At 39.7% G+C, this 72,089-nt stretch overlaps 1 protein-coding gene and 1 long non-coding RNA gene across 2 annotated transcripts; one reads left to right on the top strand and one right to left on the bottom strand.

The window, feature by feature from the left end:
- Positions 1–9,738: 9,738 nt before the first annotated feature.
- LOC130567287 (uncharacterized) lies at positions 9,739–13,895 on the top strand. The gene is made up of 2 exons (XM_057355283.1): positions 9,739–10,395; positions 13,684–13,895. Exons 1-2 carry the CDS (start codon positions 9,765–9,767, stop codon positions 13,779–13,781), a joined length of 729 nt encoding a protein of 242 aa, XP_057211266.1. The 5' UTR covers positions 9,739–9,764; the 3' UTR covers positions 13,782–13,895.
- A 4,282-nt stretch (positions 13,896–18,177) lies between these two features.
- Positions 18,178–66,379, bottom strand: LOC130567289 (uncharacterized). The gene is made up of 4 exons (XR_008964567.1): positions 66,290–66,379; positions 65,816–65,924; positions 19,664–19,726; positions 18,178–18,243 (listed from the first exon to the last, which is right to left on the bottom strand). It is a non-coding gene; the product is annotated as an uncharacterized LOC130567289 (long non-coding RNA).
- Positions 66,380–72,089: the final 5,710 nt, after the last annotated feature.

The following is a 72,089-nucleotide window of genomic DNA, read 5'->3' as shown; positions in this document are numbered from 1 at the left end:
AGGTTTTTACCATATTGATAGGGCAGATGTCAATATTTGGGGGTTTAAATGCCCATGTGAGGTCTTCTTTTAAAGTTTTAAAGGATGTTTTTGTATTTTTAAAGCAGTTTTTCATAGTCACGTAAGTGCTGCTTTCAGAATAGTCGCATCCATAACAGTCAATACGTCTCATAAATGGGCAGATGAAAATTAAAATAAAATCATTATTTTATACTCTATAAAGAGTCATCCCTTCTCCATTTGTTGGGTATTATTGCTTCAGGTTTGTACATTTTAATTCACAGAAATCCTACAAAGTATGTCATCTCTCAGAAACGTGCGTCCTTTTTTGTCACATCCATAACACGTTCATTTTTTTCTTTTTAAAATAGAAAACTCCTGCTTAGACTGATATTTTGCTGATGTCTGGACTCTATCTTCAGGTGTTCCGTAAAATGTAAACAGATGATGCAGTACATTGGTATTAAATACATTCTCTAATCATTTATATTTCATTTTGACAAAAAAAATAATATCCACGATGCTGGAATTGCCCTACTGCAAAGATTAAAGTGTGTGATCTTATGTTTCCAAAGCAACATTGCAATAAAAGTTTTGTCAAGCAACCAAATACACTTTGTGTTTAAATACATTTTTTATAGCCAATAATTGTATTTAACATGTCAATTTTATTTGACTGCATACCTTACAATAATAAAAGATTTTCAGAACCCATGAAAGAATGTCTCAAATCATTTGAAATTATTCTGAACAAAACGCTTTTCTCAATGGTTTTCACAACATCCGTGATTAGAATTATAGTTATCATTTACTGTAGAGTTTAAAATGTAAAATACAACCAGACTCCTTGTTAACCATCCATAACAACCGGCTGCCTGTACATTATCCCTTACGAAATGAAAAAATCAAGTCAAATTTAGTTCTAAAAATAAGGTTCAGATGCTCAAACACTCAGTCCCAGTATGTGAAAGTCACTGTAAGTTCCAGGAAAGAAAATCAATACTTCAGATGGTATATAACAAAAAAGAACATTAGGAATTCTCCCTGTGTTTTGCTACAGTTGGTCCAAAATGATTGTTGTTAGCCTATGAGCTCCTGAAAATGTATTTGAAAAGCTTGTAAAATAGTTTCATTTCACAAATGGCTCGCAGATCGTTCAAAGCATAATGCTGCGACTCAAAGTGTCAACGTTCTGAAACAGATATTCTCTGAAAGGTGAGTGTCAAGAGACTTGACCATTAACCACAAAACAGCGAACCCAGTTCTGCAATGCCCTTGCGTGCACCTGCGCCATTGAAATTCAGTGTGCAGATCGGGCATTGTTGCGGGTCATGTCTTCATTTGTAATGCGGTGGTACTTTTGCTGACCGTTGTAAAGAAACCATGGAGTTTTCCAGAAGTAGCGTACCAGCCGTAATGAGGATGGGCCCCTGAGACGCGCGAGTTGCTATTTTACCCCGGCCCGCAGGGCGCTATCATTTGTCTAATGGGCACCACGCTCTCCGCCAACCGAATGCAGCTTAATAGAGCGACTCCACACCATGGCAACAGCGGCAACGGTGGCCGTGGCAACAACAGGGAGGAGCTGTCATCCTCGCTGCCAAAAAGAAAGCATGCTCAACAAAGGTAATTATCCCTTTTAAAAGAGCCGGTTGCTATCCTTCGGCATAATGTGCTAATTGCCGCGAGATATAAGAAAAACCGACATACAAAAAACCTCAGAAAAAAAACATGATTTGGGAAGGCAGATGTTGAGGAGGAAATTATTTGTGGCTGCTCGCACACACAAGCAGGATACAGGACGACCTCCCACACTTCCATCGCAAGATGACAAGAACCTGTCTGCTCTAAAAACGCAGCCCCCCCCTCACTCACCACCCCACCTCAACTGTGCATACTGAAAAGGTTACCGCTGTCACTCAAACTCAACTCTTTCTCTGTGTCTCTCGCTCTCTCTCTCTTACCCGCGTGCATTTCAGAGAAAAGGACAATAGTGGAAAACATGCCTTTGCAGCAACAAATGTCAACTGGAAACATCCAGGACTAGTTAAAGCAGTTAGCGGGACTTAATGTCACGGTTAAACTTGTTATTTCGAAACATCTTCCAGGTTTCTGGTCCTGAGGAGAACAAAACAAAAGAGCACATGCAGACAGTGTCCGCGCCACACACAGACACACAGGAGGAGTCTTAAACCTGGCAACAGAATGCTTTTTTAGACCACATTTTTCATTTTCTTGACACGCCGAAGTTGTTTTCCCCTTTGCCGGCTTTTGTAGAATTTGATTGGCTGAAACGTTGCTAGCCAAAATTTCTCCTCACTCCAGCAATAGCCAAGCACCAGCCGCCCCGCTTCCTGTGAAGAGGGGGGGGGGCTTCGGCGTCTGATTGGCTCCTTTATGGTGCCCACCTTCCTGGCTCGCTCAACCAGTCAGTGTGCTAATTTATTCAGAGTGTCACACTTCAGAATGTGCTGTGCATCTTACTCTGCCGCTCCACTTCGGCATGTGGCTCGCTAACATTAGAGGAAAGTGGGAAAGGTGTGTGTGTGTGTGTGTACTCCGAGTGCGGTAATGGAGTGAAGTGTTTTAAAGTCTGTTTAGGAGGGGCACGTGGAGCGTGAGTGTGTTTGTCTGGAAAGCAGAAATGTTTGTTTGTGGGAGGGGCGTATAGTGCCTGTGAATAAGCCTGGGATTGGGTGTGTTTGTTTGTAAGTTTACAAGTTCACAGAGGACGGAATATGAATGAACATTGTATAGACTTACTCATAAAAAACATTATAAATAACATTTTCAAAATGGTATTTTTTGCAATTTACTGTTTTCTATATAACATCACCCCACATGATGTAAAGAACATTCTGTGAAAATATAACCCTGATGTCTAAAATTGTGATGAAGCAATGACATGTCAAAAATTGAAATAATAGTCAAAAGTTCTTCGTTAAAAAAAAACACTTTCACACAATGTACTTTCACAGATTATATCTTTTTAACTGAAAATACTGTCAACATCTGTTCACATTCACATTTTTCCTTTACACACACATATACATATATATATATAAACATTAGGGCTTCAAAATAGTTATAAATTATTACAATTCGTAAATCGTAAAGAAATGTACTAGTATTTTTCTGTAAATTAGACTTCATCGTTGACAGTACATTGTGCACTACTTTTTACATGTTTACAGAGTACTGCAATATGCATATAGCAATGGTTTGTATTAAGTGCATGATTTTAATACTATAAAAAGTTATGTATATCATATATGATGAGACATTGGGTCATTCTCACGAAACCACTGAAACATAATGGCAGTAAAGAGTTTAATTATAAAACATTTAATTCGGTAACACAAAAAAAATTTGCTCAATAAACATAATTGTGTTCTCTACCTTGCACAAAATTAATTTCTTAAATTCTCATTGCCGCAATGCTTCCTGATTTGTTTGCATTATGTGTTTTTTTTGTCAAATTAAAACATTCTGAAAAAAACTATTGGATGTGCAACTAGATGTTCTCAAATGACAAAAATATTGAAAGAATAATTCATGTATAATAAAAATGAAGAAATAGTGAAAAAATCAGTGGCCCACCCAGATTGACAGCTGGCCCACACAGTCAGAGCCAAGAAAATTATTATTATTATTTTTTTAAATATTATTCAATAAAAAATTTGCTTTAATTCTAATTTGAATTGTATATATTAAATAAAAACATTTGAATTGTTTGTTTATTAATAATAATATCCAAATATCATTAAGAATGTGCGCACGTGACCTCAGTTACCTTACGGCCGTTACGCTGCGCACCAATATAGCTGTCTGTACTGTAGATTCTCGTTCAATGATCATGTAAACAAGGCTAAACAGCTATCCGCATCTAGACAATGACACACACTGGGGCACCTGGAAATGAAGGTGAAAAACACACAGCAACATCCAATGAGTCGAGTGCTAATCATTCGCTTCACGTCACTTGTTTCTAGCAAAACATGCCATGGGATTGACACTTTTAAACGGTTATGGTAATGAGAATTTTGAATTCCTTTAAACATGTCATTACTTGTTTTTAATGAATTAAAAGAAAAATTGGTGATGCGACTGTTCTTAAGAAAATCATTTTTGACATTCAAACCAAGATTTGGTGAGAATCGCCCTATTAACTAAGATCATCATCCAGACTGAACCCAAATCACACTAGACTGACACACCTTACACATATGTTTTTATACAACTACCAGGATGTTAAAAGGTGTGCTTTCTCTTTGATGACTTATCTCGCCCAGGGCACCAAGCCTGAGCCAGGACTGCCACTGCTACCCCTCTAAAAAAGAAAAAGAAAACAGGTGCATGGTGCCTCTTCATGAAAGAAACCTCACAAACCTACTGGCAAACCCTGGCACGATGCCGGCTAACAGCATGAGTGACAGAGGAGCTCATCATAACAGTGTTCAATCATGACCTGACTGAATAGACAAACAACTCATTTACTGTTATTCTTCTGCATTACGGCGGATGGGACGACATCTGAGAGGTTAATTCTGAATAAGCTCTGACCTTGCGCTTCCTATTAGGAGGCGGCGTTGCAGGTGTCTCGCTTCAGAACATCAATGGCGAGCACCTGTTGGGTCATTTGAATAATCTGCTTAGCGAGACGCGAGGACGTCGTAGGAGCTCGCTGAACTTGCGTGATTTTCCTGCTGTCTTTTGCGCTGAAGATGCGTGTCAACAGCTGAGCCGAGAGACGGTTTTGAAATAAAAGTTCAGAAAAAGGTGTACAACAAAAATATTGCACACGAATTGTACAACTGTTGCTTCAGTGGAATTGCAAGAACGGAAAAAGAGGCCATGGCAGGGTCAGTAGACTTTGAAGGAGTAGTTTAGCCAGAAGGATTTTTTTCTTTTGTCATCGTTTATTCACCATCATGTCTTTAATAAATGTTTATGAATAGGAGACATTTTGAGAAATGTCTCTGTGGTTTCACATCCATACAATGGAAGTCAACGGGGGTCAAGGTTCTTTAAAATACCTTTTGTGTTTGGCAGAAGAAAGAAAGTCATACAGGTTTGAAATGACATGAGGGTGAATAAATGATGAAAGAATTTGTTTTTTGTAAACTCTCTTTGGCCCGGTTTCATAGATAAGGCTTAGCCTAAGCCAGGACTATGCCTTAGTTAATTAAGGCTATTTAACTCACTTTTATTAAAATGCCGTAGAAAAAAACATTACGGATGTCCATCTTGAAACAAAACAATGGCACTGACATATTTTAAGATCCGTCAGGGCCAGTTATTTTCAGTTAAGACAGCTCAAAATTAATTTTAGTCTTGGACTAATCTTAAGCCTTGTCTGTGAAACCGGGACTTTAAGTTCACAGATAAACTTCATCACAGAAATTTCTTCAAAAAAATCTGTAAGCAAAAATAATCTAAACAAATAAATCAACAGCTGTACTGTAAGATTTTATCTATATACCTGTATATATATACTGTATATATGATATATTGTAATATATTATGAAAAAATATTATATATATAATATGGCCTAAATTCAATTGAAAAATGTTCAAGTTTTATTCAAATCTTTAGCACTAATAATATCAAGGTCATGGATTTATATTCCAGGTAACACACAGTGAAACAATGTGTCTTCATTGCAATAACGTTATAACAAGTGTCTGCCGAATGCATACATTTAAAAGCTAGCATAGATTTTGTTATCAAAACTAAGCAAAGCTTTGACAAAGTTATGATCTTCTTTCAGTATGGCAATCCCATGAAAATGTCAACCTTGTGATGACAAAAAAAATCTAGTTTTTACCAAACGTTTTCACAGTACTTTAAGGTCAGATGTCAAAATTTAGTGGTTTAAATACCAATGTGAAGTCTCCAAAGTTTTCGAGCATTTCTTTGCGTTTTTAAAGTATGGTTTCCATAGTCAGGTATATGAATTGTCACCTCCATGATGGTCTATATTCTTTTTTAATGAGCATGTGAAAACTAAAATAAAGTAACTATTTTATGTTCTATAAAGAGCCAACTCTTCTCCATTTGTCGGGTATTATTGCTCCTGGTTTGCAGATTTTAATTCACAGAAATCCTACAAAGTATGTTGTCTCTCAAAAACATGTGTCTTTTTTTTGTCACATCCATAACGTATTCATTTCTGATGTCTTGACTCTATCATCAGGGGTTTAGTAAAATATAAACCTATGATTCAATATATTGGTAATAAAAACATTCTCTGAGAATGTATATTTCAAGTTTTGGCTGAAAATATCACATCCATAACTCACCGCCCAGACTTGTTCGACTCAATAAGACTCAATAAACGCATACATGCGATGAGAAACAGGGAGAGAAGGCACAGATTACGGTTTTCCCTAAAGTCACTTCTGATTATCTAAATACAAGCTCTGCCCATGATAAACCCCTCTCTTCTATTCATCAAGCATCACAGAACATCATCTCAAGTGTGGTCATACCAACAATGTACATTGATAGCAATTCTTCAGTCTCTGAATGCATGTGTGCGTGTGTGTATAGATTTCAATTGACTGTTTTCAATTTAAATGGATTGTAGGCAGATTTTCCTGCAGGACAAATGCATATCAATGACCTGTTCCCCATCCCTGTTTTGGCAGGCTGTCTTCAGGCTGTTAATTGCACTTGGCGTGTACACGAGAGGATGTCACAGCGTGTAGAAACTGCCTCTGTGTTGCGTTTCAGATTGTCTGTGTGTTGTCTTGGCTCTCCAAAAAGCAGCGCTCCCTAAAATAAAACACGAAAAGCGCACCCACACACTTTGTACGAGTTTGTCACAAGCTTTTCATGAGCTTCAATTAGCCGACTTCTTCAGATCAGCATCTTTAAGGAGGTAAATGCACTTTATTGGAAATAAACTTTCATCTTTGCTTTTTTTTACGAAGGGAAACAATTTCTCCAAATGGGAAGAGAGGATGAGGTAATTGCGGCGGTCTGGAGGTGCGTTTGCGTCATTGATTTAGCACATAAATCAGTTCACGGTTACCCTGCAACAATTACAGTGACAGAGATTAAGCGAGCCAATCAGGAAGCAGGAATGTCTTTGTTCCCCTCGCGTTATCTCCGGGCCGTCATCGCCCATGGAAACACAAAACCCGTCTGTGATGGATGAATGTGCTACTTTTCCTCTCAAGAAAGCGCGGCAACAACACGCATGCAAGATTTGAGTTGTTATTTCATCACCCAATCGTAAAGGCAATGTGGTGACCTAAACAAAAGCCTGGCGACGCTCCAGTTTTAGCATAAGAAGCGCCGTGGCTGTTCTTCCCCTCTGCAGTTCTGCCTCTGCGCTAATTAAAATAAAGCAAACACAATAAACGATGCTTAATGGCTCTAATTCAAAATATCAAATTAATTATTATTTGCTGATGGTTAATCATGGAGGGGGACAAAAGCATCAACCCGGCATTGTCGTAAGATAACAAACAGGTTATTCACCAGCCTGTTGATAAAACAATGGGTGCGTGTTAATTGTGTATTCTGACTGAAAGTGACCATGATAACTCCCCATAGGGTTTTAAATAAGTGTCGCTTTAAAAAAAAAATCTGCATTTTCAAAACATTTGTTCACAGTTTTGGTGAAGTAAAATGTTAACGTCCCACAGATACCTTTGACCGTACACATTTAAATTACATTATATGTTAATCATGTCTATTTATGGCCTTGTTCCCATTCCAAATATATTTTCATTGAACCGTCACGGCATCATTTAGCAACGTTAATATTTAACCTCCAATACCTCAAATTAATTTTCTCGCTGCGATTTAACCTAGGAGATGAGCTAACCCTGACTTCAATAATTAATGTCAATGGATTAAATACCTTTAGTGTAATTAATGAGAGAGGTAATTATTTATATTACGCTTCATTAGTCAACTTCCCATAATGCTATTGGTTTGCTTACAATTATTACATCTGAAATGTTCAATGCGGCTGTTGAACTGGCCATTATTTTCTTTTAGCTATGAAATGAATCGAGTGTAATTCGGTTCTGTTGATTTCGGGACTGAAGATTGTGTCATGTTTTGTCCCATTACGATCCCAAACGTTCTCTACACTATGGCAGAGAGCAGATCACATTTGACAGAGTTATTGAGAATATGGAAATGACTCCTTGCTAATGAGCAGATGTGAGCTTGGCAGCAGCAACGCTTTCTTTTTCTCTCTCTTTCTCTTCTTTATCATCCTCTTTCCCCCTCTCCTCATTTCAGCCCTTATTTCTCCCTTCATCGAGTCATTGAATTTCAGAAGACACGGGATGACTTCAAATGATTTCCTGTGACTTATCGATCTGTTTTCTGTCCAGGCGCAGTGTGAGGTGTGAGCGTGTGCTTCTTTCCTGTGCTGGTCTGCAGTCTGACACTGTGCAGTGGATATATGTACTGTATTAGGAGAACATTACACAAGTTTACCTTGAGTCGCGCTGGATGAAAGCACCTGGCAAATGAATAAAGGTGAAAGCCAAATGTTTATACACCTACTCGTTCCATTTTAAAACAATAAAACCAGCTTATTAAAACTATGAAATTTAGCACATACGTATTAAAGTATGAGATTTATGCGGTAACCAAATAGTCACAAATTAAAACTCTCTTCCATTTTGGGTAAATCCACTTTCTCTAGACATGCCTATTTTCATAAGGTATCCAAATGTTTTCAAAAAATGTTGTGATGTAGTTCCTAGACAGTAAGAATATCGATACATAACATTTGTGACTCAAAAAATACAATATATGTATAGAGTAAAGCAATTGCCAACATATTCCAACAAGGGACCAACATACGTACAATTTTAATTTTGTGCTTTTACTGCTTTAAGCAGCTCTCTCTTATAGAGTGTTGCTTCCTTTTTATTCATATTTTGTATTTTTTATTTTCATGTTGTATTTTTATTTATATACAGTACGGTTCAATTAAACTTGAAAAATGTTGTTGTGGCAAGGGGGGCGTGGTTCAGCGCAGTCTGCACCGAGAGGGAGAGGCGGGAGAAGAACGGTGAGTAAGCAGATCAAGCGCATATTAAAAACACCTGCTTCTCATTGTAGTAATTGGCGAGGAGACGGTTAAAAGCTGGACAACAAAAGACAGGAGGCAGAGAGAGACCGGCTGGGAACCAAGGAAGTGTCCGAGAGGAAGCCGCTGAGACGTTGCATCCAGGACTGGAATATTGCGAGTGCTTACTGAAGAAGTTTACAGTGTTTTTGTTACGGTGCAGCAGCACCATTAAGATTTGTTGTTAATAAAGTCTGACCTCGGTTTCCCAGCCACGCCGACCCCGACTCCTTTCTTCCGGTATTATTGAACCTCGTTACACTGGTGCCGAAACCCGGGAGGAAGGAGCCAGCCGCCGCTGACATGCAGTCCACGCCAGCTACGCCATTTGCGGACGTGATCAACTCCCTCGCTGGTCTTCACCAAGAGCATCATCAGGCACTGTTGGGCCTCAGAGAGGACCAAGAGAGACGTTTGCAGGCTCTCGTCCAGACCCAACAGGAAGACCACGAGGTGTTCCGGAGCTGGTTGAGCCAGGGGAGAGACACGGGATTACCATAGGCCGCACCCCCAGCTTTCCAGATCCCGCTGCACAAGATGGGAGTCCAGGATGATCTGGAAGCATTCCTGGAATTGTTCGAGAGGTCCGCGGAGCTATCCGGGTGGCAGCCGGACGTCCGGTCAGCGAGACTGATTCCCCTGCTGACGGGGGAAGTCCAGATGGCGGCACAACAGCTACCATTCCAGAACCTGCTCCAGTACGCGGACCTCAAGAAGGCAATCCTGGAACTGGTTGGCCTGAGTCCGGAGCAGCACCGGCAGCGATTCCGCTCCCTGGAGCTCGGGGAGTGCGGCCACCCCTTCTCTTTTTCTCATCAGCTCCGGGATGCTTGCCGCAGATGGCTGATGGCCGATGGTAGCTACTTCAACACCATCTTGGATAAGGTAACACTGGAACAGTTCGTCGGGCAGTTACCTAGGGAGACCGCCCAATGGGTCCAGTGTCACCGACCGACGTCGCTGTACCCCTACCATCTTTTTCTCTCTCTCTACCCTCTATGTCCACCCCCTCTCCCCCCAAACCTATCCCTTTTCCTAGGACCTGGGGGGAGTTTTTTGCCGCGGCCAGCCCCGAGGACCCGGACGTCGCCGGGGATGGGGTCGTTAGGAGCCGTGAGGACCCCGGGGAGATCCGCCAGCCAGTATTGCACTGGGCCCAATGCCTCTCCTGTACCTCCGCCCTCTCCTCGCCAATTCGTTGGTCTGCTTCCTGCCGCTAGGGCGGCGGGGACTCCGGGTTCCCGACAACCCACAGGCTGCCCTCGGTCAAGACGGGCTGTATCAGATACCTGTGAGTATGGGGGGGGGGGTACGTATCAGGCTTTGGTGGATTCAGGATGTAACCAAACCTCAATTCATCAAAGCCTGATTCAAATTGTGGCATTGGATACGGGCCGCATGGTTAAGGTAAGGTGTGTGCATGGGGATGTGGTGAACTACCCTTTAATGCCGCTGACCATAAAATTTCGGGGCCAAAACTATAGTGTAGAGGTGGCTGTTAACAAGCACCTCCGACATCCTCTAATCTTAGGGACGAATTGGCCAATGTTTTCGGTATTATTGGGGCACTTGTGTGCAGATGTCTCTTGGCGGAACCAAGGGCAGCGGAGGGGCGCGGTTGTGCAGGTAGGAGAGGGTGAGCCGGGACCTCTGATGTCGGATTCAGAGGAACAGAGCGCTGTGGAGAAAAGAAATTTCTCCCAGTGCGATGATTTTCCTCTGGAGCAGTCTCTGGATGACTCGCTCAAACACGCGTTTGATCAGGTCCGTACAATCGACGGCCAAACCCTCCACCCTGCACAACCGCTATCCTATCCTTACTTTGCCATTATTAAGGACTGGTTGTATCGAGTGACCCAAGACACTCAGTCCAAAGAGGATACGACACAGTTAGTCATTCCAAAGAGCCGTCGGGAAATGCTTTTCCAGGCGGCTCATTGTAATCCGATGGCCGGACACTTGGGGCAAGCTGCAACCTTAAATCGCCTAACGACCCGTTTTTTTTTGTCCGGGCATTCATGAGAACGTGCGCAGGTGGTGCGCGTCTTGTCCTGAATGTCAGTTGGTAAACCCACCGGCCACACCAAAAGCACCATTGTGCCCACTTCCCCTTATGCAGGTCCCCTTCGAGCGAATTGGTATGGACCTGATCGGGCCGTTAGAGCTATCTGCACGAGGGCATCGATTTGCGTTAGTCATCGTGGACTACGCAACCCGATACCCGGAAGCAGTGGCGCTACGCAATATCTCTGCTAAAAGTGTTGCGGACGCCCTGTTTCGATTAATTTCTCGCGTGGGAATCCCAAAGGAGGTTCTCACGGACCAAGGCATGGCGTTCATGTCACGGACCCTTCGCGAACTGTATGGGTTACTGGGGATTAAGACGATCCATACCAGCGTCTACCACCCACAAACAGATGGGCTGGTTGAACGTTTTAATCGTACATTTAAAACAATGATCCGGAAGTTCGTTCACGAAGACGCCAAAAATTGGGATAGGTGGCTGGAACCTCTGTTATTCGTGGTCCGCGAGGTCCCCCAAGCCTCCACGGGGTTTTCCCCCTTTGAGCTCCTCTATGGCCGTCAGCCCGCACGGGGTTTTAGACGTCTTAAGAGAAGCTTGGGAGGATGGACCTTCCTCGAGCAAAAATCAAATTCAGTATGTCCTGGACCTGAGAACAAAACTCCATACACTGGGGCGGCTCTCAATGGAGAATTTGTTACAGGCACAAGACAGACAAAGCCGACAGTATAACAGGTGCACCGGGAGAGAAGGTGCTTGTATTACTCCCAACGTCCAGTTCTAAATTACTCGCCAAGTGGCAAGGGCCCTTCAAGGTCACATGGTGAATTGGGGATCTCAATTATGAGGTAGTTCGGTCGGACAGGAGTGGGGCACATCAGGTTTACCATCTCAACCTCCTCAAAAAAATGGAGTGAGGCAAACACAGTGATGCTGGCGACGACAGTGAGCAGAGTGGATGATCTCGGACCAGAAGCGAACACCAAAATGCAATCACTCGCTCTGGCCCAGGGGGTTCATCTCTTGTCCTCCCAGATCACTGATGTTGCTAAGTTGCAAGCAGAATTTGCTGATGTGTTCTCGCCCCTGCCCGGCCGCACCAATCTCACAGAGCACCACATTGAGACCAAGCCGGGTGCGGTTGTGCGCAGTCAACCGTATAGGTTACCTGAACATAAGAAAATGGTGGTTCAGAAGGAATTAGAAGCTATGCTGGACATGGGAGTAACAGAAGAGTCCAGCAGTGATTGGACAAGCCCGATAGTCTTGGTTCCTAAAACCTACGGCTCAGTGCGATTCTGCGTGGACTACAGAAAGGTGAATGCTGTGTCGAAATTCGACGCATATCCAATGCCACCAATTGACGAGTTACTTGATCGACTAGGTGCAGCTCGTTTTTATTCGACATTGGATTTAACGAAAGGATACTGGCAGATCCCCTTATCTCCCTTATCCAAAGAAAAAACAGCCTTTACCACGCCGTTCGGTTTACACCAATTTGTCACTTCCGTTCGGCTTATTCGGAGCCCTGGCTACCTTTCAGCGTCTCATGGACCGCCTACTCCGGCCTCACGCTGCATATGCCGCAGTGTACTTAGATGATATCATCATATATAGTAACGACTGGCAGCGGCATATGCAGCATTTGAGGGTGGTTCTGAGTTCGCTGAGAGGGGCCGGGCTGACGGCTAACCCGAAGAAATGTGCGGTTGGGTGTGTAGAGGTAAGGTATCTGGGCTTCCACTTGGGTCATGGGGAGGTGCGTCCCCAAATTGATAAGACGGCCGTGATTGCGACCTCACCGAGGCCCAAGACCAAAAAGGAGGTGAGGCAGTTCCTGGGGCTGGCGGGATACTACAGAAGGTTTGTACCTAATTATTCGGACCACACCAGCCGCTGACTGACCTCACTAAAAAGGGGGTGCCAGATACCGTCCAATGGACGGAGCAGTGCCAGCAGGTGTTCACCCAGGTGAAGGCTGCTCTGTGTGGCGGGCCGTTATTGCACTCTCCCGACTTTTCTCTTCCCTTTCTGTTGCAGACCGATGCGTCGGACAGGGGCGTGGGGGTGGTCCTGTCCCAGAAGATAGAGGGTGAGTAGCGGCCGGTGCTGTACATCAGTCGGAAGCTCTCCAGGAGAGAGACGAGGTACAGCACCATTGAGAAGGATTGTTTGGTGATCCGGTGGGCCGTCATCACCCTCCACTATTATCTCCTGGGACGCGAATTCACGCTCTGTTTGGACCACGCGCCCCTGCAGTGGCTCCACCGCATGAAGGATACCAACGCGCGGATCACCCGTTGGTATCTCGCGTTACAACCCTTCAAGTTCCAGGTGATCCACAGGCCGGGGACGCAGATGGCGGCGGCCGACTTTCTCTCCAGGAGGGGGGGGAGGAGGCTGCAGGCCGGATGGTTCCCCGGCCTGAGTCGGGTGGTGGGGGCATGTGGCAAGGGGGCGTGGTTCAGCGCAGTCTGCACCGAGAGGGAGAGGCGGGAGAAGAACGGTGAGTAAGCAGATCAAGCTCATATTAAAAACACCTGTTTCTCATTGTAGTAATTGGCGAGGAGACGGTTAAAAGCCGGACAACAAAAGACTGGAGGCAGAGAGAGACCGGCTGGGAACCGAGGAAGTGTCCGAGAGGAAGCCGCTGAGACGTTGCTTCCAGGACTGGAATATTGCGAGTGCTTACTGAAGAAGTGTACAGCGTTTTTGTTACAGTGCAGCAGCACCATTAAGATTTGTTGTTAATAAAGTCTGACCTCGGTTTCCCAGCCACACCGACCCCGACTCCTTTCTTCCGGTATTATTGAACCTATTTACAGTTGTAAATTCTTTGACCAAAAAATAAATGTTATTGAAAATTGTTCATGTTCTTTGAATTTTAGTTTCATTGTTTACATTTTGTTCAGAATATTGTGATACAATCGTAATTGTGAACCCAGTATTTTATATTGTTTAGTGTAGTAGTTCCAAAGTATTCACTTTTTGCACTTATCATATCATATATCATGTCATATCATATCATGTCATATATCATATCATATCATATATGATGTCATGTTTCATGTCTTCTGTTATGTGTTGTGTTGTGTTATGTTGTGTTACGTTACGTTGTTTTATGTTATATGTTATGTGTTATGTTTTGTTTTTGTTCAATTCAATCAAGTGTCCACAGGTTTTGGTATACATTGCTTTATTCTCGTTTAAACCCTGGGTTACTGAAGTATAGTTTTACACGTTATTTCATTTTATTCATAAAGCAGTCTGGGGCAAATGCTAAACAAAAAACAAGTTAATCTTTAAAGAACATGTTAGTGTCCCATGCCCAGTTCAAATACAGCTATATAGTATCACCATAGTGGTGTGTTGGCGAGGATGCCAGCGGGGGGAAATCTCTGCTTGCCCCCTCTGTGTGATGGATGGGGTTTGCCCTGCTCCATCTGGGCATGGATGGGCCACATCCATCATGTCCCCAACGGAGAGGGAGAATATGAGTCTGAGCTCCGGAACACACGACTCAACAATATGGCATCTTTACCCTCTCACCCTACCAATATACAATATTTCCCATGTTTCCCAATTAACTCAATAACAACCAACTGCTGTTTACAAAGGGTCAATCCTGTGACATTGTAGCTATAAAGTCATTAGGTATTTACCCTAGTGTCTCTATTTAACCGAGTGACCCGCAATGTGCTACACAGTCAACTCCGACCCTGCGACATTGTAACACGTGGAGTTGTGTAGCTCTTAAAGAGACGGTTCCCCCAAAAATAAGAATGGTCTTCATTTTAATTACCTTCATGTTGTTTAAAACCTGTATATGACTCTTTCTTCTGTGGAACACATGAGAAGATATTTTGAGAAATGTCTCAGTAGTTCTGTGTCCATGCAATGGAAGTCAATGCAGAAGAAAGAAAGTCATACAGGTTTGGAATGAAATGATAAGTACAGGATGGGTAAATGATGAAATAATTATTACATTTGGGTGAACTACTAAAATACAAAAGTATAGCAGTTATTTTTATTTTTGCAGCCATTAAGCATTTCTTTAAAATATTTTTGTTTCTCTTTTCTTCCACATATAAAAAGAAATCCATAAGGGTCTGAAATGTGAATAAACAGTCAAAGAATGTACATTTCTGCGTGCGCTGTCCCTTTAAGAAACAAAGCACAGCGTTTCCAGGAACATCCCACATCCTGAGCATGTAATGTGTTTGTGTGCGTGCAGAAATAAGCACGGCATAATTGTGAAGACACTGAAAGCTCTAATAGCTCGGGCTTCATAAGGACTAATAACCAAACACACATTGACTATATTAGCGACATTCATTTAGGAACCGGACTAACAAGCACTCGCAACACTGTGCTAATGAATCTCTCCTCCGGTCTGAAGGCTCTTTATGTTTAAATGCACGGAGGAAAAAATTTTTTTTGCTGTCAAGTCCTTCTGCCTAATTTTCCATTGTAGAGATCGCTTTTAAAAGCTTACAGACACAAACAGGAGGCCTGAAGAAAATAATTTTCCAATTAACAATGCCAGTTGAATACTAGGAATAAATCTCCCATTCTGGGAATTAAAATCTGCGGTGAGCAGAACAGGAGTGACAGAGAGAGAAATAGAGAGAGAGAGCTGATGTGTGAACATATGTTCGGCTGTCATTAGCTTTTCCATTATCGCTTATGAGAGCTGCATCTAATCCTGTTGTTTACCGGCAAATGTCTCTTTAAATGATGATTTCAAAGAGAGACATGTGAACAAACTCTGAAAATAGAAAAGTCGTTGTGTTACAGATGTCAATATGCTGATGAAAGCAGTTTTTTTACGAAAAGGTCTGCCGTTTGCTTCTTATTTCAAGACGTGCTACAGTGACTTATTTCATGTGACAGCCAATCAAATTAAGAGCAGGCAAACTCAAGTCCGTTACATATTTGTTTGTCAGCAACAATGTTTGGTCGCTTTTTAGTCAATTGATTTTTTTTCCCAAATAGTAAATAACATAAAAACAGGAATAAATAGCACTAAAATAATGGTAAAACTGCACAGTGTGGGATGTTGGCTGCTGGCTATAAAGGAGGTTTGGGGCTTTTCTTCAGACACTTCTCTAAGTGTCAGTACCAGAAACCTTCAGCACCAGCATGGCAGATATGATGCATGTACATTACATGTGCATCAGGACAACAGACCATCACTGGTAAAGGCAATTTGACGTAAAGCCCTGTAAATGGAGTGGAAAAAACCGACCTAACCTGACATCACAGTCACTATCTCAGGGGCAAGCATTGAACAAACATATATCTACACTGAAGGCTTGTCAATGTGTGATATGCGTTGTGGATGCAAAGTGAAACAGAACTATACAGTTAGAGATCGGATTGTCTCTAAAAATCAGAAAAATATTTTTTATGATTTTTTGAATTACTTATTCTTTTTAATTTATGTAAAAAAAATTGACAATTAATTACAGACACAAACTGTAAATATTTTTTCTTAAAAAAAGATTAAGTTATCGAGCAAGTACTTAAATAAATCAGTGCTCCAAACTTTTCCCCTATTCATAGCAGTAAGCTTATAATAATGATTGATACGTTAAGCTGTTAGGTGCGATTTCACTAAAATGTCACATCACTTCAACTCACATAAATAAAACTATGTTAAGTAACCTTCAAGTTAATATTTTCAATTGAGACTGTGAAAAAGAGGCAAACATTATAGATTACAGCTTTTAAAGTTTAACACTCAGGTATTCTGTAGTCATGTCTGCCAAAATAAATATTATTTTTATTTATTTTTTACTTTTTCGGAATGGTTAGAATTTGGTGATGTTTGTGGCTCAGGCTATGTTAACATAAAAAAAATCATTGATGTGAACTGAAAATGTTAAATGGTCCTAAACAGACTTACGGTCCTCCAAACACAACTGTCATAGAAAATGAATAGAAAACAGGAAGGCACTTTTTATGTGAACACCAAAAAAACAATCAAATGGATGTGATTGGAAAAGCCTAAATAGACCTAAAAAGTCATTATAACTGACCGTCACAGGAAATGAATAGGAATACTGTAATAGCATATTGAATGAAAAAAACAAGATCATTCTTATTGCATAAGTTTTGCATAAAACCATAAAATTACTTTAAAAATATGAAACATTGATGTCATTTTGTTCCATAATGTTTTTTCTTCAATTTCCCTAAAAAAAGTTTGATTTTAGGTGTTCAACCACTTCTTATTTTTTTCTAAATAAAATGAAAAAATGTGAATTCTGTGATTTGTAATTGTGTAAAGTTCTTGTGGTTGGTGTGAGATTGTAAGACTGGTGATTGCTGGCTGTGGCGGTTCTGCCTCTCACAGTCCATCTGTAAAGCTCCCAACAATGTGAGCCGCTAGAAAGGCGCATGGCAGAGTTCGGGACGGGGAGCAGCTGGATACAGGGCAGCTGTGCCAAACCCACGCTCACCCATCCAAAAATTGCTTGCTCTTCCTCTCGCTCTTCTTAAAAGCCTCCTTCATTCACTCGGAAAAAAGCACTAGTCTCCTTTCAAACGACTGTGTTCTATGTTCTAGTTTCGCATTCAACTTTTGAAGCCTTTTGCTCTTTCAAACACACTGTTTTGGCTCAGCTTTTCACCGAGAACCCCCCCCCCCCAAGACCTCCCCTGTCCCATCCCCTCACAGTCATTCTTGGTTTCTGAGAGACGTGTTGGCAAGCAATGAGTAAATGGACAAATAACTGACTTGGCTTGGGAAGCGGGCACGGAGGGAGAGCAAGGCACACCGAGCCCTCTTCCTCTCCACTGCCGAATGGGTAGCAGGTAAACAAGTTTGGAAAGAGTGGAAGCGTGTGCGGTTTGGCCTGGAGTCCTGGGGGATTTTAACCTCAAGAGTTGCAAATGCACAGAGCAGTATGGCCACCTGGCACATTAGGCTTCAGTCTTAACAAACCCACCGTGCATGAGCAGCCTCAAACTAAACACCAATTTAAACTTCCACACATGCCTATTACATACAGCCAGATTTAATCTCCTTTGATTAGAAAGGTGTACCTTTGATCTTGAGGGATGGGATGAATTTTCATTTCATCTTCATGTGTAGACCGACTGCTGTGCGATCTGTAAGAGTAGAGGGATGGGGCTGTCAACTAATTAGACGTAACTTCATTTGCATGCATCCAAGCGCACTGTAGATTTAAAGCAATGTAAACAAGGAAGAGCAATTAGTAACGGTTTATGAAAAGTTTAAAAACATTAACAGATGACCAACATTCAAGCCAATTAAAGACAACCAAAACATTTCTTTAGTGTTTATGTTGTTGTAAGAGTGTTGTGGCTGGTTGCTAGGGTGTTGCAATGCAGTGAAGATATTTTGAGGGGTAGCTTGAGTATTGTTATGCCTTTGTAATGGTGTTGTGGCTGGTTGCTAGGGCATTGCTATGCGATTGTTAACATATTTTGAGTTCTGTTTGGTGTGTATGTGGGGTTATGCAGCTGTAATAAGTTTTGCGGCTGGTTGTTAGGGTGTCACTATGCAACTGTTAAGGTATTTTGAGTGGTGGTTTGTGTGTGGCTATGCAGTTGCAAGAGTATTGTGGCTGGTTTCTACGTTGTTGCTATGCAGTTAGGATATTTTTGAGTGGTGGTTTGTGTGTGGCTATGCAGTTGCAAGAGTATTGTGGCTGGTTTCTACGTTGTTGCTATGCAGTTAGGATATTTTTGAGTAGTGGTTGGTGTGTTGTTATGCAGTTGTAAGAGTGTTGCTATGCGATTGCTAACATATTTTGAATGGTCGTAGGTGTGCATGGTTATGAAGTTGTCAGAGCATTGTGGGTAGTTACTACTGTGTTACTATGCAAGAGACCAGAAGGTTGCCGGTTCGATTCCCAGGGCCTGCGGGTAACAACTGAGGTGCCCTTGAGCAAGGCACCTTACCCCTACTTGCTCCGTGGGCGCTGCAGTGATAGCTGCCCACTGCTCCGGGTGTACGTGTGTTCACCACTTGCTGTGCGTGTGTTCACTACTCTCTGGATGGGTTAAATGCAGAGGTCACATTTCGGGTATGGGTCACCATATCTGACTAATAGGTCACTTTCAATTGTTATTTTGAGTGGTGGCTGGTGTGTTGCTGTGCGGTTGTAAGCGTGTTGAGGGTGGTTGCAATGGAACACTATGCAATTGCTAAGGTATTTTGAGGGGTTGATAGTGTGTTGTTATGCGGTTGTGAGAGTGTTGTGGCTGGTTGCCAGGGTGTTGAAATGCGAGAGCTAATGTATTCTGAGGGGTTTTTAGTGTGGTGTTATGCGGTTGTAATAGTGCTGTGAGTGGTTGCCAGGGTGTTGCTATGCAATTGCTAGGGTATTTTGAATGTTTGTTAGTGTGTGGTTTTGCAATTGTGTGTTGTGGGTAGTTGCCAGGGTGTTGCTATGCAGTTGTTGAGGCATTATGGGGTTATCACGGCACTGCTAGGTAATTGTTTTCTTACCCCAATACAGCTCTTGGATAAATTGTATCTTGGATAAAAAATATTTATTTTTACCTGTTTCATCTTAATTTTCTCCTGTTTTGTCGTCTGCCCAGTGTAAATTGTGAAACTGATCACCTAAAAAAAAAGAAACAGCACATTCACTATATAGGCCTGTAGCACAAAAATTGCAAGATGAGTTACATAAGTTTAATACTTAAAAAACCCCGACCAATTAAAAACAGAGCAATAGTAATACTGATTCTTTTCTTAGCAAGCACCACCAAAAATACATCACAGACAGAAGCTAGTCTAGCCATCTTACAGTGCTATTACTGTTTTCAATTTAAACCAACTTAGTGGGGTGAAAGAAGGATTTGCATCCCAGAGAGGGTGTGTGTGTGTGTGTGTGCGTGTGCGTGTGTGTGTGTGCGCGTGTGTGTAGCAGGTGTCATTAATGCCCTCCAGAGGCAGTGGCAGACTGAATCCTGGCTGATTGGGAGTCTCCGAGACAAAGAGCTCCAGGAGAGACGGGCCTCAGCCTGCAGTTATCCCCACAGCAGGGAGCCACTATCTCTGGGTATGGGGCAGTCATTTAACTTCCCTTCAACCATACCTCCATCGCTCTAAGTCTCCGGTCCTCTCTAGCAGCAGGTTAGTGATGGATTTGATTCTCTGATTGGAAAGAGGGCAATTTTACCTCAGCGGTTCCCCTCATTTGCATAATGATTTGCATAAATTCTTGCATTTTACACCCCGCCTGACTCTCTTTCTGTCTGCGATTTATTTCTATTCGTTTTGTATCACACTTTCTCTTTTTCTCATAAGAGTTTACCTTTTCCTTCATTCCACGCGCCCTCACGTTCATTCTTTTTTTGCGGCATTCTCACTTTCCCACCTAACATTGCCGACCGCGTTCTGCCACCAGACGACGTTCAAGAAACCTGACGTGCAGCACGGGGGAATTTTTACACCCGTAAGTAATCATCCCGAAATATCCAGCATATCTTTCACTCTTCCACTAGCACTAACACGCAACAAACACGATTTCTAACATCTGCCAGGCAAACTGTCAGGGAATCTAAGCGTGAATGGGGCTTAAATGAGTTCGTAAGATTTAGAACTGTGCTGGATGGAAGCGCATCTCCATATTTCTTTATATATCCAGCGTTTCAGTCTGGATCCATCGCTCTCTGCTTATTCTCTTTTCGTCATTACCATGGGAAAACAGCAGAAGTGGCAATTTAAAAAAGAAAAACATCTCTCTACCTGACTGAACACACAGATGAGTTCTAGGACGCGGATGCCTTGTGTACGCGCATGCCTCAGTGGGCACACTCCTTCAATTTCATATTCAAATCTTCTTTACATGGGAAAATATGTATGGCCTAATGAAGGCAAGGCAGATGTGTGCACGTGAGTGTTTGTTTGATTCATGTCCATGTTTCATTATAGCTGACAGTGACATGAAGCCACTGCAACATCTATTTTCACTCTCATTCATTCTTTTACTCGTGCACATCATTGTGTGTTGGACCAAAAGAAAAAGATCCACTGCAAGTCAAAGCTATGGATGAACATTCCCAAAACATGCATTATATCCTTACCTTTTTATATCAATACAGCTATACAATACTCACAATTTTTAAGAAATATCTAGAATAAAATCGTGACTCTGACATACTATTAAATCTAATATAGGATGTTTAAGGATGAGTCATTTAAAAAAAACGTGTCAGTGTAAAAAAATACCATGAATCAAATATCAGTGTAAAATTAAGTAATCTTAATTTATATATATTTTTATTGGATGCCTGGCCTGAAGTAAACTTCCGGTCTCTGTTTGGCACTCTAGCTAATGGCTAGTAAAATAACAAGTAATAGTATATTTAATTTAGGCCTATATTAATATTTATACAGTATATTGTATATCAATTGTATTAAACCAAATTAAAACTACTCAACAGTTATTAATTCTTTGCGGATGTCTACCGGAAGTTACAATTGGGCCAAATAACATTTGTTTATGTTGTTTTCTGCATTTTTACATTTCCAAAAAAGCTTGATTTAGTTTGATTTATAAGCTGTGGGGAACAAAACTTTCCTCACACGGTCAACAAACTACCGGTGGTGGCTGGTCAATAGGGGGTGCTGGGGCGCCGCCCCACCAAATTATCTAGAGAAGAAGACTGTTAAACATACGTTCAACATTTTATAAATTGCAAAATAATTTTGAAATAAACAGATTTATTCACACTATATTCGCCTGGTAATTGTGTTCGCATTCATTAAAACTATTTGTGACGAGGGAGGTGTGACGAGAGCCGTGGGAGGAGGAAGCAAGGCCGGGACGCGATTGATAATGAGTGTCAGCTGGGCGTCATTCCGGCCTCATATCTCTCACGGAGGAGCGGAAGCATAAAAGGCCGAGCGGCAGGGGAATACGGCGAGAGAGGACCGGGCCTGGAAGTGTTAAGTTTTGTTTATGTTCGTGAGGGGCTGCCGGCCTTTTTACTTCCGTATTATTGTTTGTTTATTTTCTTTCGATTAAAGTTTATTGTTAAATGTTCGCCGGTTCCCGCCTCCTTCCTTCCGTTTCATTGAGCTTCGTTACACTATTATTTAAAATTGTATTTAGTTAATTTCTGTGACAATACATATATATTGTACGTGCGGGGTGCCGGACAAATGAGTGTTTATGTAGGTACACAAACTTTTGGTAGGCAGGTGACCTGAGGTGCTCTCTAATTGGCTCGTGTCTGAACGTCGCTAGGGCACAGCCCTGTGCGCCCCAGACCCTCCTACTTTTGCTGATAGCTTATCAATATTGATTTTTACATGTTTGATCTCATGTGATTGGACAATTTTTAACCTATTCACAGAGAATCCTTTACTCACCCAGAACCCCGGTACGGAACATTATGAAGTTTAAATACAAGTTTAGAAGTATCAACTGCATGAATGTGATTTACACATTCACAGCAACAGTGATAAAGGATGAGCTTTACTCGCCCTTAGTATAAAGTGTTTACACTGCACGAGATACGCGACAAAAGCAGAGACCCCACTATAATCAGTGATGCTATTTGCATTGGATGCTGTGCACTGTCTAAGTAATCCCTGTTATTGTTTGTTTCTGGTTACTCTCACTTTGGTTTTTACATTAGTAAACTGTAGTAAATTGTAAAGTGCCGTTATATTTTACAGCTATATATAGATTTTATAAACGTTTTCAGAAGTACTAACTACAGTTGTTGTGCTTGTATAGCTTAACACAAATAAATGACGAGACACCCGTTATTATTTCTTTACTGAACTCAAGTTAACTGAAAAGTTACTCTCGTATTTTGTTAGAAGAGATGGATGGCCAACCAAAACAATAAAAAAAGTTCTTAATTCAGGAGAATAGTGGGGTTCACACCATAACTATAACGATAAAGATACAGAGAACGATATTATTGGGAACACTTTCAGAATGATTTTTTTCCAGCTGATGAACGATAAAACATACTGTCAGACCGTTTCTGGCAGATAATGTTTGACTATTGGTGATCGCAACGCAGCGATCACCAAGCGATTTTATGTCAGAATTAAAGACTGTAGTGGTCGGAAAGCGGTGTGTTTAAGGCAGGATATTATATATGTAACGCTTACGAGTCAGCAAGCTGGCAAAATATACGCTTTACATCCCGGACATGAGCGCACCTTCAGTCTTCAGAGAAAGCATCCGGCATTTGCTGTCATATTTTGGAGAAAAGACGTTCGGGAATGAAAATGAAAGCATCAGCAGCAGGTCATCTACATTCATTTTAGTGACTGAGAACACTGCAATGCGCAGGCTTAAAATAAACATAACGTTATTGTTATCGTCCGCTGGTGTGGACGTAAATATAGTTATAGTTACAGTTATCGTCATAATGTGAACGGCCCTTTACTCTCTCTCTCTATGGTCATTATTAACAATTCCAGAGTTTTCTGAACACTCCATAAACATTCAAAAACACTGTAGCATCTAGGAATTTTACTACAGTTTACTATAATAAATAATGAAGTATACTGCAATATTTTTTTATTAGGACTGGCATCTTATTACCGTTAATAAATACCATTACATGCTTTGATGGTTAAACGTTTTTAGCATTGATGAAACGTTTACATCACATGTCAAATGGTTTGTTGCGCCCCCTCAAAAAAATGGTGTAACAACTGCCACTGCTGGTATTACTTTTTGGGGACATTTAGAGCCCGTTTTCAACTAAAAACAGAAAACTTTTTATGCGTTTTGCCTGTTCATTTACATGACAACGCCATTTTGGGGAACTGAAAATGCAAACTTTTGAAAACCGGTTTTAAAGTTTTTGAAAACGACGACGTTCTCATCTCCGCGCAAACTCTGAGGCGGTGTTTTACAAAACCAATGACGTCATATGCATGCGTATTATGCGTTCAGTCTGTAGGCATGCGCGAGTGTTCCCAAAACAATAATGGCAGCCTCCATGCTGTATGTTTGTGCTGCGAGACACACAGTGTTGTGCAACTTACTTGCAAACTGTAATACATTACAGATTACTTGTTAATGTTATTTAAAAATAATCCCTTATCTTGCAATATTACTGTCTCAGAATTGTAATACGTTACATGACTCCTTTATTACTTTTGAGTTACTTTCACCAAAATAACTACAGAAGTAGAACTTAACATTCTAAAATGACAAAATGTCTTTGTGTTTTTGTATTTTCAAAATACAAAATACTTTTTGCCAATCAACCTCTAGAGTCTAGACTGCTGATTTCTTGAATCAACTAAGATATACAAAAATAAATACTAAAAAATACTAACATTAAATGCATTTAAATACAAAATACCATTATACTATTATAATAGTATTTTGTATTTCAAATGGATGTATTTGAAACTCTGCCCATCCATGAAGTCTAATACGGGGGTTGATTGGCAAAAAGTATTTTAGTTTGAAAAAACAAAAATACTAAGATTAAACACATTTAAATACAAAATACATTTAATTTTTTTCAAAGGTACTTAAATACAAAATAGTCCCATCCCATCACTCAACTAGATTATATAGAATTCTATCTATTCATTATGTAAACGTTAGCTTACCTTGTCATTGCTGCTGGTCACAGGGATCTTGCTAACTAACTTCCTGAAAGCAGCCCAATGACCCCTCAAAACCCACCCAAAAGGAATGAAAACTAGCCCAATTATTTTCCGGTGTCAAATCAAAGTTAACAACTGCCAGAAGACGTTTATATTGCTATATTTACTTATCTGAATGGTTTCCTAGGTATTGTATATATTTTGTTCTGTTGAACTCAAAAGATCTGGGTCACCTTTGACTATCATTATAATTTTTTCTGCTATGGTAGTCAATGATGCCAAAGAATTTTCAGTTGCTAACATTCTACCAAATATCTTTGTGTTCAACCGAACAAAGATATTTATACAGGTTTGGAACAACTAGAGGGTGAGTAATCCATAACATTTTAGGGTGGAGTGTCCCTTTAAAAAGGATCCAATGTGTGCTCGAGGCCATGCATGGAAATTGACGAGAAACGTGTTTTCTCTTCGTAAGAAATGCAAAAACTTGCTTAAGAAATAAGCATGGTTAAATATATTGCATATGTATAATGTGTACAAGCACGTCAATGTTTTAGTTGTTCTAGACTGCGTATAGCTGCTCAAACGTGATATTTGGCAGCCGGAAGAACCAACTGTTGTACACTCACGAGTGATTTCTTTCATTGTGCAACGTGACATGCACCTTGGTACGAAACATTGCTAAAAGCATAATTCGGATGCATTGTCTAATACCACCGCTATATTTTCCTCTTTGGTTGAGCTGAGCTCCTGCGTCCCTCCCTGTACTGTAGCCTGCCTGTCAGACACTCGTCCCCCACACTTTCAAGAACTGGTCCCGGTCCTGGAGTTGCCAGGTATTCATCCTAGTATGAATACACATTAAGAAACTCATCAATTAACATTTATTCTTAGAATATAAATAAACATTTTGGCGGCCGCAGTACATTATGAAAGTAGCCCAAAAACCTGCAACCCGCGGCTCCATAATTTTTCCCGCACCTGCATTTTCAAAATAGACTAATTGTGCGGGAAAACCACGACCCTGGCAACACTGGCGCTAGGGCTTACAGCGAACCGGGCGGGGCCAATAGCCTCGGACCTCGAGCTCAGAGGCTGAAATCATGATGCGTTACAATACAAAATACAAAGTTCCACCAGCCAGAGGGAGATCAATGACACCACACGCGTCTATTCACGAACAGGAAATAGAACTTACTTGCAGGATTTTTGATTTGTTAATGTCTCGCAGAAAGTTTGTTGTAACGCAAGCGTTACTGAACATGTACCGAGTAAAATATTACTGAAAATTGATTAGCAATGCCTTACACTACTGTGGTACAGCAAAAAGTAATATGTTACTGTAATACATTACTTTTGTAACGCATTACTCCCAACACTGGTGACACACATGCATAATAAAGCGTTTTTATTCGTTTTCCTGGATCCATTAAATGAAGATCGTTTTGATAACGTTGTATGTACGTGAAACTTTTCAAAAACGCAAACTTTTCAGTTTTTCGTTGTGTTAAACCTAACCCGAACCTAAACCTAACCCACACTTTATCCCCAACCCTAAAAGAAAACGTTCTGCATTTTTAATGTGTTTTTCAACTTGAGACGTCCCCAAAGTAAGAATTTGCTCTAATATGTCAAGTTTTGCTCACTTTTGGGTACATATGTATCCCCAAAATATAGTAAGTATAGGTACACACACACACTTTTACAAAAGTTTTAATATTAAAAATATATTGGTGCTTGCACATGCATACACATACACTGTTACTATGTAAACACTGACTGTTTCTAATAGCAACACCAAAAACTGCGTACAGTCTAAAAACATACACCGATGTTGTGTACACAACAAATATATATATAGTATTTATTTGGCATAGGATACACAAACAAACTGATTGTTCCAAAAGAAGCTTTGCACAGAGGTGGCAGTCTCGTGGGATTGCAGAGACCAACATCCACCACCCTGACTCCCCCCACCCCAACTCACACACAACACGGAGCTCTCTTATCTCCCCAGGGTAAAATTTGACAGTAATAGGTCTCTCTAGCAGGCAGATGCATTATTTAAAACAGTGGATGAGAAATATACTGAAGACGTGGAGAAAGTGTTGTAACCTAGGGCAAATATGCACTTTAAGAGTTTGAGCGGGAGTGTTTGTCAATGTGTTCCCTTCCTCCACATACACACCCTCCTGGATGAAGTAAAAGAAAACATCTTTGCACATTCACGCAAAGACTCACGGGAAACGGTGTATGTCAGTTCACACTGCTGAGTCTAGCAGTACAGTAAGTATTTCAGCGTGTAAAGTAGCGATGATGAAAAGCTCATGACAGGAATATACGTGTACGCGTGTGTGAATATTTCCCCATCGTCCCATGCTTTAATGCCGCCTTCTAAAACATTTGCATGTTTACAACTGCCTAACATCTTCCTGTTCCTCAACAACAAAGCCAAAAAAAATGTCTCCGCCTCAGATACGCCTCTTGCTTTTCCCTCTCGAAACAGCAGAAGTCTCAAATCTTCACCTTTCTTCATCTGCAGGTCCTTCTGAATCTACTGTTACAAAAACCAAAAGCGTCTTGAAACAAGCGTTTTGAAGCCCTCCAGTTAGGAACGGCAGCTGACTTCAAAAATACCATTCTAGTCTCTCCAAGAGACAGATGAAAACAAAAACGACATAAAAGGTTCCTCGCAGTTCCTTGCACAGATTAAAGGAGATGAATTCTTGGCCGCCCTTAATGCTCGTTTAAGCCCGGGCAGAGAAATAGATATTAATTAAACGCGTGTCTGGAAGAAATGGGCCAGAAAAGGAGCAGGGCTTTGAAGCAAAGCTAATCTTCACAACCCTGTGATGTTATGATGTTGCATAAGGCCACGGACGATATTTTGACATAATGGGAACAAAATAAGTGGATGTTTTCTTTTATTTGTGCCTCTTTATGTAAATATAACATTTTGTTCACAGAATCCAGTAGTTAGGAATCACATCAAAATAACTGTACACATTGTGATCACGCTCATATTTTCACAGTTGCATGTTGGTTTTCAATCCGTTTTCATCTTCAATCTAAAAAAAAAGGATGTACTGAAACAGAACAGAGGCGTGTTGGACCACAGCGATTCAAAAGAAGAGCAGGTTGTCGATCAAGATCTGCTATACCGATCCAAGCCATATGACTCAGGGCGTCATTTTAGTGCACACCCGGGTTCGATTAATGAGTTCGGTACGTTTGGATGATGTGAACGCTGTCTTCCGAACCCGGGTGCGCCCCCTTGAACCGTCCCCAAGTCTGCTTAAAAAGGGATGTCTACGGTTCATGTCGTCGCTGTCGGGTGGAATCCTCGCATCTCCAAAACCATTATTTTTCAGGAAATTAAAAAAACGGCATATTTTTTGAGTTATTAAACAATGTATCGTTAAAGTTGGTATTATACCTTATATTGCTATCATATACTGTGTACCAACATTAACACAACATTTCCCCAAAACCATGTTTAATCTGAGATACAAGGTTTATGACTTGGGAGCAGGGAGATACGAGATTACGCTGTCATTGATAAGAATGGTACGGACACAGACGTCGCTGCTGCCAGCAGTGTTCATCAAAGTCTGCGGTCGCGTTGAGCCTTTTGACAAGAGACGAGGCTTTAAGAGCTAATGAAATCTAATGATTGTGGTTACATACATCTTCCTAAACTCTATTTTAAACGTTAGAGCTATGAGTGATGCAATACCAAAATAAAACGTTAAACAGGCTGTCTAATATAGGCGGAAATTAATCTGCACGCAAATAAAGTTGGCGGTCGTGTTGAGCCTCTTGACAAGAGAAAAGGCTTCAATCGTTAACCAAAGCTAACGACTGTGGTTACATACATCTTCCTAAACTCTATTTTAAAGGTTTAAGAACTATAAGTGATGTAATACAAAAAACGATGAGCTCACTAGGCTGTCTAATAGGCGGAAATTAGCCGAATCTGCTCGCAAACTTACCTTTGTGGCTCACAGGCTTCCTTCTTCACCGAAGCATTACAGCTATTGATTTTTAACAAAACAGGCCTACTCAAATGTATCTAACCTAACTATTTTCACTCGTTATTGTCTAAAAAACTTTCAATCAGGAGACGTAATGCCGAGAAGCTCCCGCGGAGTGAAGAAGAGGTGGAGTTACGAGACTTCTCAGACAGCTGAAGTGTCCAATGGAGTTAAGAGATTTGCTCTCAAGCTATTTTCAACACTTTAGATTGGTTAATTATTTGTAAAAATAACAGACCCACATGGGGACTGACCAATAGCATCGATTTGTGGAAAAATATGAAATTTACCAAATTTTGACATAGGAGGTTTCCGCCCGACAGCGACGATGTGAACTCCGGTACAGTTCGCTGCTGATATTAAAGGGATACTTCACCTAAAAATTACAATTCTGTCATCATTTACTCACCTTTGAGTTGTTCCAAATCTGTATAAATGTATTTGTTCTGATGAACACAAAGAAAGATATTTGAAAGAATGCTTATAACCAGACAGATTTTGCCCCCCATTGACTCCCATAGTAGGAAAAAATACAATGGTGGTCAAAAGTGTCCCAGAACTGTTTGCTGTCCTACATTCTTCAAAATATCTTCTTTGTGTTCAACAGAGCAAAAAAAAATGATAAAATTTTTCCTATTATGGCAGTCAATGGGGGGAAAGATCTATTAGGTGATAAGCATTCTTCCAAATATCTTTCTCTGTGTTCATCAGAACAAACTCGAAGGTGAGAGAATGATGACAGATTTTTCATTTTTGGGCGAAGTATCCCTGTAACGCACTCGTACCAAATCTAGGAAGTGAACCGCTATTAATGATGTATTATTTGATGTTTGTGTGTGGCGAGCTTGACTGACGCGCTCCAAGCAGAGAGCTGTCCATCTCATTTATGTTCGCCTTCAGCATTCTAAAGAGCTTGTTTCAATAAAATTTCATGATAATTCACTCACCCACGTCATACAAGCCGTCCGTGTGTTTATTTCTTCTGTCGAAAACAAATTGAGGCTTTTGAGGAAAGCTTTCAAGGGTTCTTATCCACATAATAGACTTGAACAGGGGGCTGTTGGTTAAGGGCCAAATTTCAGTTGCATCGCAGCTTCAAAAAGCTCTACACGACACCAGCCGATGAACAAGGGTGTTGTCTAGCGAAACCATTAGTCATTTTCCAAGAAAACTAAAAAATGATATGCTTTTTAAACATAAATACACGGCTTGTATCAGGGTGGTGAGTGAATTGTCATGAAATTGAAATGTTAAAGTGAAATATTCCTTTAAACATCCACAGTGCCAAACGTAGGAGCGTGTATGTACTGTATGATGTAAGTGTGTTGACCGAGCTTGTGTCTAGATCTTTCTGAATTGAACCCGCCCCCTGCTCAGGCCTGTTATAATCTGGCGATGCAGAGCTGAATCTAATTGGCTCCTGAGAACCACTCTTCATTATCAGTGTGGCTGCACAATGTGTCAGCTCTCCTGCAAAAATGGAGATTTATCGAGCGCAGTTGAATCCTTCAATCGCACCGGGGATGAGCTCAGGTGGCCTCTAAACAGAAGTTCTTTACACTTCAATCCTCATCAATAGAACTCTATAGACCCGCAATCAGTAAGAAACTGTGCTTCTGGTTCAATCGATTTCAAAACTCGGGAAAGAGTCAAATCAAACTTACTTCATCATGCTTACAGAGGAGCTTTTGTGCACTTTAAGAGTTTATGGGGGTTTTTTATTAGTGTGCCGGTGCTGGATTTTACATTTTGAAGCATTATTGACAGCGAGCTGCGTTTGTCTGAGTGTGCTTTGTGGCTATTGACCAATGTGGTTTAGATGTGTCATTAGAATCTCATTAGGCCTTGTGCTCCCCGGAGATAACCTATGACCTATCGATCCCCCGGTTCCCATGAAGCCTCAAGAGAGACCTCACAATGCTAGCAATACTTGAAAGAAAATGTGATTCAGGACGATCCCAAAAGCACTCAAAATGGAATTCACCAACAGTATAAGTCACTGAAAACTAAACTCGCATTGTTAGTGTAAACTTATTTTATAATGAGAACTTCAACTACTAAAAGCAAATTCATATTGTTAGCAAGACTTTGCTAATTTTACAATAGCTAATGCTATCAAAGTTAAAATCATTGTTAGCTATTGTTTTGCAGTACTGAGTCTATCTTAAGCTTTACATAGGCTTTACAATGTTAGCAATAGCAAAGTCTGGAAGTCGTGCCACTCGGCGGCCATGTTTGCCACGCTAAAGAAAACTTTTGCGATCTAAATAAACCTCACACAGTAAGCAACACTCCTCCAAGCCATTGACACTTTTTAAATGCTAACAATTGAACAGCTAAGGGACTAACACACTACTAAAAAACTAACTGAACGGAACAAAAAGTACGCTGAAAGAAACAAACGAAAGCGGCAGAGAAAGGGTGGGCGATTGATTCAAGATGAAGATGAGGGAAGTTTGTGTTCGCAGGAGGAGGAACGTTATCTGATCATTTCTCAAATGACACTCTCTATCCTCAAGAGGCTTGTGCATCTGGCTCTTTCTCACCAGCGTGCCATCATGGAGAGAACTCTCTGTGCAATGTTTCCATGCTCTCAAGAACGAGTGGATCTGACAGAAAGACAGAGGAGTGTATACTGAGTGTAGTCTGAATTGAAGACTGAAATGCAATCTAGTCCCCTGGGGAGTTTGGTGTTAAGATGGCAAACACTTGACACTACAGAGAATTTTAGTGTGTAAATTTCTTTGTTTTGCTGAACACACAGGAAGATATTTAGAAGAATGTCGGATCTCGCAACCCCCCACCCCGCACCCCCCCATTGACTCCCTTAGTATTTATTTTCCCTACTATGGGATTCAATGGGAGGCGAGATCTGAAATTTTTCCAAATTTATTCCTGTGTGTTCAGCAAAACAAAGACATTTATACAGGTTTGGAACAATCTGAGGGTGAGTAAATGATAACAGAATTTTCATTTTTGGGTGAAGTACCCTTTTAATACTGGGAGGTGGAAAATGCAAGGTTTTGAAGATGGACACATACAAAAACACAATTATTACATATCCAATGATGGTGCGCATACCATTTTGGGTGAAATATAAACATTCTCTGGAACCCAATGGTTGGGTTCGTCCCAACATTTTTTTGTATCAGTAAGTAATATAACCCGCCCTAAAAACACCAAACACTGTACATTACTGTACCTATGCATGAAAGATTTCAATATTTCAGCTTACTCTTCTAGTCCATCTCCAGTAACGCACGAGTTGAGCTATTTACAGGCTGTGGTCTCTCTCACACGTGCATACATGCAGCGAGTGGGCAGATGTCCTACAGAGTGAAGATTAGGTTTATATGGAGAAGGAGCTCTCTGCTGAGAATCAAATGAAATCAGAGTCTTTCCACCCACCACCTACAATCAATCCCGGGAAGTGCTTCATCCCCGGCACACAATTACAATCAGCCATATTCACCATTGGGTCTGTCCTTTTTGTTCCTCATTATCGACGACCACTCAACTGTGTGCACTCAACTTCAATGAGACGACGGGAAAACGGTGTGAGGAAAATGGACGTGGTCTGAGAATGTCAGTGCATGCGAGCGCTATGAGCAGAAATGGGCGGGAAGAGAAAACAATTTGAGTTCGAAAATTGAGGGTTTAAAGGACCGAGTCCTCGCTTATATTCTGTCTGCCGGTCACCGGATAAGTGAAGATATGCTCATGTATGTTCTCATGTTCTGCTGAATAGAGTCCAATACTGTCAGTGCGTGTGGGGGATATAACTCCGCGATGTCAAGTCGATTAACCATTATTAATCGATTCCAAAATAAATGGTACAACTAAATGTTACTATTTGTTATATAGCTATACACGTGTATATGTGTGTGAAGATACGCTCTTGTACGTCCCGCTGAATGGATTCCAATACTGTCAGTGCATTTGGGGTAACTCTGTGATGTCAAGAAACTGTGGTGTCAAGTCGATTAATCATGATTAATCGATTTGAAAATTAATGTAAAACTAAATGTTAATAATTTGTTATATATACAAATGTATATGTGTGCATTTTTTTACATATAAATCTACACACCACAAACATATATTATGTAAACACAATTGTTTATTTGATCGATTAATGGATTGATCGTGATTAGTTGGTACCGCATTGTGCATGAAGCGCAAACGTTGTGGGTTCGATTCCCAGGAAAAACACAAACACTGATGAAAACCAATAGCTGGAACGCACTGTAAGTCACTTTGGATAAAAGCGTGGCTAAAATTATGCTATGCTGTTAACCTTGTTGGCAAAATTATATGTTGACAAATGGGAATTTAAAGGGATAGTTCACCCAAAAATTCAAATTCTGTCATCAGAATTTTACTCAACCTCTTGTCTTTTGCACAACACAGAAGAAGATATTTTGAAGAAAGTTCCCATTCGGCACCCACTCACTTGCATTGGTTTTGTGTTCATACAATATAATTGAATGGGTGCCGGCGCTGTTTGGTTACCAATTTTCTTAAAAATATCTTAATTTGTGTTCTGCAGAAGAAAGAAAGTCATAAAGGTTTGGAATGACGAGAGGGTGAGTAAATGATGACAGAAGTCTCATTTTCGGTTGAACTATCCCTTAAACTTCTTGAACCGACAACTTCTCTGTTTGAAACATAAAACTGCAGTTACTTCACATATTTATCTTTACGTGGGTTTAGGTAAAATTGAGACATATGCTTATCGTTGTATTCAGGGTAAGATCAGGAGATTGTTTAAACCAAAAAAATGTTACGGACTGCAGCTTTAAATGCAACATAACTAAATTATGAATCGATCTCCCAAGCTATTAAAGAGCAACCTTTGAGAATGAAACGTTACCGAAACCTTGTTTAGTGTTTACAAGTGCACGCAGTGACTCGCTGTTTTAAAAAAATAAGCAGTATGAAACATTACCTTAGCCATTAGAAAATGATAGCGTATAAACAGGCAAATGCAAGACATAAAAACATCTCTAATGGCTGTGAGAATATCCAAACTACACATCCCAGGTGCCGTTAATATTCTCTTTAATGTCCCGTCCTTTCGTCTGTTTCTTCATCTCTGTCTCTCCTCTGTTCCTCGATTGCCCTCACAAACACTTTCGGCCCGCAGGAGAGTGTTGTTTACTGAGCTCGCGGGACTCGGTATCTCGCACACTGCTGACTACAGCACTTTCACTCACAGGTTTCAAAACACAGAGATGTGATAGGCCCCAGGCACACATATACACACAATAACAGAGGAACATTAGAATGTGGAATAGAGATCGCAGCACTAATGAAACAGTTCAATGAGTGTTGTCTTGAACTTGGTCTAGAAGACACTAGCAAAAGCTCACCCCAAAGTTTTTCTCTTTCGTCATTTGCTGTACTCACCCTTATGGCATCACAAACCTGACTTTTGTCTGCAGAACACAAAAAAGATTTGTTGGATGTTGGTCACCAAACATCACTGGACCCCATTGACTTCCATTGTATGGATATAAAACCACTGAGACGTCACAAAATAAAATATAAAAGAAAGTCATAAAGGTTTTGAATTACATAAGAGTGAAAAAAATTATTATTTTTGTGTGAATTATGCCTTTAAAAATTATTAGTTGATGTCTACAATAAGCACTCTGAATGTCAGCAGTCTAAACACTGCAAAAATTATTTACATAATTTGTCATAGTCATTTAGAAGCTAATTGTCTTATATGTATTATTTGTTTTTTGCGTTTTCCATTAAAACTACATTACTAAAACAGCAGGAATGGTTTTTTTTGTTTTTCTGTCAAGAAAACATTAAAAATAAATAAGAAAATATTATTAAATATTAAGAAAAATATTAATTTGCTCTCAGAGAATATGTCAAATTAAATTAGTCACATTGGCAAATCTTTTTTGTTTGTTGTAATCATAAATCTACAACTTTTATCGAGATGTATGTCTAAAACAAGAGGGGAATTTCCAATTGTTTATATGTTTGTTTAAATACACTAAACATAGAATTTAACTTTTTTATTTTACAGAATTTTCACATATTTTTTTAAATGTATCTGTATATCTGTATTCTTTGTGTTTTTGTGTAATTGAGGGTGTATATATCTTTACATATGTCTCTATGGTTTTGATCCAGTGTGATAATTTTACCTTTAATTTTCTTTTAATTGGTGTTTTAATATCTCTGTACACCACTTTGGTTACAACTTCCGTTGTTTTTAAATGTGCTTTATGAATTAAACTAAACTAAAATGTGGTTTTGAAATGCAACACATAAAGCACATTTTATGATGCATACATGTCTACATTTTTTTCCAGTTTTTACTGTATTAATTACAGTGTAGAAAAAAAGACAAAAATACAAAATGTTTTTTTCTGCGCCAAATCTGCATAAAATGTAGTTAGCTTTTCCTACTGCAAATTATAATAAGTCTGAATGACAGTCACCAACAGAAAGAATCAAGGAGAAAACTGAGATGAGCGGATAAAACGACGACCAGAGGAAGGAGTGCAATCTGCGCAGGTTAATAACTTCACATTGACCCAGCAGACAAAAAAGACTCTTTCACCATCTGTCCTAATGAGAAAAGAGAGAGAGCGAAAGAAGGTTAGAAAAAGGATAGACTGATAGTGAGTGTTAATCGAGCGTGGATAGAGTGGACAGGAAAAGGCAGTGTTAGAAAGTAAGCCATGGGTTAATAAAATTAAAGAGAGTAAAACCACTACCAGCGCCCCACCCTCATCTCCCAGTCGTGGCCCGGCCCCGAGGACGGCCCCTCATCAAGGAGGAGAAAAAAAGGGACCATCTCCGCTGTCTGAGGCACCATATGCTCACAATAACAGTCAGATACGCACACAGATATGAGCCCTTTTTCATGCATATCAATTAGGTTTAATTAAGAATGCCGCTTCTCATACACACACACACACACCTCCTTCCACATCCCGGAGCTGTGTGTGAATAAGAAGCATCTTGTTACAGCCGAGGCTCACGAACAACGTGCAGCAAATTGATATTCACATATTCCAGAACCATAGGCCTCTCCGGTCAACAGATGGTGTGCATTTAACCCTAGGAGCCCAAAGCAAACAACACTGTGTCGTTTTAACACCTCCGAAATACTTTTTCCTCCCGCCCGTCGTGGCACGTCGTGACAAAACACTGTCATTCAGCATCAGTAGTAATAGCGTGTACAACGACCAAGACAATTTCTTCCCAGCTGAGTGATGAGAAACATCTATATCATACATGTTGATGCGCTTTAAAAGAGGGGCGTTCATCACACGCCAAGTTGGCGTTGCGTCCGGGGAGTTGGGAGCCCAGATTTGGGTTGAGGAGTCTCAGGCACACACTGATAGGATGATGGTACTCGTCCCCCAAGAGGGGGTCTGTTGCTATAGTAATAGATGCAGTTTGGGTGGGATGCTTTCAGCCAGTAATAGGATAGAAGGAAGGAGGGTGAAGCGGGGGAGGCGTAAAAGAAAAGGAGGGTCCTCAAGGGCCTTTTTAACACCCAGACGGTCTACGCACACGTACTGTACAAGCCTTAAATTTCATCAGCTGTTGACGGCATAGGGGCTTTCATTTACTTTGCATCACAAACATAACAAAAGCATGTACTTTCAAATTCTAACTGAGTTATTGCACACAGTTTGCCTGCTGGAATGACTTACCTAAAACCGGGCAAAAAGATACACGCGTAAAACTAAGCTATTCTCAACTAACAAAGCCATTTGGGTCTTATTTTTTGGAATTGTGTTTGAAAAGATTGCTTTCCCAAAATTCCACAAACTGTACCATAGACAAACCACCACAATGGGAGGTGCCTGCCCATACGTTTACTAATTATCTGGTTTTCAATGGCAGATCCATAAACCATTAAACAGAAGTTAAATTTGGTTTCGATTGACAGAATACCAACAGTTATATACAACAAAATTCTTAAGTACAAGATCATTTCAACCCTGTCATTTAAAGTATGTAATTCATATACTTGCAGTATACTGTTATTTGAATAAAAGTAAAAATAAGGTAGTATCAAAGTGTGGCATTGAATAACCCACACAATAATGGGGAAAATATATAAATATAATTAATAGTAATAGTGGCTTATTTTGAGCAATATTAATATAATATTAAATACTTGCAATTATTTTATTTCATTGCAATTAATGAGAAAACAACGAAGACAAATTGGAGAAACATTATTAAAAATAAATATTATAATAAATAAATAATAAATGTTCATAATATTTCTAAAAAGATAAAATAATAAAAAATAAAATATTAGATGATTAATCATTTATTTATAAGTAAAAATATCACAAGAAAACATCAAAAGCAAAATTTAGATTTTTCCCCTGAATCTTTATAACCTTTATAACAATGTTATGGTGATTAACAAAGATTACAATTATTAAAATTAGTTTGTATTAAAAAAATGTCCTCTGGTTTTGTGCATTGAACTGTATCAAAGTAACAAATTTCAGAATCATGTTCAATGGCAACTCATAGGACACATACATCTGTGTTTACTGAGAACATTCCACTGGACTGGTAAGATAATAAATGTTTAAAGACTTCTGGGCTGGTCACCATTTCCCTTAAAAACGCGACACAAAACCAACTGATACAAGACATAAGTGACCTGCTGTAGATTGAGACATAACTCCCTCCTTTACAATCACACATCATAAACAAAAGCTGCTCTTCTGATCTACCAATGGCAGACCCACATCAACGATAGCGCATGGCCACTCTTGACAGGTTGTCATTGTGTCTTTGTGGTGATTTGTGTGTCTTCTCCTCCTCTCTTCACTGTATTTTATGTCTCTCAGGTGACATGGTTTGTATGTGATTAAAGTGAGCATATTTCAACTGTTGTCTTTTATTACACACACATATCTGCAGGAGCGTCTTCCCTCTCCATCTCTGCACTTCCATTTCACAATTTTAAACATATGACAGTATTCTTTTCACAGCTGGCCTTGAAAGATTAAAATTTACATTCATTGAACACGTTCGATCACGCTTACGGTCAACACAGCATACTTTGAAGCCGTGTGTGCAATGCAATGCTACATACTGTATGTTGAAAAGGAAATACCTAAATATTAATCCCCCGTCAAACTAAAAATGAATCACATTTAGACACCCGCAGATCAGTTGTTTTTACGGTATACTTAGACGAAAACAACATAAAAAAGGTAAGTTCACCAAGTCAATGGATAACTTCAACTGAACAAACTTCAATGGCAATTAATTGGCTTGTGGCCATTCCTTTCATCTTAATTAGCTTGTTTTCCTTAGTATCCTAAAGTGCAACGCTGTGGAAATGACATGGAGTTGTGGCTGGATGTTATGAAAGGTAATAAAGACTGTGTTTTAATTATTCAGCCTGGATCTCATTAAGACAAACAGAAATGAGCCCTCTCTCCCCTGTAACTTCAGCTCGCCGCAGGTGAACAGAACATCTAATAAGAGAAATAAAACCGATTCGAAGCATGTCACGTTCCAGAGAAAAGTAAGAAAATCATTTCTGAATGCCCCTCATCCAGCACGTTAATACAGGCTTTTTATATCAGATTATGATATTTTAAATGTGAAAAAAAGTTAATGGTAAAATGTTTTTCAAATGTAATTTTCTATAGAGCCATGAGTAGACTGTTTAATAAAAATAAAATAAAAACTTAAAGAATCCACGAATCTGTTTGGTCTTAATTTGGTACATCATTTGGTGTGACTTTTGGTCGGGCTATCTGTTTGACCGATAACGGGGGTGGGTGCCAGATGGTGGGAGGAACCCTCATAGATTTTCTATTTATTTGAAGGTTATAGACCACTTTGCAAGATGTAAAAACTGGCCAGAAGCACTTCTGGTGTATTTTATTTTGAAATCTTACATATACAGTATGATTAAATCTTCAAGATATTCGCTTAACACTTTGATTTCGTTATAAATGTAGTTTTGTTGGTTGCACTTTGTTGAAATGTTTGTGCAGTGCTAAAAAAACTGAAACAAGTTCTTCTGGACCAGCGATGTTTGCGTGTTCCAAAGTGGTCTATAGACGGTTTCAGTGGCAACAACATAAACAAATGTTATGTGGCCCAAACTTAACTTCCGGTAGACCTCCTCCTGTTGAGTAGTTTTAATTTAATACAATTAATATACAATAAAATATTAATAAAACAATTAATATTAATATTAATTAAATGCAAAATAATTTGTCATATTACTAGCCAGAAGCCAGACCGATAAACAAACATGCAAGTTAACTTCGGGCCAGATGCGTGCTGCTGATAAAACTGATCAAATACTCCTTTGAATTAAACTGAATTAATTAGAATTTAAATCAAATTAAATTTTTGTTTAATGACAAAAATTATTCTCTCAATGTACATGATCTGTAAAATACAATGTAGGACTTACAAACAAAAAGTGTAATCAAAATTACATTCAGAGTGCAAAAAGTTGCATAATACTGTAATAAGGCATTCTTTAAATGTTCACACAGTTCCATTCTTTAATTATTTTGTAAATGTTTAAATGTCAGAAAAATCATTAAAATCTCATCCACTTCAAAACTAACTGTGCTTTGCCTCCATGAAGAGCTGCGGATGGACTGCCTCTTTGCTCTGGTCTGGCACTAACATTGCTTGATTTAATGTTGTTTAACATCTAGACTCTAGAGGAACAGTAAGTTAAGCCCAGTGAGCCTGAGAAATGCTCCATTTTAACAGCAGTTCTTCAACCATCACTCATAACTCCAAAAGAGTGTACAGCATCCACCGACTCCCTCCACAACATCAATCCTGAGCATAGCCCGCAGCGCCGGTCAGGGCACTCTTGTCAGCACATCATTAACATGGGCAGGGATCGGGACCGAGCCGAAACACATACACCAGACCGCAGCTTTGATACTGGACCTGACATTCTTGTGTTAAGACTGCTGTGCACAACGCATGTGGTTCTGGGACAAAGTTATTCACTGAATTTCATCATGTTCCCGCAGAGTCATACAAACCCAGTTCCTAAATGTGTATTACCAAATCTAAGCAGCTGTGTCTCTCAACAAATTTGAAAAAATACTATACAAGCTTTCATGTTTCTCAAATTATTGCTACACTTAAAGGAAGAGTTCACCCAAAAGTGAAAATTTTGTCATCATTTACTCACCTTCGAGTTGTTCCAAATCTGTATAAATTTCTTTGTTCTGATGAACACAAAGAAAGATATTTGGAAGAATGCTTGTAACATAACAGTTCTTACCACCATTAACTACCATAGTAGGAAATATTGCATTATAAATTTCTTTGTTCTATTGAACACAAAAGATATTCTGAAGAAACAAAGCAAACTTTTGACTACCATTGTTATTTTTCCTACCGTGGTAATCAATGGGGTCCAAGAAGTGATTGGTTATAAGCATTCTTCCAAATATCTTTCTCTGTGTTCATCAGAACAAAGACATTTATAGACATTTGGTCGAGGGTGAGTTAATAAAGACAGAATTTTTCTTTTTGGTTGAACTGTTCCTTTAAATTACTCATTTAATCTTTTTTTCTTGTGAAATACACAAACATTTTTAAAACTATATCAATTCACTTCAGAAATAAAATTGCATCAAATATTAGTACTTATATTCACAAAATACAGTATATCTGTAATGGTCTTTTTTCTTGTTTTGAGCATAAACCTCACTTAACTTGGTTTGTTTGATTGATGTTTACAGGAAAAACAATTTGCCAATTGGGCAATACTTATAATATACACTGCCCATCCAAAAAAAGTCACCACCTGGATTTAACTAAGCAAATAGGTAAGAGCCTCCCATTGGATTGGAGGTCTAGGTTCAGCAACTTTATGTGCCCAAAGAATGAGGTCAGCTGATTACCTGAATATACTGAATGACCAGGTTATTCCATCAACAGATTTTTTCTTCCCTGATTTTTCTTCCCGTGCTGGGCAATTTCCAAGATGTCAATACCAGGATTCATTGGGTTCAAATTGTGAAAGAGTGATTCAGGGAGCATGAGACATAATTTTCACAATTGGGTTGGCCACCATCCAGACCTTAACCTCATTGAGAATCTTTGGGATGTGCTGGAGAAGACTTTGCGCAGCGGTCCGACTCTCCCATCATCAATACAAGATCTTGGCGAAAAATGAATGCAACTCTGGACGGTAATAAATGTTGTGACATTGCAGAAGCTTATCCAAACGATGCCACAGCGAATGCGTGCCGTAATCAAAGCTAAAGGCGGTCCAACGGAATATTAGAGAGTGTGACTTTTATTTGGACGGGCAGTGTATTTTTTCAATTTTGCTTCTCAAAGACATTTTTGTATAATTGTGTAAACATATAATTGTGCCAACATGTTAGTTTAATTCATTAGACAACAAAAAATGTATTTAAAAACTGGAATGGAATCGCTTAGACCAAATAATGAAGAAAAAGTAGCCAAGAATCATTAGTACAGCAAGTGTTTCAAACATTTATACTGTTTTTCTTTCCAATAATAAATTACAATAAAATTTGCTACAAATTAAAAGTAAATTATTTGTATCCACTTTTCTTTTTCTTTCTCTCTCTCTCTCTTTAGTCTTCATAGCTCTGCATTCACAAAAGAGAAAAACACACAATGTTGTGTGACTCCCCAAAGGAGCTTTAAAATAAGTCTGGAGTAATAAAGTGAAGAGGTGATCAGCAGAATGTGTCTAAACTGATGATGATCTATGTTTCACTGTGTAGCTTTATTCCACTTTAAAAGAATCTGTTATAAAACGAGTTAGGAAGACACTCGCCTTCTTCCTCAACGGTTCTCAACTCAACAAGATGCCCTTAGAGGAACTTTTCAGGTTCAAAATAAGTTCAGCTCTATATTCAGAAACTGGAGCATCGCTGTCAGTTACCACAGACGATCATTTCAACTTAGTTTGTAAGTTTGTAAGAACAAACAAAACTCGATTAAAAGCAAAAAAAAAATGCAGCTATTGCATTTCAGCGAAAATTCATATTCCCTGTGGTTATCAACCTCATGTCACAAATGCTGTCGATTCAGATTGAACCAGCACAAGGCCTCTCATCTTCAAAGAATAGGCTCACTACTCACTAGGTTCATTACTCTTCCAGATGATCACGTTTCTTCGCATAATGCTAAAAGACTGTTAAGAGATGTCCTCCACTCACCTCACAGATCCAGTCCACATACACATGAATGGAAACTCTACTTGCAAATCTAATTTCTCTGGTTTTCATAACCACCAGATAGCTGCTGGAGCAAGCGTATACTTTTCGCCATCTGCGTCGATCTGCTTTCCTGTGTAGACCCGCGTCGCCCCGAGTTCCCAGCCCTCTGACCTGACCCCTGACCTTTGCCTCGTGACCCCTACATCAGCCATTAGCATCAGAGACAGGGGCTGTAACTGGACACTCACTATTACACACAGGCTGATTAGAGCGCAGGCCGGAGTGCGCAGGTATCGTGACCTTTAACCCGATAATGAAATTAGCGCTTAGCGGCTTATATTCAGGGTCACTTAAAAAGGTCAAGCGTGAAAAAGAGAGACCCTTATTACCAGTCGAGGGTGCAGAGGGCTTAAAGAAATAGAGGAGATAAGGAGAATCTACACAGTGTTAATGAGAAGCAGATCGGTGGCTCGGGCAGAATGAAGGTCCTGACCAGCCGCGCTGTGGAGTTAGCACCACCACGTGTGTGTGGATGTAGATGTGTGGTGGAAATATACCTGATGAAGAGGAAATATGAATTGCCTTCCTAGTTCATGATTGGTTTGGTACTCATCTGTTTGGACAATCAATAATGCTGGTCGACTAACGTGTCTTTTATGGTGACATTGGTTGACATTAAAGTGATGATTCACCCAAAAATGAAAAACTTGTATGATTTTCTTTCTTCTGCAGAGCACAAAAGAAGATCTATGAAGAATGTTGTTAACTGGCCCCCATTCACTTGCATTGGTTTGTGTCCATACAATAGAAGTGAATGGGGGCCAGTGCTGTTCGGTTTCTAACTTTCTTCAAATGATCTTCTTTAGTGTTCTGCAGAAGAAAGAAAGTCATAAAGGTCTGAAATGACAAATGGGTGAGTATATGATGACACAATTTTTACTTTTGGGTGAACTATCACTTTAAAGGTTAAAGGTAGAGGGTGTGTACGTGACGTCACTTTCCCACGTGAACACGCCAAAACACGCTCCTTTGAGTGGCAAAACACTCAGCAAAATGGGTGGTTCCAATATCAGGAAACGCAACTCCGCGCACCATATCATTGTTCAAGGACACCTGGTTCCGTTGTAAGTTGTAATGATCACCGTCGTGTCCAACTGCTACTAATTTCAGCAAATAGTTGCGTGTTTTAGTCCCCGTTTCTTTGTTTCTCCTATTGAAAGCAGCCATTTTGCTGCGTGTTTTACCACTCAATGGAAGGTGTCCTGGCACTTAAGGGGTCGTGTCCCGGCGTGTTCACGTGAGAAAGTGACATCAATGCATATCCTCTATAGCAGTGGTCGCCAACCCGTCGATCGCGATCGACTGGTCGATCTTTGAGATGTTACCTGTCGATCCCCGAAAGTAGGCTAATAGCAAAATTAATAGACAAATATATTGTGCCTGATCAATGTTCAGTTTTGCAATTGCATTTCTCTTTCTCTTCATTTAGCGGTTGTATGTTTTTAAGTTCTGCATTAATCTTTTCACGGCTGTGTAAATAATGATTCACTGCGTGAGTTTTTAATGCGACCGTTATCATTAATCACATTTCATTGTGATGCGCGACTGCGCGTGATCGCTCTTCAGTGTTTCTAATGTCGGTGGTCAGTGATCAAATGCAAAATGACTCGCGCATGCAGTGGCGTAACTGTCATTTGGAGGTCACCATACTGTTGCGGTGCATTACACTTACATTACAAAAACTGTTTATTCATATGACATTAAAATGCCACTTGTTCGTTGGTGTACGCGTTTTTGTGCTTTGACACTGGATGTGCAAGCAAGCGCCGCGAGTGTGGATGATGCAGGCATTTCATGATGTCCGCGTATCAGGAGTCGCGGCTCTCTGTCTTCAGCGAATATAACATCAATAATATAACATTAAAAGCGGCGCATTTTAATGTTGAGCTTGTCTGAAAGACAACATCAGTCTATTCACAAAGTTGTAATTGTGAATGATGGTAAACTGCAGTTTTCAGTACAATCTCATGCAGGAGATGACATCTGCTGACGTCCTATTTATGTTTTCAATTAGCCTAATATGATCGCCCATTCCATACTACATTGTCAGACCTTTAGATATTTTGTGAAACAAATACTTATTACCAAGACATTATTAGATGGGTAAAAGTAAATAGATAAATGATTTAATATAAATTATTGACCTTGTTGTTATTATTAGGGCCTATTTATAACATTTCCATCTATATACTGTATTTACTTAATAAAAGTAAACCAAATAAATGCATCATAAATAACAAATCTTTATACAGTAAATACCTAAATAATTAGGGTCTTGTTAAACTTATTCATAACCTCGTTTTAATGTCAAGCTGTCATGTGTGAATTAGTCCTTGAGCTGGTGTTTGAATTGGTGTTTTTCACCTCATTTTGCATCTGAAAAGTGGAACAAAGAATTTCAGGTAATTCAAATAGACCCACAATTATAGGCTAAATAAAAGGCCTCAAGCTGGAGGTTCAATCTTGGCTGTTTTTATTTTCAACTTTTTTAGTGGTAGATCTTGCCTTTCAACAATTCCGAGGTCGGGGATCATGTGCCCAAAAAGGTTGGTGACCACTGCTCTATAGCATTCCTAATGGGGACAAGCATCCATAATAAAGCATATAGTACCAGTCAAAAGTTTGGAAATGCTTGACTGAAATGGTTCTAATGGTCTTAAAAATCGTTTAATCTCAAGGTCTATGCTTAAATGTCTGAAATTACTTTTGTAGACAAAACATATTATTGCGCCAACATTTATTTCATTATAAGTTTTTAAAAAATGTATTTTTGAAGTGGATGATAATGAAGAAGCCAATAAAAGAAATTTCTTGAATGCTGTTTAAAGAGCTTCTTAGGTCGAGACCTCAAGAAGCTGAATGATGAAATGCTAAGAGAAAGATTTTGCTAATTCTAGTCGAAGGGTTGTTACCTAGAAGATCCTAAATTATAACTCATTTATTTTCAATTTCAGCTGTTTTGATGACAAACACTAAATTTACATTTTTGCTGTCACACCATAGATGTGAGGTTTATTTGTCAACTACCCTGGTGATGGCCTAGGACATTTGCAAAGTACTGTCTTTGTTATCAAAATCACCAAACACTAGAAGAAATATTGTTGTTTTAGCTTATTTATTTTTTCAAGTAATCTTGGGAACACCTTTGAAGTTTGTTGAGGCCCCAAGCCTGGATAAGAAACGCTGGGCTAGCAATTCCTCAACAGAAAGAGACAAAATAATAACTAAACCTTTTCACCTGAACACTAAACACAACATTTTTAACTAAAGCAGAAGTTGTTTTTAGAGAGAAAAACAAATATTTGTTTCATCATTTTTTTATGTTGAAAGAAACAGCATAGGTTTGTTTTGCAGTCCCCATCGGTATTGACCTTAACAGCTGTTTGGCAGAAGTGCTGTGGTCTCAGATCATGGCGACAGTCCCGAGGAAAGGCGAGTATCCGATATCTTTCATGTTTCATACTGTGATTGTTATTTCATGAGCTTGACTCTTCGGGCCGGTCTTTTGAGTCAACAAGGATGAATGCGTGATGCCGTGGCCTCTCGCAGGACTGTGTCATGAGTCAGTGTTATGACATCCAGGACTCCTCTAGAAGCACTTGCCCATTCCATAACCCTGCTCCCGGGGGCCCTGACTAACATCCTGCAGAGATAAACAACTGCCACCTCGAGCCGGGCGTCAGTCTGAGAACATGCTCAGTCTCGCAGCTCAGAGGTGCTGAATCAGCGGTTCAGTTATGCAGATAAGAGCGTGCTAATCTCTGAGTGTCTGTGTTTGACAACATGTCATTCAGATGAGGCTGCGCTGTTGTGATTGCAAAGCGGTTTAATGTGCAGGAGACTGCGCGGCTGTCAGGGTGTGTGTTTGGTGTAGCTGAGATGTCATCACCTTTTCTGTCTCGCACTGTAAAAAAATCTGAGCCCAACTCAAAAACGTCTACTATCTGTTAACATCAACATTTTTAAGTTGGATCATTTTCATAAATTGATCACTTGGGTCTTTTCAACAGACTTTTGTCAAATTTACACAACTAAGCAAATTGAAAAAAATTGATATAAAAAGTACTGAACATTTTTCTGAAAATCTTGATTCTTAAATCTGAAATCTTAGATTTTTTTGAAAAAAAATGTTTTTTTTTTAAATGATTAAATACCGTGTTGTCAAAGTTGACAAGCACTTTTTAATACTTTTTATTGGTTACATATTTGCAAAACCCAGTGACACAAATAAAGGGTGACTAATAATAATGAGTCATGGCAAAAAATAAAAATATGGAGCAATATAGAATATAGAGATAACATTATGAAATATGCAGATACAAGGTTCCAGAAGGAGAGCAGCGATATACATAAATATATAAATTAGAGATGCAACAATACAGCTCTCCCACGGTTCAATATAAAACTCGGTTTTTCGCCCACGGTTTTCGGCTCTGATGGCTTCAACATTAAAGTGTTTTTTCATTGTTTTATGCTTATGTGACAGGAACAGTAAAAACTTAAGAAAAAAATATATTTTACTGAAATTCTCTTTACTTGACTTATTTTATTATCTTTAAGCAAAAATCTACTTGTACAAATTCCTGCTGTACTGAATAAATGTAAAGATTTACATTGGCAGCTCACGGCAGTTTTTGGTTTACTGTTCATCAACATACCAGTAAAATAAGCTTCTTGAAGAGGTTTTGCGCATCAGATTATTTAAAATGACGTAATGCAAAACTTGCGATCGCTGTAATCGAAGTAAACGTGCTTTCAATGGGAAAGGCCAAGGATAATATATTAACAAGGTGCGTCACTGCCATTGCAATAAATTGTAAGAAATGCAATGCTAAATAGCTGCTTGGAGGCGCTCTTGCCATGACATAAATAGCTGTCCGAAAGACCACCGAGTGGCATGACTTTCGTTAAACGGACTTTGGCATAGACTTTTGCACATTTTTTACCTCTTTGGGATATCACCAATCATACAAACCCTAGCAGAGAATAAGCATGTTTGAAAAAAGAATGGATGGATGAATTTTGGCAATATCAGCGCAAGATTATAAATGTATTTAAATAAACATTCTCCTAATTTACAAACTACAGTATCCAAGTGTATCTAAGTGTATCCTTAGCTTTCTCTGACGGGGTACTGTACATTTATGTTTTACTTCCTGTTTTTTATCTTTAAAAAAAAATATCATTCATTTTCTTGCAAAGCAGTAATAATCGCAGAGCAAATTGCTGAAATTACTTGTAATTGCAGTTGTTGTATTTTCATGCTGTTCCTCATTCATTTTGAATTTGCTGAATACTGTAACTAAAGCTTTTTTTCTTTGTATGTAATTCTTCAGACTACATGCTGCACCTTCATTTAAACCTTTTTGCCAACATTGCTTACATCATTTGACAATGAAATAGAAAAACAATTGATTAAAGTCACTGTGAAATTGAAATTGACAACTGTCATTTTTATGGAATATTACAGCATTCTTTATAAATGACTTACCTGTGCACTTTATTCTTTTTTATCCATATGCCCTTATAATGTTTCATTAAAAACGTTAACATTCTCCCGCTGGAAATGAGCTCTCTTCACTTCCTGTCACATGTAATAGTGTGAGGGCGGGGCTATCAGAGACTCGTTTCTGCCCAGGTTTAGCAGAGTTAAGCAATAGAAAATGACCCAATGAGTTCTCGATGGACGAAATCAAGTCTTGCCCTACATTTTCTTCTCATTTCAGAATACGAAAAAAAAGACAATCGCTACTTCCGTTGCATGCAGACTTTACGGAGAGTCCAGAACGATCATTCATAATGTTTCAATTATTTGCATCCACATATCAGAAACAACTGCAGAAATTCCAAACCCTGAACCAGCACAAAAACAACTATGTAAATAATACGATTTTCTTACATTGTAGATGTGTAGGTGTTCTTTTGTTCTATCTACAGAACAAACAGCGGCTTCACCCGTCTGTCCACCTGCAAGAGGCAAATGGGTTCAAGAGGCAAATGGGTTCAAGGCAATAAACAAATCGACATGCCACACCAATTAAATGCACATTTCTAAAAACAGGATTGGATTGTGTCACACACCGAAAGACATGCACTGGATCATATAACACACTTCATGAATAACACAGAAGATATGAGTACATAATAAAAGTCCGGTCAGGTTAATCTCCACCCTGCAGTGTTTTATTGGAAAACACAGCTGATCTCAGTGCAGGTGGGGAAAGTAAAATCCAGCGGCGACCAAATTTGAACACTTATCTCTAATTGTTCAACACATGACATATGACCTCATAAAAGACCACTGAAGGAAAATATGAACTAGCGTCATGAAAACAGCAGCCGTTAAAAAAAACTCAAGCACACAGGCTTTATTCGCAGTGTCCTGTTTACTTTAAGAATTCTGTGTTTTGACCTCGCTGGTATTTATAAACAGCAGATGGAACTCCCCTTGTCCCCAAAAGCCCCTCTGGAAGTGCTCAGCAATGAGATGATCTAGCATGAACAGGGACAAAAAGAGAGAGAGCGAGAGACTGATGTCTATTTTTGGCCCAGCCTGCCATAATGTGGATTGCATCAGTCGTATGAAATAAGCACAGCTGCACAGGCTGCACGGAATCCATCTAGGTCTTATCTCCCGTGGTCTCCAGCTCTTTCAGGAGGCCGGAACGCAGGAGGTCTGATCGCTTATCTTTAGCGCAATATCCCCATCTGATAAAGCGAAGCCATTAATTGCAGCCAAGAGAGAAAAGAAGAGACGTTACGAGAAAAGAAAACAGACAGGCGAGAAAAAAAAAGAGTGATTAAAGGACTCTCGCACAATGAGTGGCCTCAGGTGAACCTGGTTCTGCCTGTACGTTCTTATCATCTAGTGAGGGAGTGAGGACAGAAGAGTCATTAGTTTGAGTTCTGTGTGTGTGTTGGTGGGAGGGGATGCTGTTCTCCGGTCAGGTCAGATGGAGTCCACGTAAAAACAACACAGTTGAACATTCAATTCAGGACATGTTAAAGGTACTAGAAGGTTCTGTTATTTATTTACTCACTCTCATGTCATTGCGAACCCACAACCTTTTTCTTTTGTGCCAAATAAGATGTTTTGAAGATAGTTTGAAAGACCAGTGTGGCAGAGACAGTGACCAGGGACCGCGGAGATCTAAGAAGAAAAAAGCACTAAAGAAGGATTCCATGTAAAAAATGGTCTTTATACTGTAACCAATAAATTACAATTTCCACAAGTAGTCTATACCGTAACTAGTGCTATACAGGCAGTTAAACCACACTGTAGCTTTTAATAGTGTGTAAAGTTGTTGATGTACAGTGGTCAGTCTGGTCCCAAAAAAGGACTTGCGTTTTAAGTGGTCTTACACATAAAACTCAAGAAAACTGATGTAGGGCCACATCGTATGGATCACCAGACCAAGCACTGCTGACTCGAGACGTTACAAAGCCAACAAAAAGATGCTTTCAGGGAGTCATGTAAGCAAAGGCTTCTGACAACTCTCATGAAATATTGTGACTTCAATATAGGCCACGGGTGTAGTGGAGGAGTTCAATTTGAAAAGTCAGCAAGTCAGTTTTATAAATATACTAGCACAAGTATCTGTGTTACCAGGATTGACTTGGAAAAAAACATTAAAGCAATAGATTTAAGGGGCGGTCACTTTCAGACTTCAGCAAAAAAAAAAAAGGTGGAGACCAATGAGATATCCCAACTGGAAAAAACATATAGAAACCATTAAAGAAGTTGTAATGGTTTTAAAGGGATTTGTAATGGGGTCTACTGGTATGTGATGGATTCTATTGGTGGGATGTTAAATCCAACTAGAATAATGCCCAGAATACACTACAAAAAAGGTTTAATTGGGAAAAGCTATTGGGTTGTAATAGTATTATAATGGAAACCATTAGAATTTTGGTGATGGTTTCTATTGGGTTTCTATGTTTTTTTTTCAGCAGAGATTTGAAAAAAAAAAACAATAGAAACCCAACAGAAACAATCACAGAAATGCTAATGGTTTCAATTCAAATATACAGGTTCCATTACACACATACAGGTTTTGAACGACATGAGGGTGAATTAACTATCCCTTTAACAAGCCTCGATAACTTCTTGTACAGTACAGTATGTAAAACTGGAATAGAATAAATCTTCTGCAAAAGCAACACTGTAAGCCTCCGCATGGGTGCCTCATGCTAATCCTTCTCGTCTGTCATTGGCCATCAGTCTTTATCGGCTGATTTGAAAATCGACGGCGTGTAGAAACAAAAACAACTAAGAAAAGACGTGAACTGTCAAAGAAACCGAGACGTGACTGAAAGACACGTTTCTGTGGAGACTGCCCTGTGAAATTAGCAAAACGTCACTCAAAGACTCATTAGCTTGAAGGCTAGAAGATGAAGTCAATGACTCAAAACGCTGTGTGAGAGACCATATTTTTCACTTTGGAGACAATGGTTGAATAAATTGAAATGCCAGGTGAGTTCCTCCTCTGGGCAAAACAAAACAAGAAGATGAAACAAGAATAAGCCTTTTACCTCCTAAGGATATCAATAGCCTGCGGTTCAAGTGATTGAGCACTTAAAAGAGATCAATGAAGGGTAAGAAGAAAGTCAACAAGGTGAAAACAGATATAAAGGACTAACTCTTACTTTTTCTCTTGTAAGCTATTGTTTGTGAGCAAGTGTTTGTACTACACATTGAACACAATGCCCTCATGTCCCATCAAAGCCGAAGAATGCTTTCATGACCTCCAAACACTTCGACAACCTGAGCGACTATTGAGCTCTCTCTCGTCTTTCATCCATCAGAATAACATCTGGAGCTTTTAGTCGGCGTTTAACATTTATCGTTTAGAAAAGAAGGTGTTTGGTTACTTTCAATGCATGCTTGCGTGAGTTTTTTGTGCGTGCTACCTGCGGCAGCTGCTCACTGGGCCATTTGTACAACCTGGATCCACAATCACAACTGTGAAAGGCAGGTGAGTCAAACACAATGCCAAAGCCCAGTCATGAATTTTGGTGTATAATGGCACAACCCAACACACAATTGACATGTTTGGTGAGTCAGGGGATATTAAAAGAAACACACTGGGTGGCAGCTGTTGTAACACAAGGGTTTACACAAGGGACTGTTTACGACTTTGTGTGAAACACAAAAGAAGATATTTTGAGAAATGTTTTGGTGGTTTTGTCTTCATGTAGGACAACTGAAGTCAATGTTGTTTGGTTACAAACATTTCATGTTGTGGGAGCCCATACAATTGAAGTCAATTGGAGCCCATTGGTTTGGTCATACAGGTTTGAAAGTGTAATGAGAGTGATGAATTTGATGAAAGAATTTGGGTGAACTATCACTTTAACTTGTTAAAAGTATGTGATTAATGCCTTCTGAACTGGTCTTTCTTTTCGAAGAATCAACAAAGGTTCAAGTTTAAAAGCACGCAGCCCTATGCTTTAAACAATCACCATCACAGTGACTCATTTATAAAACAGAGACCGCATATCATCTATCCAATGGTTTTAACTTTTCCAAGAATAACTTCACACAGACCAATGAAAAACACACAAGTCTATTCTGACTAAAAAGAGGACAAAAAGCACAAAACTGATATGGATCTCTATTGCAGTCACCATTACGGTGAGTACACAGTGTAAGGTGGTAAACACACATTTACTGCAAATAACCACCTAATGTTACCTAACGCTTACGAACGCATCCCTAAGGTAAGTCCACCCTTTGTTTCTCACAGAAAGCACAAGGGTGGGTCATCTCTGGTGTCCATCTGCAGGGTGGGGGAAAGACAAAAGAAGTGCAGGTAGCGCTTCTGGGCTTCAGTAGTGATATAAAGAGACAGTAGGCTGCAGGGAGCTGACTCATCCTCTCAAATGGCAGAGGGCTCGATCTGTCTGATAACCGAGCCGGAGGAGCTTTGTGAGGCTGTGAGGAACAACACATGTCGCTCACCTGATAACCATTAGGGAACGTTCAGCCGGACAGAAAGGCCGAATGAAACACCTTGTCCACTGTTGCGCAAGCTGACACAGGTTTGACAGGCACGAAAACCCTATCTGAAAAACCACACTTGTGGCTCAACCTCTTGTTGATCTATCAGTCTTTCTCAAAAAACTTAATTTAATATATCAATTACTTTTTACACTAGGTGAGAGTTACGCCTAATGTTACTTCACCTCGTTTAAGTGTCAACTCTAGAACTGAGACAATTTTACTGACATATTTTTTCCAACGAAATCTTAGTTCAGGGATAGTTCACCCAAAAAAAAAATTCTGTCACCATTTACTCGCCCTTGAACCTTTTAGAACCTTTGTTCTAAAACTGTCTAAAATTCTTTGTTCTGTTGAACACTAAAGAAGATATTTTGAAGAATGTGGGAAATTAAAGTTCTGTGGCACCCCTGACTACCAGAGTGGGGTTTTCTTTTCATATTATGGAAGTCAATAGTGCCCCAGAACTGATTGAACACAAATATTCTTCTAAATATCTCTTTTTGTGTTCAGCAGAACAACTAAATTTACACTGTTTTAGGGGGGTGAGTAAACTAAAACACAATTTTCATTTTTGGGTGAACTATCCCTTTAATTTCATTATAAATTATGAACTCATATTGTGTAATGTAATTTAATTAAATTACAGTTAGAATTACAATTACAAAGGGGAAAAAATACAAAGTGTAATTGTAACTGTAACTGTAATTGTAACCGAAAAGAACTGAATAGAATTTATTTAATTTAGTGTTCTTTTTAGCTAATAATTTAATAGTGTTTCCGCTACGTTCATTTCGCCGTGGCGGGCCACCACGCCAAAAATCCTCCCCGCGTCTCGACTACAGTGACGCACTGTTTCCCATTCATTCATAATTTGTCCGGCCATTGTTGCTAAGTTTGCAACTCTTTCACTAGATTTATGTCGCTTTCACACTTGAAGTTTAGTTCGGAACGGGGCGCGGTTCACATGAAAAATCGCTAATGTGAAAGCTGTTAAGCGAACCTGAAGGAGGTGGTCTGAGTTCGGTTGCTCTCGAACTGTGTCGCGGTTCGCATGAATATGAAATCAACACGGACCCGGGTGCGCACTTGATGAGGAAGTAAAGTGACCTGCGCATGCGTTTAAGCCGATTTAAGTTTAATTACAATGTAATTCCTTCAATAAAACACATGTAAGAGATGATAGTCTTGATGATTTACCTTGGATTCGAGCGAGAGTTCAGGCTGCATCGTATTTCAGCGTTGCGAGTGGATAAATCGTCATTCGGTGGGAAAATGACGTCAGTATTGCCCCGCTTGCGTGAGGTCTTGCTTTCCTGGTGCAGGAAATGCATCAGCGAGTGAGTGGCAGGTAGCAGGGAGAAGTCAATGACACTAAATGGAAAGCCTATGACCTTTAGCAAAAAAAAACGTAACGGCTAATGCTAATGCCCTGGCTTCCGTTCTTTAAAAAGTAAGTAGCATGAGATCATGAAAATTACATTTCATGCAGTGTGTTATGTTGCCGTGTTTGAAAGTAAGCTGTCTGCCAAGTTGTAAGTCCGAAGGTGAATAAATAACAAAGTTATTGGCTTGTAAAAATGGGAGTCGACTCTGAATCATGCAAACAAGACATGAGCTAGTCCGAGTCTCTAACCGCCGCGTATCTACATCACTAGACATAGTCCCCGCCTACGTTTTGCTGGGACTGCCGCAAAAACTTCACTAGTCTCCTCCCCCAAAACACTGTCGCTCGTTCGTGATGCGTGTGTATCATGTCTAGAACCTGTGTTCTACGTTGTGAAACTAAGTCCGTCTTATTTCAACTACCAAAGGAAGAACTTCTGAGGGAACAATGGTTACAATTCATTTTTCAAACGATACCAAAGGAGTATAACCCCAGGGGTTTACTGTGCGTGCGTCATTTCACCAAAGATTGCTTCAATAATCTTGCCGCGTTCACTGCAGGATATGTGAAATGACTATCCTTGAAAGAGGGGGCAATACCAACCTTATTTGGACCTGTAAGCTCCACCGAATCACAACCTGTAAGTGTGACTATTTATTTTTGTCTTAACTTCAAGAAATATTTGTGTACCTTATGTCTGTGTTTAGCTAATGCATATAACGCTATCATTAGCATGTACCGTTAATTTCTGGGGTATTACAGTTTGTTTATCTTGCTTTTAACTCGGCTAACGTATTAACAGTATTTTAAGTAAAAATAATATTTTATTTCATTGATGAGCAAAAGCACAACATGCATGTTGTCACACTGGAAGATGTCATATAATATATATGACATCCAACCACCTGTAAACCGTAATCCAGTAATGATGGTAGGCGTTCCATTTGCGACACATGATGAACGCGTTTGACCAATCACAACAGACTACACCATCTGACCAATCACATGACACTAGGCTAGCGGATAGGAGGGGATTAGACGGATGAATCGCGGAACGAATCATTTGAGAGTCAGACAAGAAGTAAGGTAAGAATAACTGCCTATTATTACAAAATAATAGTGTTTTTACACCTTCTATGTACATAAACTTGTTGTTGGACACTCCATAAACCAAAGTAGGACCTTAAAAATCATATGCTACTTACTCTTTATGGTGTGTGTGGTGTTTTTATCAGACGGCGTGTCTTGGTTATAAAACAGAACTGACAACAGAAACAGAAAATATGTAAATGACAACGGCTTTATTGGGCAGTTGCAACTTTTGCTGCCTTCACGCGCTCTCGAAAATTCGATAACTCACTTCAACCCAGAAATAATTAATGGAACATTAATGTTACTAAATACTTCTAATTTTAGTAAATCCAGACATTACTTTCAGGTTTGTGGTGGGAAATATCCCACTTCCGAGGTGTCTTGAACGCAGGTGTATTAAAGCTACGTTATAACGTCACGAATATGTTAACTAGCATGGACGTCATCAAGCACCGTAGTTTCACAAAATCCTAGCGGAAACACTGTAATAGCACAAGTTATGTTTCACTTCTATATCAACTTTTAGATATTTCTCCTAAAATTAATTGGAGAATACATACAGCATTGTAATTTAATCCTGAAAGAATTTGAGGAAAAACGTTTTAGGTCATTTAAAGTGTAAGATTAAGGAGGATCTATTGACAGAAATGCAATATAATATACATAACTATGCCTTCAGACGTGTATAAAGACATTACATATGCTTTTATTACCTTTGATTGAGTTTTTTCTATGGAATTCACCATGTTGTTTCTAGAGTAGCCCTTAACGGACAAACTGCTCTACGGAGTGTTTCATAAATGTTATCTCCTCCACAAAAACGCGAAAACATGACGACATCTTTGTCCTGTTGTGCTTCCAAAGGGAGAGGGAGCGGTGGAATGATCCGTGGGTTTGCCACTCGAAACTTCACCGCTAGATGCCGCTAACATTTTTTTGCCTGTATGTTTTGGTATTTTAGCAAATCTGTGCACAGTTTGAAATCGATGTTGTTGAGATCTCTTCCGAAACCTTAAGTGACACATTTTCACTTTTGCATTTTAACAATCACTATATCAAGAGAACTGGTTTGTACAAATGTGTGTTCTGTACAAATGGAGACCAACAGTTGAAATGCAAAAATAAGAGAATGACAATAAATGACAACAGGATGTGTTGTTGAATTGGGATTCACACTCAGCATTAGTGCATTACAACAGAATAAATGAGCTGTTTGTGGCAACACGTACATAATTATTCTAACCGTTTACACATTTACAAAACCCAAATAGGGTGATGATTTTGTCCGAGTGATACGAGCCTAGACAGATTTGTATCAAAAGCTACAAAATCCCTGTTGTGATACCTTTCCTTCAGGTTGTAAACTACAACAATGTATTTCTCTCCACAGGTTCAAATATATGATGGACAATCCTTTCTCTTTAGCCTTTCTGAATACATTGCTGCACTGCCCGCGGTGACTTCGATCCAGCTGTTGTTTTGGAAACCCCAGCTCAGCTCTATGGTTTGGAAAGAACGAGAAAGAGAGCTGGTGAAGCACGGCGAGAAGCAATAAAACCGAGTTCACTTGGGTTCAGCATTTTTTGAGTCACGAAGCCTCTGTGAGAAAATGAGTCAGCGCTGGAGTGAGCGAGTGAGAGAGAGGGATGTTGGAGAAGAGAAAGTGGCATTTTAGAGGTGACAGATCTGTCGAAGATGATTGACACATGCTGTTAACTGTCAGTCCGTTCTCACTCGTGATTTGCAGGCGTGTAACTGCTCATATTAAAAGCCTGACATAGTGGAAAACTGTTGAAGGGGCTTGGGTTGTCCTCGAATGACCCTGTAAACATCTTCCTGTCGTCAACCCTACAGACATAATATACTACCAAAAAGGTCTGAAATAGTCTAAGGCTACTAAAAGGTCATGGACTTAAAAATATCTTTGTTCAAAAGGAGGAAGCTAAACATGGTGTGACAACATGGAGAATTGTGACCCTCATTCTGCCTCCTATCTCACAAAACGACAGGTTTAAAGTCCCCGTGAACCGGAAGTTGCGATCGTTTTTACTTCCGTATTTTGATGCACTTCCGAGTGAAATGGAATTTCAACTGAGGAAAAAAAAAGTGGCCGTGGCTTTCGTCTTTCTCCGCGATTTGATAGGATGTATAAAAACAGCCGTTGCATTTTGAAATGGAACCGACAGCAGACTGACAGTTGAAGGGGAGGAGTTGACAGATGCTCCGCCCAAGCCGTCTAACATACGTCATTTTAGATGGATAGTCATTACAGGAAGGAAGTGCATTTTCAGATTTTAACTAAAGATTATTATGGCACACGAATTTGAAAAAGAGAATTAACCACATTGATAAACTATTTACAATAAACGCTACAATATTTCATGAAAAAATAGGCATTGTAATTTTTTATTTCACTGGAACTTTATGGGTGCAATTCGCTACCTCATCGCTAGATGTCGCTAAAATCTCCACATTGCTCCTTTAAATCTCTACTTCGTATATGATTGGCTGGTGCTATGCAACTTTTGGAAGGGGGGTTGATAGTTCGGGGTACTCCTCAAAGAAAAAAATGGCATTTGGACCAACGTGGCGCTATCAAAACCAAAGAAAAAAAGTTTGGTTGTAAACTAGACGTCCATAAGCCGTGCCTCTAAAGCACAATAAACTCCATGACTCCAATAAAACTCCACCAAAACAACCATATTAACCCTCCCTCCACCCCCCGATCCCTGGGAAATCCTCTCCTGACCCACATCTGTGGAGTCAACAACCCCAGAAGCCCAACTGCCCTCTCGCCAGCTCAAGAGTGACAGAGATCTGGCCCCCATCCCATTTCCATCCCACTGAGGCCTGTACACACCAATCTGGAAAAGGCCTGGGGATCCGTTTCTAACACATGCTGCTTTGGAAATGTCGCCTCTGGTTAGCGGAGGGACAGGAAGACCTTCAGAATTGGTTTTCTCGGTGGTCAGGAAGAGCGAGAAGAGTGACGGCAGAGGCAGGGGGTAATGAACACTGGCCCCGAGACAAGATGGGGCGGTTGGGGGGCAAAGGAGGGACGGATAACCTTTTAAAAATAAGCCACCATAACATATATGAACACAGATGGATTTAAAGGGACAGTTAAAAAAAGTGATTTCTGTGATCATGAATTCAGTCATGTAGTTCCAAGTGCATATGATCTTATTTTTATCGTAGTGGAACACACATGATTTTCTCAAAACATATATAGCATTTTGTGAGGAAAACAATGCAAAAAATGTATTTCTTAGTATATCTTCTTTTCCAGTACAAATATCTCAAAAATCTTTAATATGTTTACTTGAGAAGCAAAATCAATTAAGATATCAAGTGTTGTTTTCAGAAAAGAATATCAAAAAGTTTACGCTCAAAACAAGATAATAAATAAGAAATATTTGCCAATGGAGTAACAAAAACTTTAATTAAAGGGATAGTTCACCCAAAAATGTACATTTTGTCATCATTTACTCACCCTCTTGTCATTTTAAACTGGCATAACTTTCTTTCTTCTGCAGAACACAAAAGAAGATTTTTTAAATAATGTTGTTAACCGAACAGTGACGGTTCCCAGTCACTTCCATTGTTTAGACACAAAACCAGTGCAAGTCAATGGGTACAGCCGTTGTTTGGTTACCAACATCGTTCAAAACATCTTCTTTTGTGTTCTGCAGAAGTCATACAGGTTTATAACCACATGAGGGTGAGTAAATAATGACAGAATTTTCATTTTTGGGTGAACAATCACTTTAAATGGCGTAAGAAAACGTTAATTTTTCTTACGCCAATGGCAGTTTTATTCATGTTTTTATAAATTCACTTAATTTTGATCTTCTTTGTTTTCTGGCAACCGATCCTCTGTGGAAGACAAAAGCAGATATTTAGATGTATCTTTTTCTTAGTGGTTCTGCGTTCTGGGGTCAATGTTGTTTGGTTACCAGCATTCTTCAAAATATCTTATTTTGTGTTCTGCAGAAGAAAGTCATACGGGTTTCAAATGAGGGTGAATAAATGAAAACAACGACTTAAATGTCAGCCTTTTCTCACACATAACTGTTGTATAACTCCATAAGACTTGCAATATGCAGTTCAACTAAGCAGTTTTATGATACTCTTATTGTGCTTTTGCATCATTTTTTGAGGCTTAACAGCCCCAGTGCTCATTTATTTTAATTACACCGAAAGAGTGGCCAGGACGTTTATTAAAAAAGCACTTTTTTAATTCCGCTGCAGTCATACGAGTTCGGTCCTGCCAGTGTTATGGGTGATGGTCTTGGAGGCCTTGGGTTGCTCACAAGTAGCTGTCCCTTTAATATGCCTGAGGGCAAACATCTGGATCCAAATCTAAGATCTGACACACTTTAGATAGAAGAGGAATCAGGTCACGGTGACCCATACATGGCACGGTTCCAAATAAATAAAAAAGCACAAGCTCTGAAAAAGAGAGCAATTAGGCTACTAGGCTGAATATGTCTAGGGGACCGATATGGTTATTGAACCAATGCAAGCCATTCACTTGCACAGCTTGACATAAAAATGGTCTCATATTGAATTACATGGAGATCCGATATCACGGGGCTTAAAGGGAACAGTGCATTTAATTCCAGGCCAGACCTTCTTGTAGCCATGTAACAGTGTGGACCACGATTCGTGCAGCATTGTTAGAACACGCGGTGCTGTACTTGGCCCACTACGGCCCAGTAAATGATCTTATTGTATTAGTCTGCATGCTGTGCTGTCCATGCCAATCAGCCAAGTGAGCATGTCATCTGATATTCTCTTTACACGTGAGCTGTGCGCTCGGCACTTTTTTGCATTACAAAACAAAGCTCGGCTCTACTACGGTAACGTCACGAAAGGTTACGTCAATCAAAGCAGTGTAGAATAATTCATACCTGCGCAGTGCGATTCCACAGAGAACTTGTGCACATACACGCATACATTCCTTCAACACACACACACTTAACAACAGCAGTCAGCTCTGACTGCACAGAACACATAGTTGTGTGGAATAACTAGAAAAAAGTAGCAACGCTATTAACTTATCGCCATCTCTGTTTGCAACATAAAATTGCAGGCTACTTTATACACTTATATTTATGCAGATTGCAGTAAATGACATCAAACTGACATTTCAAAATGGTCTATGAAAACAGATTATAAATTATTATAAACATTGCTCAATAACTCATTTTTGTGTATTTAAACATTTAGCTTTAACTACATTTTTGTGTGGCTTTTTTTAACAAACGGTAAAATAAATTATACACACTAGCCTAATATATCTCATAAATAGTAGAGAAGGTAATTTATAGGCACCCGTAAAAGAAATACAGATTTGAGATTGCAGGATATAGAGGCAAAATAATATTACGATCTTACGGTCATTTAAAGGCCCACTGAAATTCCTTGAACACGCAGCATTATTTGATGTAATTTCAACTAAAGAACAAAGACAGCACAAAACATGTCAAGTAGTCCCTCCCTCTTGTGGACATGTTAAGTTTTCTCTGAATCGTTCCCTATAGTGTACTATGTGTCATTTACCATTTAGGACATATTAATATAAATATTTAAAAGTGGATGATTTTAAGCTCCGCTACAGAGTCTTTTGTAGTGAAGGGGGCGGGACGCTTCAGATTCTGAACAGCATTTGATTACAGTAATTGACAAAACGGTAAACTGTAGAATAACGTCATTACATTTTTTTGTAAGACTTAGGGCCAAATTTACAAAACGGCAAAAGAACTGCCATAATGTTTGCATCTGAAGAGGAAACTCCTCCAAATGGATATGCAATAAGGTCAGTCGCAAAAACAGCCGTGTCACAGCACTAATTTTCACTGTGTGTCTTTAGTAAATACTGACTGACTGTAGGGTTTTTTTACGCCAAAAGAGGGTTTGCACTGCTGCAAGCTTTTAGGAAATCTGGCCCTTATTTTTAATTCTTCCCCCGCAATTAACCAAATTGTCCGTCATTTATGAGACGCTTCCCTGCCATTGACGGAAATGTCCGTCAAACAGTGTTTTCCCTATTATACATTAGATTACCCATCTTATGATACAGTACAGCATTTATCGATCCAAAAGGAGCATAACCAACTATGTTTTGGCCGTCGTTCTGAATCAGATCTGTATTATGTTTTTGACCAAAATGCAATTATTTGTAATTTTAAAGAAAGAATTGAATCCAAATTTTGTGTTTATGAATTAGATTAAGGCCAAAACATGCTTAGGCCAAGACATTTTTACTAAACGAAAAAAAAATAGTTTTGATTTCATAGGGACTTTAAAAATAATATTTCCACAAATGACCTGCTGTTAAATATAAGAACCTTGACATTTTCAAAGCCTCCCCAACACTTATATTGTTCAACTCCTCTCCAAAACAAACCTTTAGAAAATCCCATCTGCTGTCAGCCTTCCAAGCTGTCCAAGGCCTTGACTTTGCAAACCCCTTGAAGGGTTACTAAGAAGGGAGGTGTCAGAGATACAGAGAGAAATCAGTACTTATATAAACCACAGGAATCTGTGGACAATACAACATTACCCTTGAGTATGACATCCGCCGCTCACAAACTCGAATGTGACATAGCTTATCTTATAGTCTTATCTAACCATGTTTACACTTTGGGGATTTTTACCTTGTAAAGTTCAGAGCGGGGGATAATGAACTGAGGTAGAACGTGGGTAGGAAAAAAGTAGGCCAGATAAACAGTGTTGCAGCAATAACATGTCTCATTACATCATGTTCATACATAATGTCATTTAAGGTTGCAGTATCCTGTTTGCATTTTTGAGCTCTAGTCTGCTTCTCTATAAAGCGAATGACTTAAGCCAAGATTTCCAATTGAAATGTCAAACGCAAGGACGCCTGTCACATCCAGTAAATATAGCGGGTGAAAAGCATCCCATCCAAAGAAAACAGCTATTAATATCAGTGGATGCGTGGAGAAGACTAGGGGGACGGATAGGAAAATCGGCTTGCGCTATATTCGCACTAATATAAATTAATAGCTGCTGGTGCAGGTCTCGCTGGAGTTATCAATGAGACTGAGCTGGTTTCTGTGGGGGTGTGAGACGTACGGAAAAGGGAGTCTGGCACCAGACGCTGTCTGTCTGCTCAGAGAGAGTGAGTTATGCCTCCAAGATATTCTTTCCCTGCAGCTATCTTTTATTCCAGAATATAATGGGGTTGTTAAATGTGAAACGGCTCGTCTTGAGCGACTACTATTTGTGTGGAGGAAGTCGACGTGACAATTAAAATGATTCATACTTGGCAGATATTGAGAATCATACGATATAAATAAAAAAGGGGATAAATAGGATCTACTGTAAATACATCCAAAGAGCGCAAGACTAAGACTGAAAGAGAGAGAGTGTATTTTTGAAAGCAAGTTAAAAAGCAGTTCCCCAACACTGGTCTGTTTCAAACAGTTTATGGTACACGACAAGGTCTGGATCTGATTGTCATGTGTGCCATCTGTGTGTGTTTCATTCTCTATTTCTCACATTCAAACAATGACGCATTGATGTAGAGAAGTCACTTTATGATACCCTCTTTGACTCGAGCCAAACACTCCGTGGTGACAATTATCCACGCATCTCGCATGAGCAAATCAGCAGATCTAATCTTCGACTCCTATCTCAATGGGCATGACCTCAAAGCAGAATGATGTCTCCTGGGGCGCTTACCGTAAGTCAAAGCAATCAGGTCTACTAAATTATTACAGAAACATGTAAAGTGACTCAACCGCCACGGACAACAGCCTGACGCCTAAAACAGGGCATCGGAGGGCATTGTGGGATGAAAAAACGTCAGAGTAATGACTATTTCCAGAGCGGAGTGACATGAAAACAGGCCTCGACAGATCAGGGGAGGTTCTGCTTTGTTGTTGGGTTACAGCAAAGGGTTATGGGAAGGGGGGGACACGGTGGAGGAGAAGGATCAAAACTGGAGCAAAGTCACACAAGCCAAGACAACCTCACTAGAGCGATCAAACAGTTTTCCTCCCTTACAACCACACACACATGTACACGGGCCGGTGTGAACTCCAGAAGCAGACATAATTAAAGTAGTGCTAGAAAGCCCAGAAGGCTGACAGGAGATCAGTGTTGCTATCTTGTTTTGAGAAGGAGAGAGAAAGCTCAGACGATTGTCTTATTGTTCATGAATAAGTCTGTCAGCTGCCGTTCCTGAACAAAGTCCAACACCCTCGCCTAAAAAGTTGATGTTTTAAAAGATACAAAGTAACGGTTTAATTTAACTTTGTTCCATATGGAACTTAACCCAAATGAATTTTTACTTCAGATAATTAATTGCAATGTTATTTGAAATAAGTACAAACCATTCTAAACTAATTTTCTTTTCAAGGAAAAACACAAATGTGTTATAATATTTGTCCACTGTAGTTTGACAAACAGTGGAATATATGTTTATGTCTATATTACAACACTAAACAGTGGCAGATTTAATTTTTTTTCCACTTTTATCTCTTTTTACTTGGACCACAATCAAGCAGATGTTTTATTTCTCTGCATCAAAACTTTTCAAAACAAATCGCATACAATTGAATAATACAAAACTTTGTGGATGTAATCAAACGTGCAAATATATTTTTGTCATCAGTTTAAGTCCTCACATAACTTTTTAACACCGTGTCTAAACTGGAGGGCGACCCGGGGGGGAAGGGACACGACAATGGCTTGTTCTTAATTGGCATGTCGGGTCCCGTCACACCGCATCCAGTGTGGACAAAATCTAAAATGATAATGGGTTCTAATGCATTCTATTGTCTTTTATCATGTCTTGTTTGCTCCACGCCGTGCCGCGTCCTGTGTAGACACTGTGTAACAAAGATTCTGCTTGACTGTACAATTTTACTCACTGCACATAAATGATTATTAAATTTCCCCCCAAAAATACAAATGACTCTTGTTAAAGAGTACATAACTAGGGATTTTTAAGGTCCTTCTTTGGTTTATGGAGTGTCCAACAACAAGTTTATGTACATAGAAGGTGTAAAAACACTATTATTTTGTAATAATAGGCAGTTATTCTTACCTTACTTCTTGACTGACTCTCACATGATTCGTTCCGCTATTCATCTGTCTAATCCCCTCCTTTCCGCTAGCCTAGTCTGATGTGATTGGTCAGATGGTCTAGTCTGCTGTGATTGGTCTACCATGAATGAGGCTCACTGGCTACAGTGTTTGGGGGAGAAGAGTGAAGTTTTCGCAGGCAGTCCTAGCAAAACGTAGGCGGGGACTATATGTAGTGAGGTACAAACACGGCGGTTCACGAATCGGACTACAGATGACTCATTTGCGTGATTCAAAGTCGACTCCTTTTTTTCCAAGCCAATAACTTTGTTATTTGTTCACCTTTGGATTTACAGCTTGGCAGACTGCTCACTTTCAAACACGGCAACATGACACACTGCATGAAATGTCATTTTCATGATCTAATGTTATGTACTCTTTAAACACAATTGTTGTTAAATTTAAACCTCTTTTCGCCTCTTACTCAGAAAATGAACCTAATCTCTTCTACTGAAAGTCAGAGTTCAATCGAACATATTATTGCACGGCGCTCTCGAATACTTGATTCTGATTGGCCACTCGCAACATTCCAAGATCTGATATGTAAGGGATAATGTACAGGCAGCCGGTTGTTATTGTTCAATAACTTGTAAGAATAAACCCCGACAGTGTGACCAGGACCTGATGCGAAGCGTAGCGGAGGGACTTGTACCACACTGAAGGGGTTTATTCAGCGATAATCTCTACATTTTCCTGTTTATTACACTGCTACTTACCTCATAAGTAAGTTATTGAACATGAAATATTGATTTGAAATATTTTATTACTGCAGACTTTCCGCGAGGAAAACACGTTTACTTTCGTTTTAAGGTAAAATCGACACATAAACAAGCAATTTGGTTGAATCATTTGTAAATATATTGTCATATATGTTATTAAAGGACATATTTATATTTAATTTTTGTGTAATATTAAACTGTGCCTTTAAAAATGATTTGCAGTAGTAGTGTTTTTAGTTTTGAGCGGTTGTTATCTGGAAATATCACATCTCTTTACAACAAGACGCACAAAACCGTGTTTTAAAAAAAATTCTTGAGCACTTTTTAAACACCAGCGTCTTTTTCTGCAGCTCAGAGCGTCTTTCGAGGTCGAAAAAGTTAAACTTTTCAGTAAAAAAACGCCCTACATCAAGCTCCTTTTTCACAGCAAACCAATGACAGACCTGTCATTTCCATAACAACATGCGAGTAACGTGATTGGTCGAGAAGGCTCAAGCTTGAAAAAATAAAATGGCGGCCGAAATACCCGTTGGAGCATAGTTTTGTATAAATGTAAGTTTTATTTTCACTTTCAATAACTTTTTATTGCATTTCTAGTGAGAAATTAGTATTTTAGTTTTTAAATTTGTGATTGGTTATAGCAAAGACGCTCTCTGTTTATAATTCAAATAGACTTCCGTTACGCTGCCTATGAAGCCTGCTCCGTTCGTGCACAAATGCTATCTTTGAACATTGTCGGCTGCTATTTGTAACCACAACGCTGCGAGCGTCTATTTTTTTTTTTAACGCCATTGTCAACTTTTTCTTGTCAAAAAAGAAGTCAAGTGTGAACACGGTTTTAATTGTGTTTGTATATCAAGCGGTGCAGGATGAGTTACACCCCCAATACGTTAAAAGCAACTCTAATGGGTACTGCTTTAAAAAGCAACACTGATAAATGTCACTGTCCTTCCGAAACCTCAGATGTCCAAATTCGCTGTTTTTCAGAAAATGGAAAAAACACTACTTTTTAATGGTTAAATACTGTCTTGTCAAAGTCGACAATGACTTTTTCCTTTTTATTGTTTAGATTTGCCTAGTGACAAACAAAAAAGGTGACTAATAATAATGATTTATGGCAAGAAATAAAAATGACAAAATATGACGATACAAGGTTTCAGAAGGACAGCAACGATATACAACAATCTGCAAAATACAACAATGACTATCTACAACATTCACCACGTGTCTTATTCTGATGTAACGTTAAGATGTTTACCTTTTGGCTGGTTCCTAACTTTATCGCTTACATCACGTTAGGAGAATGACTGCTTTTTCCTTTTCTAAATAATGTGAATTGTGTGTGTGTGGAAGCAGGGATAAAAATGAGCTGTATTGTGGCAGGCAGGGCTGGGGGCTGTGTAATGCAGATCGGTGTGGTGTTTGGCCTCCTGCGGGGGCTGACGGGAGGAAACAGCTGGAGGAACCAGAGAGAAAGAGAAAAACATACCAATGCTCGGAGCTTCCTGGAGAACAACATGCACGCTCCAAAGCAACAGTCCTGCAGTACACACAGCCCCTTTTCTCTTCTCGTCTTGTCTTCTTTCGTATCCATTCTCCTTTGAAAGAAAAATAAATAATTAGATGGCTTTAATATCTCATTTGTTTCTCCTATAGGCAACAATACAATTATATTTAAGTCAGTCGCCTGCTTCTCAGATTTTTCCCCAATAACCTTACATGTGTTTCTATTTTGAGTCTCAGGGGAGATTTTAACAATGTCTCACACTGTGTTCAGATATAGACTCAAACACTGCTCACCAAATGCTTTGACCAAATGATCTAAGCTATGCTAGCCAAATTATTTATATTAACTCTCTCTTCGGTATGTCACTAACTGTCTGACTGGTGTCTATTTCTTTGTCGTAATTTTAAAAGAAACATTTGAGACAAATTAGTACTTAAATGAAGCATAACTGATTACCCCATTACGTTTCCTGAGCTACAACGGAACAATCTCTAAAAAATAAATGAATTCCTCCAGGCTTTCTCGTCTTTTCCCAGCATGTCTCCGAACTTCTCCTTCGGCTTAACTTCTGTTTATCTGCCCTCACACTGTTATTTTATCTTTGCTCTCAGTGCACGGTGCACAGATCTGGAGGGAGGGAGGTCAGCGAGTTTTTCTGCGCTAATGTTGCTGTCATAAATGTTTCCCTCACAGCAACGCTGAGGATGTACAGCACTGCAGATCATGGTGTCTGCTTTCAAAACATGTCTTGAATCAGGCCACAAGGTCAACGCTGTGTGTCTAGGTGTGAAGGTGTAAAGAGACCAAAACCATGCCCGTCCCTAACACTGTTGCCATCAATAAAAACACAGCAAATTTAATACCAGCAACACCTGTGAACTATTCCTTTCATTTAAACATGTAAAAAAAGATTTAAAAGTCCAATGTTTGCAATTTAGCGGCATCTAGTGGTGAGGTTGCGAATTGCAACCAATGGCTCACTCCACCCTACGGTGGCTGACACAGAACTAAGATGTCCCACGGTGCTGGTGCACTCAGGGTGTGTCCGAATCCACTTTTGCTAGTTTAACGATGGGAAACGGGTTGTCCCGATTCTCTTAATGAGTAATGGGTGTTTTTTGGGCGTAACGTGCAGTAAACCAATTAGGGTCTCATTCCCTTTAAAAGCCAGTTGCTCTCGCGCCCTGGCGGATTCGCTATTTACACGGCAGAATTTGCAAGAGCAAATACTGGATGCTTCTCCAGAGAGGAAACGCATCTGCTCGTGCGTGAGGTTCAAGCGTGCAAGCAGACCATCTAAAGGACAAGCCGGATTTTTATCTTTATGTACACAATAATAATATTTTACATTAGGGTTGTTCCGATAGACGATACTATCGTCGCATTGCACATTTCTTCATGCACGAAAGCTTGCAATGCACGCGGCTTAGGCTTTTCTATATAATGTGCGAGCTTTGAGTTTTCAGTGCACGAGAGAGCTTGGCGCGGCTCGGACTTTTCCTCTCTCCAGAGAGTTTATAATGTGCGAGCTTTGAGTTTTCAGTGCACGAGAGAGCTTGTGATGCGCGCGGCTCAGACTTTTCCTCGCGCCAGAGAGTTTATAATGTGCGAGCTTTGAGTTTTCAGTGCACGAGAGAGCTTGTGATGCTCGCGGCTCGCTTTGAGTTTTCAGTGCACGAGAGAGCTTGTGATGCGCGCGGCTCGGGCTTTTCCTCGCAGGAATTTGCTATGCGCGTGAGGGTTTAAAACCACCGCACGAGTTGTTCCTGTTTGGCAGTCAAGTAATAACAGCGCATCAATGACGCATTTGGATGAATGATATTGACTTATAGCAATAGTTTATTTTCTCTTGTTTAAAAGGTTGCGGTGGTAAGTAACAATGTTGCCAACTGCACTGAATTTAAACTCTGATAGAATGTTAATTGCAGTCACACATGAGCATTTTCTAGACACGTAAGCTTCTGTTTTTGTCCACAAATCCAGCTTGTCATAGATAAATGCGTAATTGCCCCTCGATACTATCGTGTATCGGCGATCCACAGGCTGGCGACAGAACGATCTGATTATATTGAATATCGCCCAACACTATTTTACATTGTACTGCGCTATTATCTGTGTAATAAGTGAAGTGAAAGTGCGTTGTGGACCCGTCCAGAGGCGCATTTTCTACTAACGCGCTCTTTATATAACAAAAAATACTCCATAGTCTATTTTCAGTTCCTCAAAATAGCAACGCGCCAACAATGCGCCTGAAAACACCGCTTTTTTAGACCAACACGCCCATGGGCGCACAAATGAGTGCAAATGCATTTGCTATTTAAACAACGCAGCGCAGGACGGGAAAATGAGAACTGCGTCAGGCTGAAACTAGCAAAAACACTTGCGCTGCGTTACGCCGGGTGTAAAATAGGGCCCAAGATGTTTACAAAACGTGCTCTGTAGAGCAGTTTGTCCGTTTAGGGCTACTGTAGAAACAATATGGTGAATTCCATGCAAGGAGACTTGCGGTGTATGTAGATAGAAATAGCTCATTCTAAGATAATAAAAACATAACGCTTCATTATGTAAGGTCTTTAATACGCCTCTGAACACATAGTTATGTATATTATAGTGCATTCATGTCAATATATCCTCAAAAAATATATACACAGCACCTTTAAAAAATAAAATAAAACCGAAAACCGAAATGCCTCTGGACCAGTGTTTACATCTTGTGAACTGGTCTATATGGTATTCAAATATTGCTATATATTTATATATAAATATTCTTAATTGCTAGAAAGAACTGGCATGATTTGGCTTTGGACTGCTTGTCTGTAAATGATTCCTCAGAGAGGAAGATGACGATGAGGTTGGAGCGCATGTCCTGGTGTGACAGTCCCTCACCGCCGCCTCTTGGGGCCAACATCACACCACATAGATGCAGCCATCTAAATCAATCTAATCACCACCAGATTGCTACTTAATTTGCGTCCCACAAGCAGGAGCACAAACCCCCGCTCCTTCTCTGCCCGAGCAACCCCTGTGAATCAAATGTAGACTGTGACATGCCAGACCCCGAAGCAGAACCAGCCCACCGTCCTAAGGGAGAAACTTCGACAGACCAGTGGACATAGCGGCACGCAATAATAAATCTGTTGAGGGAAAGACCACCGTTTGACGTCTGTTCTGCGTGTTTTGGCACAATCTCTCTGAATTAATTTACGACATTTTATTTTTAAATTCCTTTATCGCACAAACGTCATCCAGCTATAGAAATAAACTTCTTCCTGAGTTGAAAACCAGGTCAGAGTAAACTACACTGAAGAAATGCTTGAATATAAACAGGATTTGAAATAAAAGCCCTCAAACGGCCCGTGTTTTCTTTAGGACTGTGTGGAAAAGTGGATGTAGGAGCTTTGTGTCGTTTTGACTTTACTTTCGTGCTGTTGTTGGTGATACAGTTGCCTCTCCCCCATAAGCCTCCTCTCGCCATCTCTGTACAGTCAGCATGGTAAACACATTGTTGCCGGGGGCAACCAAGCTGGTAACTCGGTGGGTGTGTTTTTGCACGCATGACTGACAGTGACTCGTCTTCCTCCCACAATTCCTCTGTTCCTGCCACTCACACAATGCTAATATGGACGGATCACTCTAAATGCAGACGCAACAGTTACGCCCCCGTTCCGAAAACAGGACAAACGTAAACAAGCCATTTCACAGTGTAAACTCTACACACGCTCGTATAAACACAGATACATCACACTATAGACAGAATACACAAGAGTGTGAGTAAACATTGTCAGTTGTGCAAGGTCAGAGACAACTATGGTGCACTGAAAATGTGAAACTTTTCATTTATCAATCTATCATATCAACTCCACAACACTTTTATTTCAGCCTTTTAAAGGAAGAGTTCACCCAAAAATGAAAATTCTGTCATCATTTACTCACCTTCGAGTTGTTTCAAATCTGTATAATTTTCTTTGTTTTGATGATCACAGAGAAAGATATTTGGATTGGAATGATTGTAACCAAACATTCTTGGCCACCATTGACTAACATAGTAGGAAAAATTGCTTTATAAATTTCTATTGAACACAAAAAAAGATAGTTTGGAGAATGTAGGAGACATACCGTTCTGGGGCACTTTTGACTACCATTGTCATTTTCCCTACCCTCATGTTCAAAACCTGTATGACTTCTGCAGAACACAGAAGAAGATATTTTGAAGAATATTGGGTGGTACCTATGATGTAAATGATGACAATTTTCATTTTGGGGTGAACTACCCTTTTAATCTGGAGAACCAACCCACCATCCAACATTGCATTATCAAATCTATTAGTTGTGGAGCACAAAAATAGACATATATGGCATCTTTGGAAAGGTTAGAACCTCAGCTTTCTTACTAGTCCAAACAAATGAGACCTTTTTCATTTATTTTTATTTACTCCAATGTATATGGTTAGGGCACTCTTTTAAATTCCTGTAAAGGACGCAAAATATGCTTCAGAGCTTTGGGTTAAAGGATAAGTGAATGTGTTAGCTAGAAGTTATTTGCAGCAAATTTCTAATTGTATATTAATATTTTCAACTTAGTTGCTTAACTAAGTTGGCTAATTTACTTTCGTAAACTCACAATATGCTTTTTGAATGAATCAACAAACAAGGGCAGCGCTCTTAAAAGTAAAGTTTCTTCACAATGCCATAGAAGAACCTTTTTTTGCCTAATGGTTCCATAAAGAACATCCAAAGAACCTTTCTGTTTCAAAAAAGGTTCTTTGTGGTGAAAAAAAAGATTATAAAAAAAGGTAAGAAAGAGAGGGTTCTTTAAAGAACCATTGACTGAATGGTTCTTTGTGGAACCAAAAATGGTCCTTCTGTGGCATCACTGCGATGAACCTTTCAAGCACCTTTATTTTAAGAGTGTGCCCTCCTTTACCCAAAGCATAGAATTTGAATCAAACCTTGTAAAAATGAATCAGTTACTGATCACACAAAGTAAAGTGAAGCCTACGCTTATGAGGAACAGCCAGATGACGTAAAAGCTTGAGTGCTCCATTTTGTCTCGAGTCAGTGATCATTTATGTACAACTGACATATGGACACTTTATACATTGATGTACGGTTCAGTGGGCTTAATTCTTAGCTGCAAGCAGACAAAAATAGAGGACCATACCAGACCCATTAGGACATAAAACACTGTGCCATGTGTCAGTCAATCCATCAGAGATCTTCCAGGGGGTCTTAAGGCCTGTCACCACAAAACTCATTTCAAATGTCTCTTTGGCTTTAACCAATTCTCTTTGAAATGGTATTTCTAACATTCCAGTGGTTGAAATGAGCTTGTCATGAGTTCCCAGTTTTGTTCTCGATGTCTAATCTATACTTAATGCCCTTTCTAACTCTGGCCACAGACCCTGAAAGGTTGAATAAGCTTTTGGGTCAATGGGAATCGGTAGAGAACAAGTCTGGAATGACAACACACACGTTTGATGTGAAGTGTCACTAGTCATGAATGTCTCAGGCCCAGCGCTGTGATTCATTATTTGATAAATATTTAAGCTCAATAACACTCTGCAGTTATGATCAATGTAAACAGCTGTCCAGCCTACGTAGACCTAAACCTGGGTCAAACATCATAAGATGTGCTCTCAACTCCCTGCTGAAGGTTCTAGCTTACACCAGCATGAATTTTCTTGGATTACTGGTTTGGTGCTGGTTTTACCATCAAACAATGTCTGGTGAACCAGCATGGTCTTTCTTGTGAAGCTTCTGGAGACCAAGGGAGTCTTGCTGGTTAGGTTTGTTAAAGGGATAGTTGACCGAAAAGCAAATATTTTTTTATGGTTTATTCACCCTCATGTCATTTCAAATCTGATATTGTGAGGAATGTTGAATGTTGGAACCAAACACCACTGGCCCCCATTGACTTCCATTGTATGAACACAAAACCACCAAGACATTTCGCAGAATACCTTCTTTTCTGTTCTTTACATTTAACATTTTTGAACGGCAGAAGACTGAATAAATGATGCCTGAATCTTCATTACTCGGTGAACTGTCTCTTTAAGAAGTCTGGACGGGATTGTGCTCAAAACCGCTGAATACCTCAAGTGCCCCGCACCTGCTTGGAAAGCGAGTTTTCTTCTTGAAACATCCTTTGATTATACATCGCCACATCTTCTGTTTGTCCCTCACTGTCCCTAGCCCCCCAGGTGAGACTCACTACACTAAATGTGATTTCATTTATTGTTCCATTTGGTTGTTGCCA

The sequence above is a fragment of the Triplophysa rosa genome, linkage group LG16 (genome assembly GCF_024868665.1).
Source record: "Triplophysa rosa linkage group LG16, Trosa_1v2, whole genome shotgun sequence".
Lineage (NCBI taxonomy): Eukaryota > Metazoa > Chordata > Actinopteri > Cypriniformes > Nemacheilidae > Triplophysa > Triplophysa rosa.
The sequence above is the reverse complement of the archived record's forward strand: the minus strand, read 5'-3'. Positions and strand labels throughout refer to the sequence as shown.

Coding starts and splice junctions, on each gene's coding strand:
- LOC130567287 (XM_057355283.1), top strand. CDS start 9,765: ATGGCGGCACAACAGCTACCATTCCAGAACCTGCTCCAGTACGCGGAC. Junction 10,396..13,683: donor ACGGGCTGTATCAGATACCT/GTGAGTATGGGG, acceptor TTCTCATTGTAG/TAATTGGCGAGGAGACGGTT.